Raw genomic sequence first — 72,089 nt, forward strand, 5'->3', positions numbered from 1 at the left:
TAAAACTAAACTTGTGATGCAGATGACAACCACAGCCCGTTTTAGTTATCAGTCGAAAATAAAATTGTTCTATAACGAGAGACGTTTAGTAAATCTAGCCGCTATACACTAAACCGCTAACTAATCACTAATAAAGATTCTAAAAAGAATTTTTGGTGGTTATATCTCGTAACTTACAATCTATATGAGATTTATTAAAGTTAATGATCGTAGGAGCGATATATTACAATATAGTGCTCGGTACGACGCTAGCAAGCGGCCGGGGTGAGTCGGGAAGCGCACAGCACTCGATATCAGAGTCGCCACAACTATTTACAGCTAATAAAAACACATGCGGCTGGACGTGACAAAACGGTTCGAGGTATAATCGAAAGCATTTCAAAACATACGTCAAAATTGAGTGATAATGTTAAATATTTTATTACATTGAATATTATTTACTTAATTATATAGAAACATTGGATTTTCGTGTTTGAAAAAGTATACCGAATCGTAATGAACTGGCAACACTGGCCGATACACAAATATAATACTATAATGTCTTATCTGTGGCCGCGCGTCGTGTCCTCGCCCTGATATGTGCACTGGGTGCCGTGATCGAAAGGATTATGAAACGATTCTAATTCACGAACAACTTAATAACTACACTCCGTTCACCTTAAAGATGCGAATCGATTTAACAATAATCGATCGACTCAAGTCACCGAACATCGGTACATGGCACTGTTTAAATATACAACACATGATTTTCAATGACAAATATTTGCAATCGTTTTATTTTAATCTGTAGCTAGTCTGAATTTCTAACACTAATCGATAAATCGAATATTACTAATATTATTAATAATATTTTAAATATTTTTACTAATATTACTATTATTATTTTTAATCGAAAAATTACTCAATTGAGTTGAAAATCGAATCGAGTCGCATGACCTCGAGACTAATCGCGAGTGAAGGTGTCGTCGGGCTTCGCGAAGGTGCACACCTAGACATAGTCTTATTTTTAATCTGTCGCTAATATTTAAATTTTGAATAATCGTGCGATTTAAAAATCGAATCGAGTCGCTCCACCGACCTCGGCGACTCACGGATGAAGGTGTCGGCGGGTTTCGCCTAGGTGCACACGTAGATGTAGTCCAATTTGTAATCATAGCTACTTTGAATTTCGAACACTATCCGAACAATCGAGCGATTTGAATTTCGAATCGATTCGCATCACTGACCGGCTACTCGCAGGTGAAGGTGTCGGCGGGCTTTGCGGATGTGCACACGTAGACGTAGTCGCAGTCGGAGGGCGGCCGCGGGCGGGGACGGACGCGCGCCGGCCCGTGCTAGGCGGCGGCCACCTGCCATACTATCAGGTGACTACGGCCGGAGCGCTCAACTAGCGAGCTGTGCCCACTCGACGACCCGTCCTCAGCCGCCACTACGCTCTCCTCCATCTCCGAGTCGGCTGTGAATAATACACTTCTTAACATATGGTGTATATTTATCACATATGTATATAATGTACATTTATCAGTGTATTCTTGTGAACTTACATTATTTCTAGTTTCACCACAAAAAAAAAAAACGAGGTGAAACTGGTACAGCGAAATTCAATTTGTCGACACTAAATTCATAGATCATAAACTTGGTTCACAATAATACAGTGACAAATAATACAGTGACATACATTGTAACAAAAATTATGTGGTCTCATGGGACACCAGGTAGAAACGAAGTTCCTTCGGATAGTATAGAAGCAACACAATTTGAAAAAAAAAATGATGAATTTTATATATATATTCTAGTTCTTATTTTTAAAATTTTGTTGATTGGTATTTAATTAAGTACATAAAAGTATTTAGGAAATTGAGTATTTTAGAAAATAACAAATACCGTAAAATAAAATAAATCAAACAAAATAATAATAATAATAATTCAAACTATTAAGTGAAATAAAAAAACGTCTATTTATTTTTGTCGAAAGTATAAAATTACATAATTTAAAAAAAGTTTACTAGCAATATTTTAGTTTTACAAACGTCATATTATACAGTCGTGTGACTGATATTACGTCACTTCCGTTATATATTTTTCTTACGGTTTTAGTATCACATTTTTTTTCAGTTCGCTCGCCCAAAGCCAAATGTCAAGCCTGCCGTAAGGAACTTCGTTCCAAAAATATTATTGATAAACAATTTAAAAACATATGATGTAATATAGAAATAAAACCCTTTCGTGAAGACAGTATAGATGCTGTTATAATAATAATAATTGTTATGAAATAAAACACATTTTGTTTACAGGTTTTGAAGTAGATAGGACCATTAGCAATATACACGTTAGCTGTGAGAAATCCTACTCAAATTCGATACAATATAATACGTGAAATGAAACACAAATATTATAACTTGCCACTGTGAACTTACACTTCGAATATTATTTGAAATATGAATAATACTTCTAATGCTTTAATAACCCAACAGTGTGTATTAAGTTTTATTTTAATATACAACTAGTTCGCCTGGGTGACCACATTTGAAAAATATGTATAAAAAAAAAAGTTTACGGCCAAGCACAGTCAGTAAAGCATTTGTATCCTTACATCACTTGTAATACCTTCAAAGCCGAAGTGTTCACACGTGATCATAATCACTGAACATCAGAAAGAACACTTGGCAGTATTTGCTGTATACTTTTTCTAAAAAATTAATAGGTATTATTTGTATTGGTCTTATATCCATTTCTGTCAAATGTTTATGTGATACAAATAGTTTATCGTGGTCTGACAGTTTTCATCCTACGGAGAGCAATGAAGTGTAAAAGGTTCAATAATAGTAGGTCACATGCGATGTTATTTGATTGACAGTAGGTACTCCTTTGATAAGTACCTCTTTCATACATTAGCGGCGTAGCCATAATATTTGCGCTATAAATGATTTGAGACAATGATATCATGATATTTCATTATCATCGGCACACCGGGAGATGTTAAAAGATATATTAAAAGCTGAATTCAACTTATATTAGGCATATATTATCAATCCGTACATAATTTTGAAAAATCAATTAAATATCATTCATAAAATAACAAAGTATTGAATTAAATTTAAACCGATCATCAAATACGATTCTGTATGATCTCTTTTTTTATTTATTTAAATCATATTTTGATTCTGTATAAATCAAAGAGTCACATTGAAACCCGATTTATAAAATTGCTTTCATAACTTTGCATGTAGCATTTGTACAATACATATAAAAATTTAGTATTTCGTTAAGTCTAACACATTTTTGACAATCAGCTTAACATATAACATTGAGGCAATAAGAATGATTATACGAGTATATACGTAAAATTATGACACGGACTGATATGGGAGTTAGAGCTAGTGTACCGATGACGTCATGAGGACAGTAATTTACATGTTACTAGCCCACTTTGACAGAACTTGTACGAGATAAACTTCTTTTTAAGATTTTCATGCATCAGATGTTACGTAACAAATTAAATTTAAGTTATCTATAATTATGTTAGAACCAAAAACTGTTTACAAAAATAGAACAGAACATATATTTTAAATGAATATTTGATATGTAGCATATTGATGTTTTGTTGAGGTTGTTTGAGGAAAATGTAATGAATTCTAATTCATTGGAATTAGAATTCATTACATTTTCCTCTAAATATAAAGTAACATTATAATGTAATCATAAAAAATTAAAAAAAGAATTTTTTTATTATTAATTTTTAATTTTGGAACATCATTTCAAAAGTATCGTTTCAAATCGTTCAAGTTACATCAAAACGAGCAAACGATGCAGTTAGCCCGTAAGTGCGTACGCAGTTAGTGTCGCCCAAGCCCGTAAACACAAAACACGTACCATGTACGACTAAGAATATTGCCTTATATGCTATCGGGTACAATCGGGTACGGTCGGGTACGATCGGGTACGATCGGCTACGATCGGGTACGGTCAGGAGTCAACGATCTGCCATACAATGAGGTGGGAGGCGGTATCTCGTACGTCATCGGCATGCTCCTCTAGTGGCAAAAAATAACCCGATAAACAATATACTAAAATTATGTCTTTCCACTAATATGACGTCATGTTCTGTGAAAGCTTTAATGTCAGTTAGCGCTGAGTTTCTGTTCGTTGGAGCGACATAGTTTTGAACTAATGGAGACATATTTGATTTTATTTCTATTTTTTAATTACAATCTAAGCTTAATGATTGATGCTTATTTTTAGTATCTTGATTTATTATTAAAGAAAACAAGTGTAAGACATAATTTTTTTTTATTTAATTTTTTTTTACTGTTTTACACGAAACGAAAAATAGTTTTTATAATCATCAACTATTCTCTAACATATTATCTTTCAACTTGACTTGGGCTGATATTAAAGCCACTCAAACGAACAGAGTATAAATTCAATTGAACAACATTTTAGTAGAAAAACTATCATTTTCAAAACAAACAATAGGCACTTGTTATAACAGAAATAAGCAAAATAAATGTATTAATTGAAAATAGAGGCTTTTTGATATGAGAGTTTTCTTTGACTGTATAAAAATACGTAATATAGGCGAAAGAACAAGAACCCTCCAAACACTACAAGCAAATGTTATAAAATAACTATCTATGAAAGCATATAAGCATTACGGAGTCTTTGAAGCCAAAGCCTATCCATTAGGGTAACCAAGAATTTTAATATATTTAAGGATAAAAGAGACACTTCTCTTGTTTTATTTTATGTTACATTATTAAAATAAAGACCTTACAGGTAAGACAAGTAATACATTGTTTTGTCTTGTTAATTCTGTACTTATGCTGTTGTAAAGGATAAGGAACAAAATTTTTTAAAATGTCCCTGTAAATCATTTTACCTGGCCACCCCAACGTACCTACCCGTACTGTAACGTGCATATTGCTTGTTTGGAAAATAAGAAAAAATATTTAACAAAACATAAAAGGGGGATTTTAGAAGCATATGAGGAATCGGAGTTACCAATACCCTTATGACGTGTAAACAAAACAATGGTTTTAAGCTTTAGGAGTCACTTCATTGAAATTTGTAATGCGGGGTTATGGTTGTGCTTTGACATGAAAATTAATTTATTAATCATTATTATGAGCTTTTGATGACTTTTTTATTTGAAAAACTTATTATCGTGTAAATAATACTAGAAATATAAGATACCTATTCTGAAATCGATGTAACCCTCCCCCCCAGATATGACAAGCATGGGGGGTGCGGCGGGGCTTGATGGTTCCGATTGGTTGGTCGGAGAGCCATGGGGTTGAGGGGGTGGTGGAGAGTCAGGTGACCCAGGAGCCGCTCCAGGGACAGCTACGAAGAAGGTGACTGCTTCACGGTGACCGTGGAAACTGAGTTGCGCGTGCGCCATAGAACATAGTGGGATATTGCCGCCAGTCAAAGATCCCGATCGCACTAATGTTACGTGACCTGTAAACGTTTTACACATTTCAATACATACATTTTATTTATATAAACTTATATAACTTTAATTTAACGTTGAGAAACAAAATTAACACACGCTTACGTTGTAAAAAATTAGATAATTTTTAAAATTCATAAAACTTTGTATCTATAGGTTCAATTAAACAATTGACAAAATAAGTAAAAGTAACAGTTGAATTTTTCGTCCATTCTTCTAAGTAGAAAATACTTTCTAAGTTAACGGTAGCCTCACACCTACCTAGTTTATTAAAGAAAATTATATTATCTTAAAAGGAAACTTCGCTATAACGATGGAATCTAAAGGTTAGTTTCAATGCTTTATCTGTTTGTGGATTTGCTTACTATACATAAAACTCCCAAACAAATTGTGTCAAAAACCTGTCGCTAGTAACCAAAACCAAAATGGATAGATTATTGAAAAAGCCTATAAATAAAGCACATTACAAAATTTCTAGAATGAAGATTCAAAGGTTCTTCTGAAAATACTTGAACAAAGAAATGTTTTATATACATTTTTAATGAAAGACAATAATAATAAATTATGATAAAAAATCTCACCAGGTATAGGCGTTCGATTCGCTGTACCCGAAGCGGTCACGAGCGAATTTTGTACAATAGACCCAGGGACCGCCCCATCAGACAATGGCACAGATATAACAACCCCATTGCTCGTTCCTATCCAAAGTCTACCGGAACTGATCAATAGGGCTGTGATCCGGACGAGAGAGAAGCCCAGCTTCCCTGTACCCAGCATCTTGCTGACGTACGGTTCGATATCCACGTCCTTTAGATGTTTGTACGTGCGTGCGTGGTAGAGACGTAGAGCGGAATCCATTTTTATTGATACCTGTTAATATTTTAAAGAGTGTTTTATCGTTCCGTTTTGCATCTGTGTGTGATAGTGTCAACTTATAGTTTCGATTCACCTGTCTACTGACACATAAATCCATCAATCGTAGACAGAGTAGCACGTGTTATCAAATTATGTTATACTAATTTAATTTAATTAGGTTTTTTGGGTTGAAAAACTGTTTATCTCGATTTCCGCCAAAAAAAATATATTTTAAATTATAAAATTACAGTGTGTTTGGGACATAGAAAGATAAGTTTTCACCAAATTACGTAAAAAAAAAAATCTTTGTAAAAGTTAAAAATCAAAAACTTTTAGATTAATATATGCGAATAGAAATCTCATAAATAAAGTAGAATTCGATAGTAAAAAGAATAACGAATCAATAACTTTCAACTGACGGATACCGTCATCCGTTAAATAGCGTTATCTACAACTGGTGAAACAGGCCCTTAAATAGTCATCGCTTAGTGACCTGAGGTAGTCACAGAAAAAAAAAAACTAGAGAACAATAATATTATACCATTCTTGGCTTCTCTAGCTAATCGAACATGTTGCCAAAGATCACAAATTGAAGAACTCACCCAAACTCCGTCCCTATGTGCCGCCATCTGTCGAACCTGACTCTCGTGTCGTGGGTGAGCCTCTAATGAACGTAACAAGCGTCGTGAGCGAGGCTCCACCACTAGAACACAGTTCCGGTATCCGCACCATACCACATTACCCACCGCACTTAGACAACGAACTGCACAGACAAATTGTTTTTTGTTACAATATTTTAGTATTATATGTACTATCGCATTAGGTTATAAGCCTGTAACGGTAGTATACTTATGGAAATAAATAAATAATTATGAGTCACAATTTTTTTTTTTATTATGCCTTTAAATATCTTATAACTAAATTTAACGTATAATGAATTGGGGTTCATTCAAGTATTGCGTAAGCACCGTATGGGGGTGGGGAGTTATTGTTTTGCGTATTTTTAATGACATGGGGGCTCGGTGGTGGTCTAAATCAGCAATATTCATTTATTATTTCTGAATAGATTAAACTTTTATACACGAATGTCTACGCAAGCATAGGGATTGACTAAGGTGTTGCTGCCTTTCGCTGACAAGCGGGAGGGGGTTCAAATTTACTAAAATTGTGCTTACTAACAATAAACTAATTAATATTTATTATTATAAATATGTATTGATTAAATAAAAAAGCGCTTATTATAATTTACTAAAAAAAGAGAAATTAAATTTCATTTAGTTGCATTCTACCATTTTATGTAGTACAAAAGCTGGTAGGTCCATAATATTAATCTGTATATAGTCCCCAGTTACCTGAACACTTGGGGTCGCCGAGGGTCATGAGCCAGTACTGCGAGAAGTCCCACTGTCCGTCTGCGGCTCTTTGGAATATCGCTATCGTACCGTCCGCTAACGCTACCACACATCTCGATGAACACCACACGATCGATAGTATTGCATCGTTCAATTTGACCCTGCAAAAATAAATTCTTTATATATTTATATTAACCTAAACACTAATAACTCAATATAACGAAGTAATTTTTAATCGTTGTAGATAAACTTCACTGTGCAAAACAAAAATTACCCATAAGTAATAATTGTGTTTGCAGGCAAACGAAGAAAAATCGACTTCAATCATATCGACAAGTAATACAACGTTAGTAGACGAAAAATTAGTCAAGTAAATACGCATTAGCAAAGATTACTCCAAAAGTTGTAATCAGATCTCGATGAAATTTAATGTGGCCACATGATAAACATCGGTTTTTCGATTAAATTAAAAATCAATAGAAATCGGTACACCCAGTAAAAAGTTATGCGGATTTTCGAGTTTCCCTCGATTTCTCTGGGATCCCGTCATCAGATCCTAGTTTCCTTATCATGGTACCAAACTAGCGAAATCTGCTTTCCAACTTTGAATATAGCCACCCCCTCTCTTCCCGTGGGTGTCGTAAGAGGCGATTAAGGGATAAAACAGTTCCACGACCACCTTGAAACTTAAAAAGCCGACCGATGGTAGGATATCTATCCAACTGCTGGCTTCGAAATACACAGGCCGAAGACGGGCAGCAGCGTCTTCGGTGCGACAAAGCCAGCCCTGCGGTCACCAACCCATCTGCCAAACGTGGTGACTATGGACGACACACATGACTTCCCGCCATTTGTGGCGCGAACTAGTGGAGGCCTATGTTCAGCAGTGGACTGTGATAGGCTGAACTGACTGGCTGTGGTAGAAAGAGAGAGAGTTAAGTTCCGTATATACTGTAGGGGCAAGTAAAGAAGTTTAACTTCAGTCATATGGTCTAAAGCACAAGCGTTTTTTTTTTTAAAGTTAGAGTTGATGGTGGTACAATAGTCTTATTATGATTACATTAACAACGTACCTCGCTAAGCACTTGCTATAATTAGCCACAGCGGAATGTACGAAGAGTAAACCACTCTTAGTACCGAGCCACATGGTAGCCATAACGGTAGACATCTTGCGGTCTCGTGGTTCCTCACTCTGATTTTCTTGGTTTAGGGACTCCGTCTCTTGAGCGAACGCGTCAACCCCTGGTTCGGGAGAGTTCCGAACTTCGGTCACCGCTGAGAAACAAAAAAATATTCGTTCAATATGTATTTTTATAATAATACTATCTGTCCCCGCGTTTTAACTCGCGTTAGTTTTATTATCTCTCCGGTAAATGGACTATCCAACACAAAAAAAAAAACAATTCGAACCAGTAACTAGTTCAAACAAACAGACAAACTCTCACCTTTTTAGCATTAGTATACATGTGCGATCAGCAGTATTATTGGCAGAAATCTTAATAATAATAGGCTCTTGCGTTGTTAAATCATTACACATTATAAAACAAAGTCGCTTCCCGCTGTCTGTGTGATGTATGTATATTTAAAACTACGCAACGATTTTGATGCGTTTTTCTTTATTAAATAGAGTGATTCCAGGGAAAGGTTTCCATATATAATACATGCATAATATATTAGAGGAACACCGATAGTTTTTGTAACCGTGCGAAGCAGGGGCGGGTAGCTAGTGAAGTATAAACACTAGTACAGTACCCAGCCACAAATAAACATAATAATTAAGATTGGTGTGCATTATTTATAGCCAGGTACTGTAATGGTTAAGACTCGCTTTCATCATTACAGCCTATACAGTCCACTGCTGGACATGGCCTCCGCAAGTTTACGTCAAAAATAACGTGAACTCATGTGTTTTGCCCGTAGTCACCACGCTGGGCAGGCGGGTTGGAAGACTCGCTTTCGTATTCGCTCGCTTCTCAACCGGTACTGACGGCTTTAAGCTTTACATTACAAAAGTATATGATGACATGAAGGGAAACACAAGTATTTATCACTTGATATTTAAGATCTCCCAAATCGAAATTTAGCCTGGACTATTATTATGACTCATTGCCCCGTTACGCTCATTGTTCAGTTCACAGAGTTACAGAATAACTAAATTTCTAAAACAAAAGTAGCCTAAGTTACTCCTTATTACATCAGTTATATGCCAGCGAAAGTCCCGTCAATATCTGTCCAGCCGTTTCAGAGATTAGCCGGAACGGACAGACAGACAAAAATTAGAAAAAATGGTATTTTGGTATATGTACCGTTTTACATCTATATACAAAAGTAAAAAGCGGTTATTTTAATATTACAAACAGACACTCCAAATTTTATTTATTTGTATAGATATTTTTTCTGTATGTGTGTTTGTCACCTAACTTTTGCTAAACGACTGAACTGATTAAAATTTTGTACGTATTTTCTATGGGTTTATGGATGGTTTGAAACCACAGTTGGACCCGGTAGGTGGCGCTGCCAACGGTGTGTTAGCAATCTAATTTAGTAGGTGTATTCCGGCCAGGACAACGTCTTCTAGTTTATATATAATAAACATAATAAAACTTCTACTTTACCGTTAATAGGTGTAGATGACAATGGCGGACTGTCGGTACCGGTTTCCGGTTCCGGTTCCGCTTCCGCTTCCGCCTCCGCGCTCGCTTCTTTATCCTCGCTGTTCGCGACCTCTTCCGCTTGTGACGGTGGAGGGGCCGTTTCTTTAACTGGCGTACTGGGAGGTGTCAGCAGAGTTGCTTGTACCTTGTTTAAATAATAAGCATTAATATTTTTGTAATAATTTAATATTTATAATTGATCAGATCATAACCGATGATATTATAGAAGTGTTATGTTTATTGTTACTTTTTTAAAGAGTTTTTTTTTTTGCAATGTGAAAAAATAATTACATAAAAATACCTAATAATAATATAATATAAAAAATATGTTTTGTTTATACTTGTGTTAATGATTGTTGTTTGTTTTGACTGAACTAGACTTTTTTAGGCCTAATGATAAAAGTCCACAGAGCGTAGAAAAATTCTGCAGCTCAAATCAATTTAACTGAGGTAGGGCCAAGCAGGAAATATCCTACTCAAATTTTAGAGCAGTTCAACTGGGGAAGTACCTTAGAGAAGATCAGAGCTAAATAATACTCCTCATAAGTAGTGTTAAGTTCCTGTGGTGAGTAAGGTGTTAAGTTCCTGTGGTGAGTAAGGTGTTGTTCCTGTGGTGAGTAAGGTGATGTTATTTTAAAACTGCGATATCTCCTGAGATATTCATTGAAATCGAATTATGTAAAAGGCTATTTTGTTTTAAATTAAATACTTGTGATGAATAACGTATTTATTTAGATAAGGATTAATATCATGTTTATAAATACATCTTCGCAAATAATACATTATTTTAGAACAAACTTGGTTAGCATAAAAAAGTTTATAGTGAGCCAACCTTAAAATATAGATATATGCTGTCGCGGACTTTTTTTTAGAACTCTTAAAGAGGATCAATTCTGCCATACATGATTTTGCGAAACTTTAACTATTCACAACGCACGCAGTGAAAGCTCTCAAAATAAAAAAAGAACCCCCGATTTTGAAACATTGTTCATCGGTGCTCCGCTCCTTTTGGTCTGAGCGTAATGATATATATCTTATAACCTTCCTCGATAAATGGGCTGGACCGATTTTTATGACATTTTGAGTGAATATAGGGTAGGTCTGAGAATCGGCTAACATCTATTTTTCATACGCCTAAGTTATAACAGACCCTAAGAAGACGCAGGCAGCTGTATCACAGTCTATACTATTACGGCTGCCAACGTTAACCTGTATATGTTTCTGTTTAAAATGTGAATAGTTAACGTGCTGTAAATTGTTTCGTTAAAAGGAGTGAATAAATAAATTATTATTATTATAACGGGGGGGGGGGGGGAGATTAGGAGGATTAATAACATATATGGCAAAGCAACGTTTGCTGGGTCAATTAGTAATATTATATTAGTAAGATAAGAGTTACTCACAAGTCTAGTGCTCCCAACGATAACCATCTTCTTTCCATTCTCCATCTGCCCGTTGCTTGCAGTCGCCGGTCCATTGCTCTGACTCTCGGTTGACTCACTCTTACCCACGCAGAACAGAGATTGCTATTCATATAAATATTTACATATTAAATTACGTTTTTGGACATATACATATTTATCTGAGGTAGGGCACGGTAAACGTTTACCATAAGACGAATCATACGTTTCCATGCTACTCTTGTGGTATAAAAAAAAACCTAGTTACCGAGTGTCGCTTGTTCTCTTCGGTCTGCGCGTGCACAGGTGAGGGCGGAGGGGAGGGCTGGTCCCTCTCGCTCAGTTCCCGGTAGTCTTCGTCGAGGGCCCCCGGTACTGAAGCGATGCAGAGTATGTGTTTGTCGCTCACAGGGAACGACTCGATCACGTCCGCTGGATTGTTTGCGTCGATTATCTGTGGGATACACATTCCTGTAACATCCTACTGTTGGCCATAGGCCTCTTTCTCTATGTAAGAGAAGGGGTCGAAGCTTAATCCACCACGTTGCTCCAATGCGGGTTGGCGGATATATTCCCTACTATGAGTAACGATCGCTATCAGGTGTACATGATAACAACCGGGACCGACGGCTTAACGTGCTCTCCTAGGCACGGTGGTTTTTCGAGCATCAGTCCTTCATTATTCGAGTGGTCACAAGCTAAGGTTTCATTGTATCAACATGATGTTTGTATATTTAAAATTCACCGTTTATATATGTTTTGGTTGCGAGCATGTCTGTTTGAACATGTATTTGAAATTTAAGGGTTCGTAATTAAAACGAACGAAACTTAAAATTAAGACATCATTGCAAGTAAATGAATAACGGTCGTAGGTATAAAATTTAGCTTATTTTCTCACCTACTTCCTTAAACTTTTTATGTACAATCCATACAGACATTTGAAGTGATTTAGGCATTGGTGCTTTGTGTCACATACTTTTACAATCCACTGACATGAATAGTCTCAAAAGAAGTTATACATTTCGAATGTGAAGAACAACTTAAAAACATTTTCAGAAAAAAAATCCTCTATTAACAGGCTACACTTTAAATTTTGCTGAGGTTTAATTTCATTATAAAAATATATACCATGACGATTCCCTTATTCTGCGTATTGGCACAGATCCACACAAGCGAAGACAGAGTGCTCTCGGTTGGCTCTGGAGATGTTGGAAGTTGCTCGTCTCCTTGCTCAACATCCGGTGAACTTGCCCCTTGAGCTTTACTCATTTCATATGCTGTATGTAAAAAATAAAATGTCAATAATAAAAAAAGATAAATAATAGGCTTTAAACTATTTTAATGCAATTTTTTGTTGAAAGATCCACCAAAGAAAGTATTACAATGAAACAACTTCGGATTTTATCGCGTAGAGGCCTCCCGTGACCATGATTTCTCGGACGTTTCGAATACTTTAGTATTCGAAACGTCCGGCATGTAAAAAACTTAATTTTTTTTTATGTCACTAGGTCGACAAACAAGCGTACGGCTCACCTGATGGTAAGCGATTACCGTAGCTTATAGACACCTGCAACACCAGAAGCATCGCAAGCGCGTTGCCGACCCAATCCCCGAACCCCCCAGGAGCTCTGGTCACCTTACTCACCAACAGGAACACAATACTTGAAAACAGTATTATTTTGCTGTGATTTTCTGTAAGGTCGAGGTACTACCCCAGTCGGGCTGCTCGATATTTTGAGCAGGAAATTAACCGCGATAAAATTTAAAAAAAAGTTTTTTTATTATTATGAGTGGAAATCGTGTAAACATTACAAAACCATAAAAGGCAGTATTGTCTGATTTTAAAGACCTAAATGTCCATATCCAATATCATTCATTGAGAGGAGTAGGGTGGATTTGTATGGATAACAGTGAGAATTTCCGCTTGCGAATCATTCTTTTACCATAGAAAATCACCTTTAACAGTAAATTATTCAAATTTTATTATGGAGTATGTTACCATACTGGACTAACTTTCTGTACTGCTGTATCTATCTAAACACTACTAGATGTTAACACAAAATTAATCTATAAACAACCGTAGCATTGAATAAGATAAAGGACCAGATAAGGAAGAGGTTGCTGGCACATTCAGTGGAATCATTGATTGTGTCTAATATCATTGAACACATTTATTTTTCAAGTTCAAACATTATCAGCTGTAGCATCCCAATACTTGGCGTGGGTTTTTTCTTCGTTTAGGAGAAGGAATAGGACTATAAGTTGAGAGTGCCATTTCTAAAATAACAATTTATTTTAATTATAACATTGCATCAGGCACAATTATATAATAATTTATTGTTTTCTAATGTTTACGCGAATTTCACTCATTATAATGAAACAACTTTTTTGGATTTTATAGAGGTTTAATCCTGTGATCATGGTTGCTGTAAAGTATCAGACACGTCGGGCATGTAAAAAACCTAATAAACCACGATGAAATTCGAAAAAGTTGCTTCATTATAATATATAATAACTGGAAGAGGTTTCGTAACCAGCATCATACTGTGTATGTACAATTTACCTAGACACATAGCGTCCTGTGATTTCCCTCTTCCGTCGTAGAACACGCTATCACCCACCATACAACCACCGTCTGGAGTTCGTCCGCCTCTACGGTCTACACCCGCCGCGCATAGGAGCGTCATTTGCGGTTCGGATTCCGCTATCGGCCTGAAAAATTTATATACGTTTATATATAAGCATATATACTGTTTATTTACTGTAGTTTACTTATATTTGTATGTATATTATGTAAATATAAATTATAAATTATCTAGTTATGGATGTAGGTTAAGCAAAGATTTAAAAAAAGTTTTAGTAATTTAATTTCAATGTCTGTATAGCTTAAGACTGACATGACATGACATGACACGAGCCTTGCCATTAAGACTGTCAGTTATGTAAAACTCAACTGGGTGATTTATATCTATAAACAATGAAGGGTTGAAAGGTAAATAATGCCCAATATATTAAAAAAAATAAATAAACCGATAAACTCACCTACAAAACACGGGTACGGGCACTGGCACACCTCCTGAGGACAGAGAGAGAGCCTCTCGTTGAGTTTGGCCAGTTTTACACGGCAGACTCCAACCATAAGCCTGTGTACGCCCGTCTTCTTTGCGTACATGAGCCCGTACCTGTATGTACATTATAACCATATATTAACCCTTTTGTATTACTTTAAGTAATTTTGAATTAGTAGGGTATGTCCTGTTCAAAATCTGGAGCAGCCCGATTAGGGGAGTATCTCAACCTTCCAGACGATCACAGCTAAATAATACTGCCTTCAAGCAGTCTTGTGTTCCAGTGGTGAGTAAGGTGACCAGAGCTCCCGGTATTGAGGGTAGGGTCGGCAACGCGCTTGCGATACTTCTGATGTTGCAGGCGTCTATGGGCGACTACCACCAGGTGGGCAATAAGCTTGTTAGCCAACCTTCGTCGTATAAGAAGGACGCGATGGCACAATAGTCATAGCACTGGCTGTTGCGCTAGCGTTCGCGGTTCTCGATTACCGCTTATGACAAACATTTGTATATATAGATGTTTGTTGTGGTCTGGGTCACAGAAGAAACCCTACTGGGGTCGTTGAGTGAAAGCATTTATTATTTATTTTCAACTAGCTATCCGCCCCGGCTTCGCACGGGTGGAATGCTGATACTAAACGTAAAATACAAAATAAATTTTTGGAATGTAAGCGCCAAAATGTGTTTATTTACGACATCACATTAGAAACCTCTAAAACTATCAGTGTTCCTCTACTATACTATGCATGTATTATATTGAACCTTCCCCTGGAATCACTCTATTTACTAAAGAAAACCGCATCAAAATGCGTTGCGTAGTTTTAAAGATCTAAGCATACAGAGAGCGGGCAGCGACTTATAAAAATAAAAATAATCTAAAAATGGTAACGTCAATATCGATTAATCATCTTTATATTTTTGTGTCGGGATACATTACAACGTCATTATTGTTTCAAAGTCTATGTACTGGTCTGATGGAAATTAATGCAATTAACATTGCAAGTCATGGAAAAAAAATTGGATTTAGCAATAGGATTGCAACAAAGGGCTTGCGATCCCGGTTGCTCTAAAAACGCAATATTTTGCCTTCTTACATAGCACAGCTCTAAAGAAATATAAAGTTATGATCATTGGAAATTTCATTCTTTCTAAAATAGTAGTGAAACAGTGTAAACCTTGTCACAAGAAAAAACTACACATTAACAACATAATTATGTTATATTATTCCCAAAATTACTGTATTAACACATTAAAAAAAATAGTATTAAGTTCAGATATTCTTTATTATATATTAATTCAAAAACCACATAATTATCTTAAAACATTTATTAACAATTATCACAATTATTTATCACATAAGGATATACTTAACAAACCAATAAACCGCACACATATAACGCTTAATAAAATAAGTCTATCAAATCTTTACTCGTCTGTAACGTCATTGGGGTTCAGCTGAAAAGAAAACAGGAGAAGGAATTAGGCGAGGACGAGGTTGAAAAACGAAAAGTAAAGAAATAAGTTTAAGTACTACTTTAAGTGCACTTGGACTTTGATTAGTATTGATGTTGCTCTACTACAGTATCTGGGTAACCGAGCTTAGCTCGGTATTTTTAGTAAATCGTGTTTTTTGGAAATCATAATTAAATAACAATTACATATTTATGAAATATGAATAATATTTTTCGATTTTACCGACATAATAATAAAAAATATGAACTGGCTATTTAAATAAAAAGTAATGAGTACAATTAGAAAAAAAAACCAATCTCGAAACATGGGGATTTGAACCGTGGTCTTTTCAGTCGATCGCGACCGGCCAATTTCCTACCTGAGCTATTATAACTTTATTGACTTTGCGAAATTTACCTTCGTATTCTAACGATATTTTAGCCATTTTTTAATTGCCTAAAAACAGGGATAAAACGACATTTGCTAAAAATGAATCCTAGCTATACCGTTTTATCGTCCCCGAAATTCCCTGCACATACTAAAGTTCATGAAAATCGCTGAAGCCGCTTCCGAGATTCAGATTATATATATACGAGTATTGCTCATTTAATAGTATATGATAAGTGGCAAACAAGCGTATGGCTCACCTAATGTTAAGCGAATACCGTAGCCTAACTACCATAACCAAGAGCATTACAAGCACATTGCCCACCCTATCCTCAATTCGCCCTGGAGCTCTGGTCATTTTACTCACCACAGGAACATAAGACTGTTGTGTGTGACTGTGCAGTGTTATTTATCTGTGATCTTTGCAAGGTCAAGGTCGAGCTGCTCCCAATTTTAAGCAAAGTATATTTAGAATTATTGATTGAATTGTGTGATTAACAACTGGTTAAGTTTGCAATTCTGAAATCACTAAATATTTTTAGGATTGTGAACTAAAGGATATCAATTACTAGGACTACGTTTTCCATTCGAATTAGGTGATGTTATTCAATATATGACATTATATGGTTATCTATGGCACGACACATGACCGTTTTACCGGTATAGGGTAATGTAGGATTTTAGTTTGACTAAATTCAAAATCTTGAACTCAATTCTCAAATTGTAACATTTATACTTTACTGCTTTTTAGTTTCATCTGTACAGTAGAGAGCAAAATTGTGCTGTAGTGTGTACATACAATACGTACGGTGATATATGACAGGGTATGGTGGTAAACGATAGTATATGACCAAGTATCGTAGTTACCTGTTGGAGCTTGTCGTCGTCTTGAACCTGTCGTGCAGTAGTGTACGATGATGTACGGTGTATTGTAAAATGGTGTAAGATGATGTAAGACGATAATAGACGGTGTAAGATAATATAAGGCAGAGTAAAACAATGTATGACAGTGAATGGCAGGGCATATCTGTACATCAAATTGTGTACAAGACTGTCTAACAGTATAAGACAAAGCAAGACGACATAAAACAATATACGTCGTTGTATATAAAACGGTAACCAAACCCAGCCCAGCGTGGTGATTATGGGCAAGACACATGAGTTCGCGCCATTTTTGGCGCGACTCATTTGTGTGTGTGTGTGAGCGCGCGTGTAAAAACGGTATAAGACAGTGTTATATGGCAATGCACGTCGGTGTGCGATAGTGTTAGATGATGTAAAACATATTACATACATATATAATTTTATTGTTAATGAGTACGATTTTTACTTTTTACTTTAATTTTTTTTATGTGATGTTATCTTAATTATACTTGTTTCATGACATTAATATATGGTGGAATGTTGTGTACTCCGTAATGGGATACATATTAGATAATAATGTAGTAATGATTCATATATAATGTTTTGTATGTATTCTGTGGATGTACCTATAAAATAAATAAATAAATAAAAGTGTGTGTGTTCAGCGTGACGGTCACCTGTCGGAACTGGTCGGAGCGCGCGTGGTCGTGCCGCCGGTGGTGGTGGTGGTCGGAGAGCTGCGTCTCGAGGAAGTCGGCCTGCGTGCGCGAGTGGCGCAGCGCGGGCTGCGGCGCCGCCACCGCGCGCAGCTGCGGCGTCGACACCGGCCGCTGCGGCCGCCCGGACGGGCTGCTGGAGTGCGATACACGGGCTCGTATAGTAATAATAATAATATTTAGTGGCCGCCCACTGCTCGAAATTCAACCATAATTTACTTAATCGATTATTACTCGAATATACTCGAAATTTGATTTAGACCGAAACACAATCACTCTGTTCACCACCCGTGGAGGGTTGATGTAAGCGACGCTATATTATCTGTAACCTATGTATATACATAATCTGTAATGTTGTACAATAACATGTATGTTGGTAAGATTTAAATGTTAATATAGTGTAAGGTATATTGTAAGTCGTTAAGTGAGTCATCCAGTAGCCGTCGCTGCGATCGGCTTGTTTAAATTAAGCCATTGTCAAATCATATATCTATACTCAAATAAATATATCCTCATCCACAAAAGTATTTTATATCCGTTCAACGTCGACCTTCTACAGTTGAGGTTGAATGACTTAACGAATTCGTATCCACACACCACAAAATGTATAGAATAGTCAAATCTAATATATAAATGTCTCGTGTCGCGGTGTTTGTAATTAAACTCCTCCGAAACGGCTCGACCGATTCTCATGAAATTTTGCGTGCATATTGGGTAGGTCTGAGAATCGAACAACATCTATTTTTAATCCCCCTAAATGTTAAGGGTAGTCCACCCCAAAAAACTTTTTTTTTTTAATTTTTAGATAAATTTTTATTTTTTATTTTATTATGATTTGGCGTTAAAGAATACACACAATCCTAAATTTTCACCATTCTACCATCAACACCTATTTTTAAATAGCGTTTAGCGGCAAGACAACGTTTGCCGAGTCAGCTAGTTTAAATTATAAGTTTGAACATTATTAGGGTTCCGTTGTCAGACTATACTTCTATAATAATAAACGAAAGAGTATATATGCGTGTGTGTATCAAATACATGGTAGTATGTGTAATGTTTTTTTTTTATTCATTTAATTGAAAAAAAAAAAAACATTAGCATTCAGCACTTGCACTATATATACCATAAATATGCAAATTCAATACTGCTCCATCCCCGTAATTTTCGCAAAATTAGTACAAAGTTTTTGCTTCCCGTATTAAAATATAGATAATAATAATAAAGACGTTTATTCAACAAGCATAAAAAAAAATTAAAAAGATTTATTAGTCTGATTTACAGAAATTTAAAAAAAAAAATGCTAATAAAAAGATCGTGGACTCGGCTTATAGCTGCTTTTCAGTCCGCACCTTTACAAAAGCTGCCAGCACAGGACGTTAAATTTACATTTAAAAACTAAATATAGTAAAATATAAATGTAGCATTAAATAGTATTAAATAAAAAACAAGATTAATAAATTAGCAGTCAGCATGAGATTAAGTAATGAGTAAGTATGTCGCAGAAGATATAAGTAGACAAAGTACATAGATGGCGAACCACGTGAGATACACCAGATAGCTAACTAATTTACTAGCCACGGTTCGGTTCAGAGAAAATGTACCAAAATATTACAAAACTGTTGGAAGCCAGTGCCCTCTACTCGTGGTAATAGGTATTAAATTGTGTTTTTTCTATCCCACGTGACATTGGTGAAATCGACAGTGCCCCCTGGCACAACTGAAAACCATTCAGCCCAAGAATAATAGGTATCAAGTGTAGATCTGATAACTACTTTTTGAGTAATCTTTGATACTTGACAATTTTTTCGTCGATCTACGTTGTATTACTCGTTGATGTAATTGAAGTCGGTTTTTTTTTTCGTTTGCGAGCAAACACAATTATTTGTATTGGATAATAAATTTAGCCAGGAAGTCTACTGGTTATATATTATTTTAGTACGTTTTTTTTTTTTTTCGAATGAACGCGGGTGAAACCGCAGATCATAGATAGCAATTCTATAAATGCAGAAATACAAATTTCGCACAGCGTTATATATTACCTAAAATGGTTTAAAATAAAATAATAAAAAAAAAAAACAAACACAAGCCGACTTATCCATTACGCACATTTAAAGATTATCTTTACGATTCTTATCACAAACACATGATACCTTATAACGGAAATTATATTAGTTAAACATCATACATTATTTCAACTTAAAAGATAGCAAAATGCAATTTTAATTCGTAATATTCGACTTATTTATATAAAATTATTTTGATAGCTTTGAGATTTAAAAGTTTCTACTTATACATTAGTAATGTTACTGTACTTATTATCGACTATCAAAAAATAATTTAATCATTGTATGCTGATTTTGAAATAAAAAAAAAAATAAAAAATTACTTTTTCTTTTTTTGGGGGGTCGTAAAATTTATCATTTAATTTCGCATATTCTGCCAATTTTCGTGCATATTTCAAGCATTTTTCAATTTGCATGCATATAACAAGCTTTTTATGTCGCATATAATCCGGTCTCTATATATTACACACAATTTCTAAGCTATTAAAAAAAAATCAGTCAAACAGAATTAGCAGTTTAGGTTCAACTTTTTAGGGACGAAACGTTGACGCAGCGGTCATAGCGCTGTATATTGCGCTAGTGGTCGCAGGTTCGATCCCCGCACACGACAAACATTTATATTTGCTATATAGATATTTATCGTGGTCTGGGCGTTTGTGATTGTCTGTTGTGTATTTCCGGACCCCCGACACAGGAGATCCTACTGGTGTCTTTGTGAGAATCGTTTATTTATTAATAAAACTGCTCATACTTGACAACTTATTTTTATGTAGTTTCAATACGATACACTTAATTAACACTCTGTAATAACAATAAAACACCACACTTGTATTAATGCTGTTTTACAATCAAATCTTAATTATTATAGATAATTATATTTCTTTCAGGAAACATTTGAGTCGCAAAGCAAAGCAGCGGCAATAACTTAAAAACGATAATAATAATGAATGAATTTTAGTATATTGATGTTGATTTTAATTTTAGTGTTCATTGATTGGATTTTGATTTAGTATAATTTGTTTTGTCACAATTATTGAAACTAACATAGTTAAGGCAAAAAATGTAACTAAGAAAAATATGGACATACGTCTGAAATAAATTATAATAATAATAATAATTATTATTATTATTATTAATAACATTCGCTTTTTTTATTACATATTAAATTATTGAAAGTTCAGCAGGATAGTAGTACTGTAGCGAGAACTGTCGCTTTAAAGCTGACAGTCGTGGGTCAGATTCCTGCTCGAGGTAAATTTACACAAATACTATATGACTAGACACTCTTAAATAAATAATAAACGCTTCACACTCAACGGCCACCAGTAGGATTTTCTCCTGTGTCCAGACCACGACAAACATCTACATGGCCAATACAAATATCTGTCGTGAGCGGGGCTCGAACCCGCGACCGACAGTGCAACAGTCGGTACTGTGACCGCTGCGCCAACGCGTCGTCTGCTCTTAGTGTACTCTTAGTGTATGGATGTCACATCATATCTCAAAAAACATATAAAGCCGCCGGTTTCGGTTGTCATCGTGGAAACATGATAGCGATCATTGATTCCGGTAAGGGAATCATCCGCCGATCATCAATGAAAAACGGTGATGGATTTAGCTGTAATTCTTCTCCTATACAAAGATGTTATCATTGTCCAGCGAAAATTGCATAATTTAAAACGATAATAATTATTCAAAAAGCTTCGCCAATTTCTCACAAGTTGTACAACTTGCCAATCGTATTTATACTGATGTACTTTAACTCGTAACAAGTATGTGACAGAATATAATTACCAATTATCATATAATTGAATCATAAATGCACAAACATAATTTAAAATTGTAAAAAATTGATATCGCAATGCAAATTATGTATAAATAAGATTATATATACATATATGACGATCTTTCTAGTATAGCGGAGTAAAAATGTCATTAGTGCTGACGGTTTTGGGTTCGAATCCGACTTGAAACTCATATTTATAATAATATAAGTTGTTTTTGTGTGTGAGGTATCTGGTTCTGCTTGAGGACTTATCCATATTGCTCTGGAGAGCGAGTAAATCACAGACAGTTATCACAAACAGCTGGTAACTAACTTAAATCTCGATACAGAAATCGCAGTAGAGCAGCGTAGCTAATTAGAAGACAATACTTCTTAAGAGATTAATCCTTCGCTCAGCAATTCAATCCAATTCAAATATTTGCAAAATAAATAAAATTAAATAATTAAAATACAATCAAAACGCAATGAAAGTACTTAACGCGTCAAACGTTTAGGTTACAGCCGACTGATATAGGCACATATTCCTTTGCAAGAAATAAAACATACATAAATTAATATATATTACAACCAGAATCGGGACTATTACTAAACCTTGGAGCAAGCAGTAAGTAATAATAATACAAACTGAACAAATCACGTATAATAATATACCCATCCCACACACCTTATTTAGTCCTCTGCCCAAAGGTTGCCTGGAAGAGATCGCTGTATTAGCGATAAGGCCGCCTGTTGCAATTGATACAAATTCTATTTTTATAAATCATTTGTAATACTTTTAAAACCTTGTATTGGTGTGCGAAAGTGTAAATAAATAAAATAAAAAATAATTAACTATACCCGGTCCCTATATTTAGAAAACGATTCGTTTTGCTAACGAACTGTTAAATTTTAAAATATGTTATGCTAGTGATGTACAGAAGCATGTGTGTATTTACCTGAAGAGTTTACTAAAAAACTTCCAAATCCCCTGCTTGCTCTTCTTATCCATGGTGGAGTCGACACGGCTGGCTCTCACCATTTCCGTCCAGCGGACTGCGTCCTGTAGCTCCATGAATCTTTCCTGTGAACATTCATATTATTTAAGATTTCCAAACTAGCGTATTCACGTATATCTTAAAAGTGTCAAAAAGAAGCATACCATTTAAGCTTTTAAAAGTTCTAAATTAAACATTTATCATAAACTAGTTGTGCGCTGAAGTACAACTTCTTTGGTTCCTCTAAAGTATCCTCATATATTAATATGAAACGTAACACTCTCCTTTTCCATCTTCGCAAACATATATTCCCTCTCAACTTCACGTTCGCCTCGCTTAATCACACTTTTCGCAACGCTCTCGTCTCGCAATCACCAGCTTACACTCGAAGTCAAGCGTGAGTAGAGAAGTTTTACTTCGAAAACACGCTTCGACTTAATAACACTGGTATAGAATGATTGTATAGTATTGTATTGGGCTCGGTTTTCCGCATTTAGACGCAAAGGTGGTCCATTATGTGTGAAAAGAGGGCTGACTAGTTCAGCCAGCCCAAATAGAAATATGGTATAGAATGATATCAGAACACATCAACAATGATACCTTATACTGGTTCCTCTCCATCAGCACACGTGCCATTTCGACCCTGGTGAACTTTCTCCTCTGCGCCATTGGTACGTCTGCCTCATCATCATCTTGGCCTTGGGAACCTCCAACCGCCTCCCGGAGGTGGCGCAGTTCCTCTTCTAACTGCGAGACTCTTTCCCGTAGCTTCTCTCTCGCCGCACTAAGAGCTGACACTTCTTCTCTTAGTATCTCCTGTTCACCGGTCAGTTCGTCTACTTTCACTATTAGGTCGTCCTTTACTACGTTCAGGGCGTTTCTGGAATTATTTTTGTTTTTTTTTTTATTATTGATTTACATAGTTAAAAAGCGTTATAGGTAGTTGATTATAGTTTTTTTTAAAATAATAGTTAACAAATTCAGAAAATTAAAGAAAAAATAAATAAAAATAGACAACCATAGAAATGATTTTGACTTCAATTTTATGCTTTAAGAAATAAATATACAATATTTAAGAAATAAAACTACAGTAAGTTTTTAGATACGTAAAATTAAGGTTACTTTTTTTGAAGGTTAAAACGATATCTATAAAAGTAAATAAAATTGGAGTATCTAATGCATATGGATGGTATATACGGTACATATACCAAAATAACATTTTTTACAATTTTTGTCTGTCTGTCTGTTTGTTCCGGCTAATCTCTGAAGCGGCTGGACCGATTTTGACGGGACTTTCACTGGTAGATAGCTGATGTAGTTAGAAGTAACTTAGGCTACTTTTGTTTTAGAAATTTATTTATTTTATAACTCTGCAAACTGAACAATAACTTTTTTTATTAAATTTCACGCGGGCGAAGTCGCCGGCACAGCTAAAAAAAAAAAAATTAAATTTTAAAATATCGTTAAAAATTACTAATATAAATTAAATGTGAAAAACTATTCATTTTAGCGATTAAAATTTAAAACACATTGTTTATCTAATTTCTTACATTCAAAATACCACTAAGATATAATTACATAAATAATAATTACATTAAAAAAAAGTTTATTAATTTAAGTTAATAAACAAAAGCATACTCACTTAGTTGCCAATAATTCGTTATTTTCTAAGATCAGATTTTCAACCTCCTTCCCCATACCTGACAAAAACAACACACATTTAGATAACATTATAAACACGTACTAAATAACATAATGATTAATTATTGAGACAAAAAAATAATCATTCATAAAAAAAATCATTGCAAAAAATTCAAAACATGCTCTTATATAATTGTGTTTGCTCGCAAACGAAAAAAAAAACGACTTCAATTACATCGACAAGTAATACAACGTAGGTACACGAAAATATAGTCTAGTAAATACGCGTTATCAAAGATTACTCAAAAACTTGTAATCATATCTCGATGAAATTTAAATGTGACCACAAGATAAACATCAGCTTTCGATTAAATTAAAAATCATCAAAATCGGTACACCAAGTAAAAAGTTATGCGGTTATAATACAACGTTGGTCGACGAAAAAATAGTCAATTTTTTTTTGTCGAAATCGGTCTACCCAGTCAAAAGTTCTGAAATAACATACATAAAAAAAAATTCAGTCGAATTGAGAACCTCCTCCTTTTTTAGAAGTCGGTTAAAAAAAGTATTTAATGATACGAAACAAAAAGTAACTGCGTATTTATGTATTTTTTTTTTATTGAACGGAATCTTGAATCGAAAAAAGTATTAGAAGGACATAGTCGTAAATCTATTATGGAATTTTGCAGATATGTAATCGATCACTAAATAATTGTGTGATCTGTTGTATTTAAAACAGTTTATTAATATATAATGTTCTGAAACATCAGTTCTTCAGAAAATATTTTTCAAATAAAAAATTATATTTCAATTACAAAATGAATATTACATAATATTATTAATACAATTGAAATTCAAAACTTTAAAAAGTATATTTTGACATCTTCGTTAGAAACAGTTTTAAGAAACATTGCCGTGACCACGAGGTCATATTTGTTCTTGTTCAAACGTTTATAACTTCCGGTAAACATGATGGGCGATGTAGAGCGGAGCGTCGACCGAGATAAATAATTATAATAACACATATCCTTAGGCAATCGTGAATTAATTACGTTGATTGGGCAAGATCTGCTGTATAGCGTGCTGCTGTAAACGTATAGTCATGAACGAAAATATATGTACAGTAGGCGCATTTATAGCCACCGTGATGTTTTATAGCCTATAACCTGATTCGATAAACTGACAAAAAATCTTAAAAGTAATACTGAATAACGAAACAAGCTTAATTAACTGAATTTCTCCATATACTATATATCTTAATATATATAAATCTCGTGTCACAATGTTTGTCCTCAATGGACTCCTAAACTACTTAACCGATTTTAGTCAAATTTGCACACCGTGTGCAGTTTGATCCAACTTAAAAGATAGGCTATATTTTATTTTGATATATTATGTTATTATTATATTTCAGAAAAAAATAAGGTGATACGAAGTTCGCCAGGTCAGCTAGTATATATATATATATATATATATATATATATATATATAAGTACATGTTTAACTTTATTTAAACTATATTTTCGTCGATACAAGCATAAAATTATACGCAACTAAGCACTTAAAATTATACTGCTTTTTTATGTTCCTAAAATAATAATAAAACAACAATTGCAAACGGTCAGAAATTTTTAAATTTCCAAATCAATTGAACACATGTGTCTCTGACTGTACTATAGCTAACAACATTTCGGTTTCGTAACAAAAAAGTTACAACAAAGAAGTTTTGTTATATTTTTTGTTTGTAATTATGTAAAAAAAAAAAACTCGATCCACGTATTTTTATACGAATTTAATCACGCGATCGCTACTTTCGTATGATTAGGCTTCTGTTAATACTTTAAATGTTAATTTTATAAGAGAACGAAACTAAACAATCTTAATAAAACACCCATGTCATCTTTCTATACACACTTCATTTTTTCTTTCATTTCAAAGCCACCTTAAGTACCTTTTTTCTTAGGCTATTTTATTTGAAACACTAACTTTAAAAAATATAATAAAACTAGTTGCTCGGACAGACTTCGTTCTGCCAGTAGTTAATAGTATATTTATTTTATTTTTTTTATTTAATTTTTTTTAACATTATAACCTTCCGTGGGCCTTAAAGAACATACAAAAAATAATTTGCCGAATTGGTCGAGCCATTCTCGAGTTACGAGGTTAGTAACATTCATTTTTATTTATATACTAGCTGCCCGGACAGACTTCGTTCGTAGTAATTTTTTTTTTTTTATTTCTATATTTTAGTATTAAAACCTTACGTGGGTCTTGAGGAGCATAAAAAAAAAATAACCGAGTTGGTCGAACCATTCTCGAGTTATGCGCTTAGCAACATTCATTTTTATTTATATAAAAAAGTCTATAAACAAAGATCAAAAAATGTAACATTTGCTATACTTTGTCAAATATAATGAAGAAATATTCAGTGTACTAATCCGATTTATAATAAAATTACAAAGCTTGTTTATCGGAGATATCTATAGGCTATATAACATCACGTTGAGACCTTGTAGTAACGAAGAAACGATAGACTACGAAGCGAACGCGTAAGTAATCCATTAATTAACATTTAAGACCCATTTTCCCCGGTTGCTAAATAAAGCTTTTAGATAAATATCTGCCATATAAATATATTCAACAGATATAAATTCTTCATTAAACATAATCTGCCAGATATTCCAATCGTTATTTAAATTTAGGTCACTGATTAGCTATCAGATAGTTTATCAACAGGAGTTGAAACGGGTCTTAATATTAAAGATACTAAATCTACAGTACAGACTAAATGAGTAAAATGAAATGACACAATATATAATAATAAAAAGCAAGCGTAATGTATGTATTTACTCACCGAAGTAATTATCGTTAACTGCAATGTTGATGCAACGTATGTTAGAACATGGAAATAGAATAAATAACATTAGTTCGGGACACAAGGGATGTTCAAGTGGTACATACATAAATAAATAAAGAATTTATTTATTTATTTTGGATAGAATTTTATTTTTAAATAAATCAAAACTAAAAAAGCATACGATTAATATATCTTTTTATGTATGTTAGTGTATGTTATTCAAAGTACAACTAAAATATTTGGTCTTTTTACCACTCTTCATGTAAAGTTATATAGATTTAATAATTCAGATATTTATCATAATTATTAGTCTAGCGCAAAAATAATTTAGTTTAACTTACTTAAAGTTTTGCTTTTAAAGAGAGACTAGCTTAAATTCATAAACTCAGAACTTTAAAATGATTAATAATAATATAATTTTTGACCATTAATTAGGACTGGTTGACACAATGTATCTTAAACAAAGACACAAATATATTTTAGTTGGAGGGTAGTTTAATATTATCAGCTGCGATACAATAAACGCAAAGAAGATAAACAATGAATATCATATGGCGGTGATAAGTGATTAAAGCAACAATTGTTCTCTTACCCGAAGACGCATACTCTCCGGGATGGACCCAGCTCCCTGGGGGGAAAAAAACCTTATGTTAAACCTACCTATATAGAATTACTATTAAAATACAGATGATAAATAATAATTAATCCGATTTTAATTTATCATCGACAAGACTAACTCAAAATCTCACTCGATGAATAGTACCACACAACAAACTAGCCTTTGAATACAAAAAGAATCGTCAGAATCGATAACTCAAACTTAAAAAGTACTAATTACATCTCTTCTTTTTTGACAAACACGTCACATTCAACTGGCTAGTCACGCTATGATACTACGCCAGACAGATAATTTAAGCCAGATAGATTACACGTCACGTTCTTTGTCCGCGATGGACTCCTAACTATTTAAGCGATTTTAATCAAATTTGGACACCATGTGCAGTTCTATCCAACTTGAAAGATAGGCTATATTTTTTTTTTATTTTTTTTTTTTATTCTTTATGACAGCCATGCAGCCTTAAAGACTAAGTCGGCTCATAAGTAAAAGATAGGTTATATTTTATTTTTTAAATAATTATTATAGTCACACAAAAAAAAAGGCGACACGAAATTCGCCAGGCCACCTAGTCTATGGTATAGTTATACTTATATAGGTACTAATATTATTATTTTATAATTTAATTTATTGTTGTTGTAATGAATAAACTAATACTACTGTAGCGATTTCAATCATTCATTTACTAGTACACTTAACACTGGATTACATAGGCTATGATTGAACTGCCATAATCTTTTAACTATCCCTTATATCAATTGCAACCATATCTAATTGTAAATATAAAAAAGTATTATCTCAATAAAGCTATGTGTTTTCCTAAAACAAAGCAGCCGCATAACGCTACATACAAAAAAAAATTACACACAAGTAAAAGCGAGGCAAAAGAATGATATGTGAGTGAGACGGTACAAGATGTGTCTGCAGATGTCTTCATAAACTTTACTGTGATAATCTTTATTTTATAATATATCCATTACAAATCTTTAAATTCTGAACTATGTGGTTTGGTCTCGTCTTCAATTTAAAAAGTATTTGAATTTTTTTCTCGTATAATATAATTATTTGTTTTTTTCCTCGTGTTACGTAATTTTAAAAGCCGTGTAGAGCAAAATTGTCGTTTGTTTACGAAGCATTTATACACATTTTAATCGTATTAGTAAAAAGACATAATCAAAAACATATTCTTACATAGTTTATAATTTAACGATTTGCAGTGGATAAATATATAATAAAAACTATCTATAATCTAAAGGTTAATAATAATACGGATATACAACGTGTTATTAAACAGGCGTCCTTCCGTTTAGGGTCATATAGAGATACGTGGAGGCTACCATAGCCGAAATTATACGTGAAAAAAATGTTCAGATGACATAGGAAAATTGGCTATAAATAACCGATTTAACTGTAAAACTTAGGGTCATTGACACGAAACTAATGTACACACGATGGTAATTTCATAAAAAAAATAATTATTTAATAATTAATTTTATTATTTTTACTTAAGCGTTAGGGCAAGTAGGTTAATTGAGGTAAGGCACAGCTTGAAGCTAAATAATACTGGCTTCAAGCAGTGTTGTGTTCCTGTGGTGAGTAAGGTGACCAGAGCTCCTGGGGGGGGGGGGGGGGGGGGGGGTCAGCAACGCTCTTACGAGGCTTGTAGCGTTGCAGGTGTCGACAGGATACGGTCATCGCTTACCATCAGGTGAGCCGTACGCTTGTTTGTCAACCTAGTTATATATTAAAAAAAGTAAGTGAACATTTTGGCTATAGCACTGATTCTGCTATCGCATTTAAATAGAAGGACGACAGTTTAATAACACGTATATGCCTTACCTGTTATATCCGCGCCTTCATCAACTTCAGCTATAGTAACGTCGGTATCATGGAAAGCTAATTCCTGATACAGTGTGTTCCCACTTCTTTTCTCGCTCTTGGTCTGTGACCGACCAGAGCCAGCTGGTGGAGCAACTGGCGACGTCGCCTGTAATGGCAATCGGAATCATAAAACATAATATACAACTAACATATAAACTACACGGAGAAGCCTATCACCAGCAGTGAGATGTTCCAGACTGAATCTACTTTCTTGTTTTTCTCTTACTAGTTCTATTTTTCTCTTAGTGGGAGTTAGACCCAGTACTATCGCTATTGTATCGCTAATCCTAATCGGTAATACAGCTTTAAAGATAAGCTACTTTTTGACGTGATAGCTAAGTGAAGCATAAAGTTCATTGAAAAACTGCGTACTAATTTAATTTAGTTCTTTAGATTTGTTGACAGTATTTTTTTTTTTACTGTCTCGTCTCTCATATTCTCTTACCAACTCAATAGGAGTTAGAGCTAGTAGTCGCCTAAATCTATAATAATAAAAGGTGAGCCGGTTTTTTTGTTCGCTTATACTGCGAAAACTACTGAATCGATCGGAATACTGCTTATACAATAAGATTCCGCGTATTTCAGAGGTTTTAGTATATATGTTGGAAAATACTTATCGTGTAAAAATAAGGACGGGCAGAGGTCGCTAGTCCTTCCTAAAATAGGTATCTACAAAATTAAAATATAGTCATATAAAAAAATATTTCAGGCGTAAAAATCGATTTTGATAATAAACTTTTGTGTCTTAAGGAAAAGGAAAATATTCCGTAAAATTTTACTTCTAGATAGAGTATAATGTCATAATCATATCTTTTGTTAAGGTAGATTTGACAGGCTAATTGACAGAAAATTGGCCATACATAATGAAATATCTTGCAAGTTGTGCAACATGTTTCTGCACTATGACAATTTAATATTCAACGCCGAGTTGCACGAAACAAAATTAAAATTTAAGTAGAGATTAAACTAATTTAATCACAAGAAATTCATACAATTCTTGCGATTAAATTAGTTTAATCACTACTTAAATTTTAATTTCGTTTCGTGCAACTCGGCGTAAGAAACCCATTGTTGCACTGTCTTTGTAAATAGCTTAAATTACTTTTTAATACATTTTTTAAATACAAACATTAATGAAGATTTCCAAGAAAAAACCAATATCGTTAGCTTCAATACACGACTTTTTAAAGAGTCATATAAAAACTTTTTAAAAGAAAAAAAAAATTCAAACGTCACTTTGACACGTGACAGAAAACGTAGCGTTCATAAAATGTTAAATACGTTAAATTTATTAATACAAATAATAATGTTCCTAACGATAACCAGAACAACTTTAAGCATAAAATGCTATCAATGTACAACGATGAACACGCGAGAGTGTTTACCTTACAATTTGAATGAGAAATACTTAAAAGATTGTGCCAACAGAACTGAAGGTCTGACCCCTGTGTGTCGTTTACTATCACAAGTACAATTCTTTACGCCGAGCAGAGAATTTGTTATAATCAGGGAATGTGCGTACGTGTACACCCTACCGCTAAAGTGTGAACAGTCTAAAATGAGTTCGTTGCACTATTCTAGCTCTTGTGAGTGTGGTGACGACGGGTGCAACTCGAGTTCGAAGGTGTACTCGGGATTTACGTTTAACTTTGTTACACTATATATTTATCTTGTTATTAAATAGTTTTTTCTTTAAGTATTAATAATTATTAACATATTATTGTATTTTCAAAATATGTAATAATATCGATAAATTATGTTTTTGAATTATTAATAAGTCTGTAATATATAAAAATAATATTAAAATAAAAACTTATTCTATAAACAGCTACCTACTAAAATAAAGAATCTTATAAAATTTATAAACATCTTTTATTAAACAAGTGGAATATAAAAACAATTTATTAGCAAAAAAACAAATAACAATATTTGCATTACAATCGTTTATTTATTTCTGCCGATCGCCTTCGAAGTTTTTGTTAGTAAAATATAAAATAAATATATAACGCTTACTTGACTATGCTGTCTGATAGGGTCTGTTTGATGGGCGCGTTCAACCGTCCTAACTGCAGCTAATTCCGCTCCTAAAAAATAAAATAAAAAATTTATTAAGAGCCTAACTAACAACTACACACTATAATTTTCCTTCAAGAATTATAATAAACTTGTTGCGCCTCGCGGTTTATTTTGGGTAAAAAAAATAATACTTAAAAATGAAATATAAAAGATATGTTATTAACCTAAGGACAAGTTGTGAATAAAGTTTATCCTGCAAATAAGTAACGTATAGACTTTAACAGCAGGAGGTAGAATTGGCCGCCTGTTGCATATCAATTAATAAACTACAGTTTTTAGATTAACTGTTCAAAAATAAATATCTCATAAATACAGTGTGATTCGAAATGAGTGTAATTCGAAAAAGAATAATACATCAATAGCATTTATCTATTGGATGCCATCGTCCGTCAAATAGCGTTATCCATAACTGATGAACCAGCCCCTAGCAATTACAATTTAAGAAATTGTTAGAATTTTTGTCTGTTTGTCTGTACTTTTGTGCACGCTAATCTCAGAAACGGCTTATCGGATGTAGATGTGGTTTTCAATAGTATATTGTGGTAAGCTTCACTTAACATTTAGTGTTTTTTTTCATGTCAATCAGTTCATAGATAGAAAAGTTATGGCAATTCAAAGAATCTTGTCTAACATGTAAATACCCAAAACGCGGACGAAGTCGCAAGCACAGCTAGTATATAATAGATCTGTAAACCCTTCTACAAAAATAGTTTTGTAGCCGTTTTAATTTACCCCGGGTAACTTGGACCCAGTGGATAAAAATTAGCCTATGTGTTATTCTATGAGTTTAAATGTGTGTAAAGGTAAACAACGTGGAGTAAGGTGGGGTATGAATGAACATTGTGTAAAATATAACTGTGAGAGAAAGGAAACAAAAGTACGCAATTACATAAGAAGTACATATTTCATGCGTATTTATATATGCATACAAGACTATACAAAGAGCATATGTTATGTAAGTTACATCACCGTGAAACACGATAATATATTCTGCTAACGAATATTATGAAGGAACAATACCTACGTACATAGGCACAAAGTAGGAAAGACACGAGATGCCAAATCGAGTTTTTTTACGGTATAATAATAATTCTAAGGTCTTTATAGTAGTATACTAGCTGACCTCGCAAACGTTGTTTTGGCATATATTTTATAAAACTACTTAATCCCCCCCTATAACTTAAGGGAATGAAAAATAGATGTTGGCTGCATCTCAGACCTACCCGATATGCACAAAAAAATTCATATTTTATTAACCCTCTTAACCCCCCCCCCCCCCTATTATAAATTATATGCACACAAAATTTAATGAGAATCGGTCAAGCCGTTTCGGAGGAGTTTAACTATAAACACCGCGACGCGAGACTTTTATACATATTAGATTTGACTATTCCATACATTTTGTGGTGTATCGATACGAATTCGTTAAATCATTCAATCTCAACTGTAGAAGGTCGATGATGAACGGATATAAAACACTTTTATGGATGAGGATATATTTATTTGAGGATAGATATAAGATTTGACAATGACTTAATTTAAACAAGCCGATCGCAGCGACGGCTACTGGACGACTCACTTAACGACTTACAATATACCTTACACTACATTAACATTTAAATCTAACCAACATACATATTATTGTACAACATTACAGATTATGTATATACATGGATTACAGATAATATTGCGTCGCTTACATCAACCCTCCACGGGTGGTGAACAGAGTGATTATGTTTCGGTCTAAATCAATTTTCAAGTATATTCGTGTAATGATCGATTAAGTAAACTTTTGGGTAGATTGTGGTCCTAATTAGGTTTACACAGGACCTATGTGGTATCGGACTCGAACGACAGTCATTCATGTCGTTGCTACACAGATTCCCCGTCAGACCACCTGTGTACCGCAACCGACATCCAACCTGTGCAATGCCATCTGGGCTTTGTCTATTGATACGGGAATGGGGAAAAGCAGGTCACTCCGTAGCCTAAATATCTCGATATGAGACGCTAAGCACGACATTGGGAGGCGAAGGCAGACAGCGGAATAGGTAAAGTTTATTTGGTTTGGGGAACTTGGGGAGGCCTATGTCCAGCAGTGGACTGCGACAGGCTGAAGCGATTTATAAGCGGGTGATATTCGAATCAAAGGTATCTAATAAAGAGACATGTACTGAACGCTCCCAAGAGAATTTTATCCTGTTTCGAAGGTCTTGGTACATACGTTACTGACAGTCTTTTTTTTGCTTCTTTTTACTTTTTTTCTGGCGCGAATTTGGGGAGGCCTATGTCCAGTATTGGACTGCGATAGGCTGAAGTGATTTATAAGCGAGTGATATTCGAATCAGAGGAATCTAATAAAGAGACATGTACTGAACGCTCCCAAGAGAATTTTCTCCTGTTTCGAAGGTCTTGGTACATACGTTACTGACAGTCTTTTTTTACTTTTTTTTACTTTTTTTCTGGCGCGAACTTGGGGAGGCCTATGTCCAGCAGTGGACTGCGATAGGCTGAAGTGATTTATAAGCGGGTGATATTCGAATCAAAGATATCTAATAACGAGACATGTACTGAACGCTCCCAAGAGAATTTTCTCCTGTATCGAAGGTCTAAACACACACAATACACGAGTTCACGTCTACGTGTCTGTCAATGTCCATACATTTTTATATTTATTTATTTCATAAAGATGTGTGGTCTTAGTGACTGTATTTTATGCAAGATATTGCTAATTTTGTACTAGAACACAGTATATATATTATTTTTCAAAGAAGTAACTGCGGAGTTTCTTGTCGATTCTTCTCTGCAGAATCTGCATTCCGAATCGGTGGTAGCTTTAATTTAAAAATAATAATAATAATAATCACTTTAAAATATTAATTTGTAAAATGACGATTCGAAAGTGCTTTTGAAGCCTATTTGAATAAAGTTTTTTTTTAATTTTGGTTTTGATGTACAACGACGTCATCTAGGTGTATAAAAAATAGCTTAGCTAGCCTAGACCTATTCTGTCTTAGCAAAAAAAAAAACATTAATATTAGTCAAGCCGTCACAGAGGAATTCGGTAACAAGTACTGTGACATAAGATTTTTAAACATTTGAATATATTTAGTAGAAAAAAAAGAAAAACTGGTAAATAAAATATAAAAAAAAGTCTATATTTTTATTTCCATTTTTATTTTTCTGCTAAATATGTATAATTTTAAAAAATAAGTGAGACGAAATAGCAAGTAAAAAGCCAGTTAAGTTACTCGTCGCTTATCGAAGCACTTTCGAATTTATAACAATTTAGTCAGTCTTCATTTAAATTAAAAACTGCATATATTGAATAACAATGTCAACCTACTATTTCTCAACTGACAATATAGTAATTTGTCTACGATCACTTATATAATATTAATTTTCATTATTTTTTTACATTATTAATTCATACGAAATTCATACGATATACTCGTCCATACTAAGAGAAATATAATATGCTAATTTATTTAATATTAAAATTGTACGAATTCATTTGAATTCATTATTTTATAATATACGCAATATCACACATATTATGTGAACCTATTATAATAAATAATGGAGTAAGAGATTTAAAATAACTCTATGGAAAAAAAACGTTAATAGATATAAGGGGGCGTTTATAAAATACGTGAGATGGTTAGGGGGGGGGGGGGGTCGAGTCAAATCTCATCTAAGATTACGTTGGAGAGAGGGGAGGCCTCGGCAAATACCACACAATTTTTTTTCTGACTGAAAACTATTATTTAAGTATTCTATTGTTAAATTTTTATTACACTTCTAATTAAACTCTCAGCAATATTGATTACTAGTCTTAACTAGTCGTAACTAGAAAGAACGACGCAATTTTTTTTTTGTACAATAATAATCCAACGCGTTTACGTAAGAAACCCACATTTTGAAACATCTCACGTGAGATTTGGGGATGGGAGAGGGGGTTGAATAAAATCTCACGACATCTCACCAGGGGGGGGGGGGGGCAGAAATTTAAAAAAAAAAACACCACGTAATTTATGGACGCCCCCTAACACAAAATTACTCGTCAGATTTTGTTCAAATTAGTCCCACGACACGCACATAATTTCGACCAAAAAAATTATCATCAAAATCAGTACAAATATGAGGTAACACAAATAAATAAAAAAATGTATCGAGAACTTATTGTAAGATTATGTGAAGCGCTCATTCGTTCAAAAGACTTCTACAATATATTAATAGGAATTAATCGACAAACAAGGCCAATTGTAAAGTCAACTAATCAATACAATTTTGCAAGAAATTTAATACGATTCGATTAAGAAATCTACAAAAATTGACAACAGTAAAGATATAGAGTAGGACTTAAGAAATTTATAAATTTTATTATAATAAATAAAAATCTCGTCTTCTCGTGTTTTGTTATCGAACTCGGAAACGGCTTGAACGATTTTTATTATTTTTTTGTATATATTATATGGTAGGTCTGAGTAAAGGCGGCTGGCTATATTTTATACCCCTAGGCGATAATAGTGTCCCCGGATTACCTTGTAGAACGATATATTTAGCTTGTTTATAACAAAATTATTTATACTAATATTATATCGCTAAAAATTTTGTTTGTTGAAACGGGCTAATTTCAGAAACGGGAAGGCTATAGTCTACATATTTTGATATTTTATTTTTCACAAATTAACGTGGTGGAAACCGCGGGGCGCACTCTGTATATTAATATAAGTAAAAACTATCATTAGAACTCACCAATAGGAGGTGTGGGAGGTGATGAGGACAAACTGACAGGACTGCCGGGTATGCTCTCCGTCTGTTCCACTTGAGAGCCTTCCAGCGACGCAAATCCAAACGATATGGGACCTTTGCAAAAAAAATATATTTTATACTAGCTGACCCGGCGAACTTCGTATCGCCTAACAGTGACTTTTAAGTATTATCACAAATCTTTTGTATGGGAGTATAGAAAAGTGTTGTTTTTAGACTTTTTCAGGAAATTTAAATGTTTTTTTTTTTTTAGAATTTTTCTCTCCGTAAGAACCATCCTCGTACTTCAAGGAATATTTTAAAAAAAGAATTAGCGAAATCGGTCCAACCGTTCTCGAGTTTTGCGCTTAGCAACACATTCAGCGACTCATTTTTATATTATAGATAAACATCATTTTACAACTATTGTTCCATAGAAGTGGATGGTTAATACACTACACTGAATAAATAAAGATTTTTTTAAAATATAATGATGTGATTACTTCATTAACTTTCTGTTTTTGTTACTTTTTTTTTGAGGATGTAGATTTTTTTTTTGACGTTCGTCTAATGGCTAAATAAATAATAGAATATCATTACATAGCGTAATACAAAATCGCTTCCCGATGTCTGTATGCTTAGATCTTTTAAACTATGCAATGGATTTTGATGCAGTTGCCTTTACTAAATAAGTGTGAGTCCGGAGGAAGGTTTATATATTTAATACATGCATAATATAGTAGAGGAACACTGATAGTTTTTGCAACCATGCGAATCCGGGACGGGTCGCTAGTATATAAAATTCTCGTGTCATGGTGTTAAACATTGAACTCCTCCGCAACGGCTCGACCGATTTTAATAAAATTTTGTGGGCATATCGGGTAGGTTTGAGAATCGGCCAACATCTATTTTTCATACCCCTAAGTTATAAGGGGGGGGGGATTAAGCGGGTTAATAACATATATGGCAAAGAAACGTTTGCGGGGTCAGCTAGTTACATTATATATTAGTATCTAAATACCAATATTACACAAAATAATTATTTAAAATATGTTATTTTTGTATATGCTATCTACCCATAGATAAATACGAGTTTATATCAATAACAACATCTAGGACAGTTGCTAAACTAATTATGTCACATCCACTGCTGGGCCCAATTTATAGGAGTAGGAGATAATGGGAGAAAGGTCAGAGCTTAATAATTATTTCTAAATATTATTAATTGTACAAATTCATACAAGTCTATTGTGTATAATTATATATCATACAAATAATTAACTCACCGCTAGATCTTCCAACAGGGTTAAGACCGAGACGACCGCGGACTTCACTGCGATCGCTTGTCGTACTCAATAATAACTTGGTACGTTCCATATAATCCATATGAGTTTTGAAGAGCTCCGTGTACCTCTCGTGGAGTTTCGCATATTCCTGACGCAATGACAAATTCAAATTTAGAATACTTCGCTTTACCAACTTACTTAGTCAAAGAGATATATATGCCCGGTTTCTATGGACATTTAAAATTCAAAAAAAAAAAAACTAAATTAAACGGTTTGTAGGCAAAACAAAATCTTTACTGAATATAGATACTGGGTGTTTGAGTAGAATCGTCAGTAATACTTTATTTATTTATGTATAATCTATAAGTATTAGTATGTATTTATTTTTATGTATTTATTTTTGTTATTTTTTTCTCTGTGTATGTATTTTTCTTTTTTATCAAATTATTATGTGTTTATGTAGGTATTTGTGTACGTGTATATGTGTGTATTTGTGTAGGTGTATATGTATGTATATGTGTATGTATGAATATATATAATATATACTTATGTTTATGACTGATAGCACTTATTTTGCGCCCCTATCCCCAATAACAATCAATTCTAGTCCTCTGCCCAAAGGTTGCCTGGAAGAAATCGCTGCTTTAGCGATAAGGCCGCCTGTTGCAACTAATGCAAATTTATTAATTTTTTTTAACCTTATTAAACTTATTTTACTTTTGTGTTGGTGTGCAAAAAGTATATAAATAAAATAAATAAATATGTAGTATTTGTATGTAAATTTATTACACAATTGCACCTACCCGATCTCGTTATTAAACTTTCCTTTATATGTTTGGGTTGTCTGGAAAAAATGACTAATTAGCCATAAGTCCGGCCATTGTATTTTATAACATTCGACTATCTTTAAGATTCGTTTATAATGTATTTATGTACAATTATATGTAACTGAAAAGTTTGACCGTATAATTCGCTAAACTCGGGAATTAAAAATTATTATTTTTGTGTTGGATTATCTATTTACCGAAGAAGGATATATCGCACTTTCGGTGCAACAAAGTCACAATTCAGAACACTTTTTTTGTTAGTTTATTAGGACTCTTTGATACTTCAATATAAGATTTTTAAACTATAGCACAGGAAATAAACTATTAATTTTATAAAGATTTCAAACCTATCATAAATAGTAATCCAGAAATGAGGCAATAAATGCGAAAAAAAAAAAATTAGAAGTCCTCTCCTGTAAAATTAAGAAATGAGCTGTTGTGACTTTGTTGCACCAAAGGTGCGATATATGATATTTTAGTAAGTATATTTTATTCTTAAATATACAGAGAGGCAACCGCCGGTGCATAGTTAGTTAAATAAAAAATAAATAATATACCACTGTTAACCGTTACTTAAAGATAGCTAGCGATTATTAGAAAACAACATAAGAAAAAAAAATATTTAAACCATTTATGTGTAAGAATATATATATAGAACAAATACATAACATATATACATAATTTATTAAGTTATGCACAAAACAATGTTAAGTACAAAGGAGCTGATATCAAAAAGCTATTAATATTGCATGTTTCGTACATAAACTATTATAAAGCAATCATGTTTTTGTGTTGATTCCTTGTAGCTGTCAGTAATTGCGAGTGTGTGATCATAATTACTGTTTTAAGTTATAAAAATTATTTAATTATAACACAGTATTCATCTAGGGATCATCAGAGGTTAATATAATTACTGGTGTGAAGCACTACCTGATATGAGTCCATAGGACAAATGTAACAAAGGAAAATTAATTCTTATTGGATGTTTATTAAAAAGTTAATACATTTTCTTTGATTCCACTTTAAAATTAAATTTGTAGCTCTTAGCAGACATTAAAATATGTCTCTGTGAAAATCAACTATAGTTAACATATAACAATTAATTTATAAATCAATAACACACCTTAGGGTTTTCAAAACAAATAATTGTCTGTTTTAGATTATTAATTGTTTACGACAGGTGTTTGTCTAAAAAAAAGTTTTTGCAAACAAATAATTGTCTAAAGCTTCTCTGTACCTTTTTAAGTTCATTTTCCCTTTCTTCGAGTCTGCTTGCATGGTCTAAAGAATTCTTGTGTTTCAGCTCTAGCATACGAACAATGCTGTCCAGAGCCTCCAGCCGCCCCGTCAGATCTTTCCTTTCACCCTCATAGTGGTCTTCAGCTTCGAGCAACTAATTAGATTAAGAAATAATTATTTAAACAGAAAGTATTCTTATAACTATCTCAAGTCCTTGAAGGTAATTAGGCAATATAAAGAACCAATAGTTTACTTTTTTTTTAATTAAGTGTGAGTATTCAAATTTTTGTTTATATGGCTTTTACTTTTCAATCATTTTTTTTTACTTTTAATTTTTGTCTTCCTATAAGACCATATAGAACCATTAAGTGTTTAGTATTCAATGTCAACAAATAAAGCAGTATCATTTAATATATATGTAATGATGTTCCAAAGATTGTTAAATTAACCGACTTCCTAACACAAATACAAAAACAAATATTGAAATAGTAATGTTACTATTTCAAAGTTAAAGAAATAATATCTTTAAATGATGATTCAAATGTTAGAATTAGGCAAATATTTATGTGTATTGTTGTTTACCTTGAGATTTAAATAACAGAGCGGGTGACACATTACAATGATATACTTAAAACTATTACACAATATAGTCATAAAAGTTTTGTAACAGACACGAGTTATGAAACGATCTGGCGGCTACTGATCACGAATTAATAGCCTTGCTAGCAAAACAAAGGAAATTCAATCAAGGTTTACTGTACATGAAAAAATAATGATTCATTCACTAGCCTTTTGCTCGGAGTGCTTCCTAGCGGACTTCTCGCGTTCGTACTGCGTGGCCAGCTGTTCGTTGTCCTCCCGCAATAGTTCCAGTTCAACTTCATGCACCTGGTTGGTCTGGTAGGCCGAGTCCAGACATTCCAACACGTTCACTAGCAACGGCATCAGTGTTTTCACCACGTCCTCGTCGTACCGCGCTATCATTTTCTCGAACTCCTGGTAGATACTCCCCGCGAGCGACTGGACCTTCTCCGACATCACTAGATGGCTATCCTCGTGAGTTCCGTAAACGGTTTCCGCCGTGGCGTAGCCACTACTCGCGCTATCGTCGAAATTCATGATTATGCAGGCTATTGTGAAATTGCGACTACTTTTGGCAGAGACGGCTAATTATAAATTTTACGCGAAAACATGATTAGTTGATTTGTGTACAATATTGTACGATGACGCGATCGATTGTTTTCTTAATAAATAATTATTATGTGCATTACGATTATTATTCGGAAAGATTTCACGTAGGTGATGTTATAAATATGTAGATAGGGAAAGATAGAAAAGAAAAAAGACTACAATCACACCATTTGTTTGATTGACGTATTTTTGCTATACTGTAAGAAAAAAAATTTCGATTAACGATTGACGTTGGAACCGTTTCCGGACATAGACAAATATATTTTTTGGCGGATAAAACAAGTTGTATTCCAATAGGAATATAAAGTTAATAAGAATTAAATTTAAAAAATGTTAAAAAAAGTCTATATTAATTTTCAGTTAATAAAATCGCTCAGAATCTTGATCTGAAGCACAGTATAGTTGGTAATAACATTAGTATGTACTTAAAGTCTTAAAGCGTGAAATACTTTTATATATATTTGGTAGGTATTAAATAAAATATTATATCGGTATCTCAACAAACTTTTAAACTCAACCTTGCCTTGCAAATACTTGCTTGGAGATTAATACAAAATGTAAAGAAATTACTTATTGACTTTCGATAATTCTTTTATTATTTAATATAGTAAAATGAATAGTTCCGAGGAATTTAACCATACATAATATATTGACATACAAAGATTGATTTTAGTAAATAATCTTATTAATTTTTGATGAGTTTTAATATTGGTAAAAGTAATAGAGATTTTATGTGGTATAACATATAGTTTTACCGTATTACTAAATGTTATTATTACGCAACATCACTATTTGCCTTTTAAAAATGAAAACAGTGATAAGATAGCTTTTTCTGAACAAGTATCCGAACACTAATGGCTGACGTACACAGACTAATGTTAGCGATAGGCGGATTGGCGGATAGCGGCACGTCAGTTGTTTCCAGTCCGTTTGTAGTATAACTGTGTAGTTTGTGTGTCGAGCGATTAACATTAAATAATTATTGAATTGGGAACAAGCCTAGGAACTAAATTAAAAAATTACGAAAATAGTGTACGATAATATATTGTACATTAAGTTTAATTTATCTAATTTTACTGGGAATTCTAAATACATATTAGACAAATCTTTAATCCCCGTTTCACTTTTCACCTGTATTTAAGTGGATCATTGTGAAAATGTCTCTCAAAGGGAGTAGTATCCCTGGGAAAAAGTCTGTTCTAGTGGCCTATGTATTGTGGCTATTTGGTGGGATATTCGGAGTCCACCATTTCTATCTACGTAGAGACAAACACGCATTTGTTTGGTGGTCAACTCTAGGTGGTTTTGGTATCGGCTGGCTAGGTGAAGTGTTGAGTATACCACGGTACGTTAGAGATGCTAACGAAGATCCAACTCACATGCAGCAGTTGGTGAAAAGAATGATCCAGAACAAAAAGGTCGGTAAAAGTCTAACATTGTCAAGTATATTTAGAGGTTTTCATTGGGATATACGCTTTCTGTTTACTTATTTACTAAGTTTAATTAATTGGCATGGTAGTAGATATAGAATGTAAAATTATTAGTGAATAACTTATAATTACCCTGGTATCAACTTAAAAGGAAATTCTAAATTCCCTACGCTATGCATCTTTTGAATATAACATTCTATATATAGGTGATATGTGTGTATTATCGACTCATCATAATCAGATCAGCTTATTGCAGTCCACTGCTGGATGTAGGCCTCCCCATGTTTGCGCCCGACATCCCGGTTTTCCACAATCCTCACCCAGCCTACACTGGCAATCTTATGTAGATCATCTTTGTTATCATCATTATCGATCATCGATGGTCTCATTTCTAATCCTATCTTTGAGAGAAACCCCAAGCATAGCCCGTTCCATTGCACGTTGAGCAACTTTAAACTTGTGGACCAGTCCGTTCGTCAGTGTCAACGTCCCGGCTCTGTATGTTAACACAGGCAGGACGCATTGCTCGATGACTTTTGTCTTCAAGCATTGCAGAATCTTCGAAGTGAAGATTTGACGAAGTCTGCCAAACGCTGCCCAGCCCAATCAAATCCTCATATCGGCCTCCCTCTCGAAATTGTTGCGGCCCAGTGGGATAGTATGGCCTAGGTAAATATAATCCTGAATAACTTCAAGAAGGGTACCATCTACCGATACCGGTCTCGGTATGACTTGTTAAACATAACTCTTGTTTTGTCCAAGTTCATACAGAGACCCACACGCCAGGAGAACTCATTTAGGCTAGCCAGCATTTGGCCTAACTCATTCAACGTATCAGTGTCAGTGAAACGAAGGTGAGAGATGTATTTACTGTTGACGTAGATGCCTCGTCCCTCCTAATCCAAGGCCTTAAAGATATCCTCCAGCGCAGTGGTAAACAGCTTCGGTGATATTATATCTCCCTGTCTTACCCCACGACAGAGGTAAATAGGTCTTGTTCTCTGGTCCTGGACATGAACGGTCATCGTCGCCGCATCGTACATATATCTCAGTACCTCAATATATCGAGTCCAGTACAGCCCAGGTCTCAACAGAATCGAAGGCTTTCTCGTAGTCCACAAATGCCATACACAGTGGCTAATTGTATTCTTCTGCCTCTTGAATAATCTGCCGAACAGCATGAATGTGGTCTACAGTGCTGTAGCTATTTCGAAACCCCGCCTGCTCTGTTGGTTGGAATTCGTCGAGTGTTCTGGCGAGACGATTCGTAACAACCCTTGAAAACAGTTTATAGACAACTCAGAAGTGAGATCGATTCGTAATTCTTCAACAGAGTATTATTGACTAACATGATATATTCTACTGTAAATAGTTTTTATATCTATGTTATCTCGACGATTATACGATATTATTTTTAAAGACGATGTGTTGGCGCAACGGTCACAGCACTATTTTATGGCTGTAGCATTGGTAATTATGTGTTCGATCCCCACACATGACAAAAATTTCTATTAGCCATACAGATGTTTGCGGTGGTCTGCCGCCAACCTCCATTAGAGCAGTGTGGCGGTTTAAGCCCCTCCCCTACATGGGGAAAAAAGCCTATGCCCGGCAGTGGATATTACAGGCCGTAGAGATCTATATTACTTCTAAATTGTGTTGATAATAACTTGATAGGCAAATAGTGACAATGTCCTACTGTTTAGACTAGCTCGGTGACAAGCTCAAATTATTGTAAACAAGAATGTATGTCTCAGACACCATGAGTGAGTTATTAACTAATAAAATATGAGACCTACTTGAGTAACATTTGAAGAGGGAAATTTTTGGCCCAAGGTTAAAATGAAGTGCATATTTAAAAAAAAAAATTGGAACATATGCTATTTAGTTTTTATTATATCACATATGTACGATTGTATAAAAATATATTATTACATCCAGAAATTATTTTATTTTATAAGTAAATCTAAATTAAGAAAATAAATATTACATTTAGGTAGCCCAAAATTTGTCATAGAACAGTTATAATAGAAAATTATAACTTAAGTGTAGTTTAGAAATAAAAATATTTTATTGATAAAACTAATTGAAGTTATAAAAAATTCCAGTTAGATTTAGAGATAATCAGGTTTTCCAAACCTTGGTTCCAAAAATTAGTGCTCAAACCCATATCTGAGAGAAGTCCTGTAATGAGATCCACAAATGTGCTTGAATTTTATCATTTTAATAGCATTTTTTATCATTATTGAGAAAAAATACATAGTTATTGTCACACAGTGACCAAGTCACCTTCAGTGGTCCGATCTAAGCTACCTGCGTCGTATAGATATTTCTGCTTTTCTCAGAAGTTAGTAAGGCCAGGATACTGTTGAATACCCCCACATTATACAAATTATACTCCGGGTCACAAGAGGATTTTATTTTTTATTTTTCTTTAACATCTATGCGCTCTAAAATACCCATACCCTTTGTTAAAAATAATGCATTGTAATTATGCTTATTCTACAGGCATTTTTTTTTTTAGTATTACTGAAACTACAGATCAACAGTCCTGAGATCTGTGACTGCCTAGTCAAGTTAGATTGTGGTCCGACACTGACAGAATTTTTCTGTTACAGTATCTTGATTTCTTTTTTGTTTACTGTAGATTTCTTGTTTTATGTATATGAATATACTGTTTAGCTTATTTATATATTCACACACAATGTTAACTATTTAATATAAATTTATTTTACTTACCCTTTCTGTATAATAATCTAAAACTTGGGTTAATACTAATATATTGTTGTATTTTGTATCAAAGCTAATATTTATACTAGCTATATTTATCTTTATTATCATCATTCTTTTATTTTAATAGGGAAGGTATCCTGGGAGAAAGCGCTTATAGGTTAAGGTAAATAAAAATACACGATTTTTGTGTTTATTGCATGTTAGCTTGCTTTGTGTTTCATGTTTTTGTGCTTTGGATGTTAGTATAAGTCATTAGGACCTGTTTCTCCTGTTCTGTAAATTAATAAACTACAATATTTAGATTGCAATTTAATTGCAATTGTAAATAGAAATATTTTATGAATATAGTCAGAATTTGAAGGTAAAAAAGAATAATATATAATTAACTTTTATCTGTTAGATACATATACATGTCATTCTTCAAATATTGTTATCCACATTGGTGAAACAGGCCCTTAATGTTAAAAATTATAGTTCTATTAATATATCACTCAAAACCACGCAAAATAGGCGCACTAAGTCGTCGAGTTGCGGAGAATAGCCCGTGGAGAATCAATCAATCAATCAATCAATCACTCAAAAACCATTTTGGAAATGTACATAGTTAACTACATACGAATTATTCTAATTATACTTTATATTTAAATGTTTTTAATGAATGAATAGCTAATGCTTGTTTAATTTATTCAAATTAAAATTAAATAATCTATTCAAATTAAAAATTATTACTACATTTTTTATTATTTTTCGACAGTGTCTCATTATTATTTTCTAACTCAAAAACACTAGTTTTGGTCTGAATAATTTTTAAACATGTTACAAAAATTAATACCCATATAACAAAATTAAACAACAATAAATATTAAATGTTCCTGACCAATAAAAAAAAAAAAAAACAGAATAAAAAACATTGATACCATAGTCGTAGCTTTATTACAGTTAAAAAAAAGAATTATATAAAATACTGAACATAATAAATAAATAAAAATCCTTTCTATTCAGTCTCTTAAAATGATAGAAAGCAATGTAAAATGCAATTAACAAATCAATAGCAAAAAATAAAAATAAATAATGTATCAGGCAACATTGTAATATAAAGTTTTATAAATACACACAAAGTCTACGATAACAACGGAAAAGTTACACTACATATCTCACAAGCAACCATGTCCACACAATACTTTAAAAGCTACACATGATGACTAAATACTACTCGGTTTGTAATTATTGAAACTTAGTATTTTATCTTCTAAATAAACTTCAATGAGATTGTCTATTCAAATTTCTTTGAAGCTACGACATGATGACTAATTACTACTCGGTTTGTAATTATTGAAACTTAGTATTTTATCTTCTAAATAAACTTCAATGAGATTGTGTATTCAAATTTCTTTGAGTAATGATTTATCTCAAAGGAGACACAAGTTCTTACATCTTTCCTACACAAGATATAAATCTAAATATAATATTTGTTTATAAAAGTTATAATAAATATTAGCAGTGAAAAGTATTGATTGTAATAATTATCTGTACATTAAATATTACCTGTATTATATTTTGTAACACCTTTCTATCAACATATCTCCCTTTGTCATAACATTTTCCATTCCAAAATATATGAAATGACATTGTTAACTGAACATCATTTACAGATGTCACACAACCACTTAAACATAGTTTAATAATATACAAAGTTAATTTATTTATTCAAAATACATCACTGTAACAAGTCAAACATGAAATTCACATGTAGTGCTTAGAGAAACACATTGCATACTAAATTTAACATTGACTTAGATTTAACTTAATTAACTCGCTAACACAGCAAGCGCATAAGACATAAGCCATTTACAACTTTCTTCCCCTGTAAGATCAGTAGGTTAAGTGTCTACACAATATCTATCTAGCACCATGCAGCTATGTAAGTTTTTGATACGATGTTTAGTAAATCAAGCCGTTGTTTTCACTAATTTTATAAAGCTTCATTCACATTATATTTTTATATTATTTTATATTGTTTATGTAAATGTTGTATTGCTATCATTAATATCCAATCATTTTGTCATGAATGAGAAGATACAAAGCGTAAAGTGAGTGTAATTCCAACAGCCTCCTTTCTCAATGAACCGCTTCACGGGAATGCTAATGGTCGGCTATTCCTGGGGTCAGATGATGATGTTGGCGGTTCCACCCGACGAATTATGGGGTATCGATTTCAGATACCTAAACTGTCTTGTACCATTTGTTGCAGCTCTCGGTAAGTAACTTTATGAATCTATTTTCATATATCTTCAAATAAGTTTAGTTTAGTCTTAGTGTAGTTTCTTTTTCTGCATTTTTGATATGAGAATAACTTTAAATAATTTTAAACATTAATATCTAGAAAAGTTTTGATTTGGTGATAAAAATTAGTGGCTTTTGTAAAATAATTATTGTTAAAATATAGTAATAATTGACTATTAAGGTACAGCCCAGCAGGATACCCTGCTCGAACCTGTCTGGGGAAATACTTCGACCTTACAGGAGATCACAGTTAAATAATGCTGCTATCAAGTAGTGTCATGTTCTTGTGGTGAGTAAAGTAGCGAGCTCCTGGACAGGGGCGGGGGTAGAGTCACTACGCGCTTGCGATGCTTCTGGTGTAGCACGCGTCCATAGAATAAGAAATATTGAAGAAAAAAAAAAATATTCCACTTTTTTGTTATTTACTTTTAATTTCAGGTGTCTGGACAGTGGGTAACATTGGTCGGGAGAAAGGCAACTTGAAATGGCCACTGCTAGCTGCGTATGCTGCCTACCCTCTTCGTTACTACATTTACGATGAAAGCGTTTGGTTCACAATCATGGTGCTGGCTTCTTCACTAGCCTTTGATTCGTTTTCCAAGGAGTGGAGAAGGACGCCAATGAAGCGACGCCATGTTCTCAAGTATGTAGTTTTGATTTACAGAAATCTTTAGCTTATTTTATAATATAATAAAAAAACTTATATTTTAAAATGTTTTTATTCTACTTGTTTAACTGACTGTATTTAGTATAAAGTTAATGTGAAAGGGGCAGTAGGAAACTTTTACAGAAAATGACATGAAGTTATCACTAGATATATTTTCCACATTAAAAATTATGGGTTCTAGTTGTGTAAAAATTATGGGTTACAGTGAAAAGGAACAAATTATTTAATGCGGAGACAGGTCTTACTTTAGTCTTATCTCTCTTTTACTGTCCTTTAAAGGTTTTCTCATTCTTTTGGAACTATAATTGTTTGTGGTGGGTTTAAAAAAGCAATTGCATTGTTTTATATTATAACATTTTTCTCTCAATCTCAGCGTTGTTAAATAAGTCTTGTTGACACACCTAAAATGTTCGGCTTGTTATTCGTTTACGCTTCAGCCTGTAATATCCCACTGTTGGGCATAGGCCTCTTTCCCCATGTAGGAGAAGGATCAGAGCTTAATCCACCACGCTGCTCCAATGCGGGTTGGCGAATATATTCCCTACTACGAGTAACGATTGCTATCAGGTGTACATGATAACAATCGGGACCGACGCCTTAACGTGCTCTCCGAGGCACGGTGGGGAGACCCACAAGGACTGCACAAACAGCCAGACCACGGCAAACACCTGTATGGCCGATACAAATGTTTGTCATGTGCGGGGATCGAACCCGCAACCGCCAGCACAACGGGTACAATCCATGGCTATGACCATTGCGCCAACGCGGCGTCATTCATTTTTGTTATTCGTTTAATTTTCACAAATGATGAATGATGAATTCAATTTTATTTGTGTAAATATTACTTGATGCCTGAATTAAATAATGCCTAAAAATATTACATTTTAAGTTCGTAAATTCGTAAATCGAAATTTTGTTTTACAATATTCTAGAAAGTTTAAATGATTGCTGACTTTATCATTCGTTATTTATGATTTTTATTTAATATGTGAATTGTGGGTTACTGTTATACTTGTTGACAAAACTAATTTTAGTTTAGCAAGCGAATTGTAGAGAACGGGGTCAGTGTGTCAGCATATTGATGTCTCCAACTATTTGTTCTTGAATAACTTTCATGAATAATTATAAATAAAATTATGTCAGATACCTTTATATTTAAAAACAATATTTTATTGAATACGTATAATATACGAAATGCACTGGCTAACTATTAGGGCAAAGCAGAAAAATTCCTGCTCAAAATCTGGAACTGCCTAACTTGGTAAGAAACACCTTCCAAAAAATCACAGCTAAATAATACTATCTTCAAGCAGTGTTGTGTTCGTGTGGTGAGTAAGGTGACCAGAGCTCGTGGGGAGATTGGGGGTAGGGTCAGGAACGCTCTTGTGATGCTGCTGTCTTTAGGCTACGGTAATCGTTTACCATCAGGAGAGCTGTACACTTGTTTGCCGACCTAGTTGTAAAACAAAAAAAAATAAGAGACAAATACTGACTTAAACAAAAAAGGCAGATTATTTGTGACATGTATAGTGACGTCACAAGACTCCATACCCTGACAGCACACTAGCACAGTATATAAATAGGCGTGTGTGTGTTCAAACATACTTCTCTGGCTCAACTGAAAGCCATTAAATCAATCAATCAATAAATGTGTAGAGCGTGTCAGATTTCTTGACTTATCTGTTCATAATTTAACATACAGAAGTATAATTTTTGGCATGGATTTTGAACGCTGACCTGCAACTTTACTTCGCCATTTTATCGATATAGACATTTAATTAGTACTGAATAATTTTAAATTTAATTTATTTTTGCACTTAACTAAACTATTTTCTGTTTGCGAACCCTACTAAATGCGCAAAGCGATCCTCTCTCTGTCACCCAGCAGTTCAATATCCGTGCAATCAAGCATGAATCAAAGATAGTTAAATACAGATTCAAATATATTGCTTCTTATGGTTTGGTCACAGCTTTGTTTTGTGGCTTATGCGCTGGGGGCCGCGAAATCAATCCCCGTACACGGCACAAATACGGCCTTACAGATGTTTGTCATGGCCTGGCCGTTTGTGCTTCTGTATTGTGTTTCTCCCGACACAGGAGGAAATCTTAGTGGGGGCTGTTGAGTGTGAAGTATTTACTTATTATTGTATATTATTGTTATTCAGGCGTGTAGCAATACTGGCCGTTTGCGCGGGTCTATATCTCGGTCTATGGTGCAGCTATTTGTACTTCCACGGAACCATCACCGACAGCGAAGGTGATGAAGTGCCCGTCTACGAAGCCCTACATCATTTCTTCACTAGTCCTTGGTAAGTATTTTATACTCTTATATTTTGATAGCCTAGTTTTAATAACCATACACTACTGATCATATCTAAAAAAAACGTCCGCTTTGATCATATGTCTAAAAAATATCTTTCAGTGCATCCCTTAATCATTACGCCATTGTATATATAACTCGTTGGTTAAGTCGCATTTGTTATATTTGATCGAAGTATGGGGTAATTCCTCCAAAACAAAATTCACTTAAAAAAAAAACAAAATAAAATAATAAAAATACTATTTCGATGTCCACATTAAACATTATTACAACTAAAATTTATAAAGAAACTAAAACCATGAACCTACGACAACTTTATATATATATATATATATATATATATATATATATATATATATATAATTATTGTATTAATAAAAAAAAGTTATCAGTAAATCTATGCGTTCAAATTTGTCCTTTATAAAACGTATCACGAAGCGCAGCAATCGACGACCCAGCTTATTGGTTCTGCTTAAGACTAAAACGAAATTTGCCAAAAGGGATATCATATTCGTAGGTGCACAATTTTATAACAAATTGCCATATCTAATAAAATATATAAGCTCAATTAACGAATTTAAATCTCGGCTTTCGCAATATATTCTCAATAACACTTTATCGTTAAAAGAAACCATTTAAACTATTCGTTAATTGAGCACTAGGATTTATAAGACGACGATATGTATGTTTTACTTTTATTGTAGTGTGTTGCTCTCATGTGACATTGTCTTTTTGAGAATAAAGTTCTTTAACATTTAGCCTTATAAATCAAACAGAATCTTACAAATAATGCATTTAACATAAAAATGTGCAAAAAAATAATAGTTTATACAGTAGACAGTCTTATTGAAAAATATTATTAAGTGGCATTGAGGTGTCCATTAATTTATTTTACATAATTTTTTATTTATTGATAGGACCGACAAGTTAATTTGTACTTACTAATAATAGCGTTAAAAATAATGAAACTAATGACTAAGCACCATACATAAACGTACAAATGCATTAACATAATTATGCTTATACTAACATATGAGTAAAAGTATTAGAATTTCTTAGTTTCTAAGTATTTGCACATATAATATTAGATATATTAAGCGCATTTGTTATGTTCAGGTGGTTAGATGTGAAGCAATGCCTCATCGACACGTACCAGTACGCACAGCATCACGGCTGGTACGAAGTGTGGAAGCAGATCATTGATCTCTCTGACCCTCACGGTGAACAGAACGCTTACAAGGTAATTTTATTAATTAAATTATTTTAAATATCGAAATCAAATCGAAGAATTCCTAATATATTAACTGGATTGGACAGCGGTTTACGCTCGATTTATCCGGATAGATCCAGTGACAGAGGGCTCATTACACAGCTGGGTATACGTCCTTATTCGAGTTTTGTAATCACTTGTAATATTCCGCTTTGAACGCACATAGATTCATTGACTCTAATAGACATGTAGTGAGGAAATATAGATATTGGTACATTTAGATTTATATCGATATCAGATAATAGTCGATATAAATATATTGTCGATATATTTATTTTAAATATAATCCTAATTTTACACGTAATGAGGAAAGATTAGATTTTGATATAGATATTAATATAAATATTAGTACATTTAGATTTATATCGATATCCGATAATAGTCGATATAAATATACGGTCGATATATTTATTACACACTATCAGTAAACGAAAAGAATTGTTTTCCCGTTTCTTAATTTGAAGGATTTTTTTTTTTTCGAAAGAATTTTGTGATTGGCATCCTTACAGAAATTCTCAGTCAAATAATAATACTTTCAAGTAGGTTTGTATGCCTGTGGTGAGTATGGTGGTAGGCTACTGATGTCACAAATGTCCATAAGCTACGGTTACCGTTTAACATCAGGTGGACAGGTAACATCCCTTATTTGCTGACATAGCGGCGTAAAAAAGGTTCAACTAAACAGTCTCATCTGATTTGTTAGATTACGTAATATTTACCCATAACATGTCATAATAAATAAGTATTAATATCTATTTTTATCTATTTCAGGTCCTAGGTCTGGGTCGTGATGCGAGTCAGCAAGAAATCACGACGCGATGGAGAAGATTGTCAAAAGAAAACCACCCAGATAAAGCGAAACCAGAAAACCGTAGGGAAGCTCAGGAGAAATTCATGGAGATACAGAAAGCTTATGAAATACTGTCGAGCAGCAAGCACAGGCGTTCACGACGGAATAAGAAGGATAATTCGGATGAATGATAAGGATTATTTAATTAAATATATTATATAATGGTAATGTAAAACCTTTCTCACGCAACTGTACTTAATGATCAAATTAGGTTGTACATTGATTGTGAAATTAACGGTCAATCAATGTTGTCAAAAAAAGTTTTTTGTAGTATTAAAAAATATTTATTATTATTAGCTACTTAAATTAACTCTCTCCAGTAGGATATAAAGTAAGTATATATGTTATACTATTTAGGGCCTGTTACACCAGATGTGGATAATGCTATTTGACAGATGATGATATCCAAACGATAAGTTTTTGAAGTATGAATCTAAAACTTTTAATTTATTAATTGAGGGGAAACAGGTTCTAGTGCACTAGTCTAAGTCTTGCTAAGTCTAATCGTAACTTATTTGCAGGATAAAGTTTATCCACAACTGGTTAGTGGTCGTTATAATCATAACTTGAGTTTTTGAGACAGTTCATTATTATTTTGAACTACAGTTATAAATCTTTGTAAAAAAATGTAAGTCTCTTCTAAAATTGTTGCCTAAGTGCGAACTAGACAGTGGTTTAACTGGTACAGTTTTTTTTAAGTTTTGTAATACATTCTAGAAGGTTCTTACACTGAAAAATTAAAAAAAATACAAAGGTAATTTAAATTTTTATAAAACGTGTCGATAATTTCAACTGATTTTTTATTTCAACAGTATTTTGACAGTTTAAAAGACAATGTCTGTCCGGTCAACTTATTGTATATATTACTTACACATGTTTACCTTGTATGCTAAATTAATATTTATCCGACTTAAAAAAAGAGGGAGGTTCTCAATATGCTTTTATATTTCGTGTTTTTTTTTTTACTTTACTGAACTGTCATTTAATAGAGATTTGTTAGGGAGTATACACTTTTCATCCCAATACAATTTAAGAAAGAATCCCACACCTAATAGTGAAAGAATAGCCGATTTAATTTTTTTTTGTTAGTTCAAACTTTGTTTCAGAATCATTATCTTAGAAGTCGTCATTTATTTCAATACATTTTGCCTCGTTTTTTTATAAATTTCTGAGGGGTAATTAATAATATTTTATCAATTATTAATTTGTTGTATATTAGTTCTATTACCTTAAATAAAACAAGACAGAAGTGAAAACTTAATTGGCAGTCGCAATCAAGCACAATAAGTCCCGAGTTCACCCGATCGAGCCTTTCACCCCAGAGCGTGACGGATCAGCCCAACTTACCTACGAAAAAATGTGTGTGCGGTGCGCCGAAGAAAGATTTCACTTCAAAAATGGTTACTGTCGTTCTAACACGTAATATAAATAAAGCTTAGCATTTTTTTTTATCTATACTTTATTTCGATCATATACGGAACTAAATATAATAGCTAAAATGGTTATAAAAAAAAGTAAGAATTGACGCATTTATTGTAGTTTACGCATTTATTACGCCAAATATGTGTTAGAATTTAAGGGATATATTATACGCATATATAAAAAGGTCATTAAATAAGGGCCTAGTTAAGGTAACATCTTCATAACGTATATTTATTAAATTTACTTAAGGAAGTTAATATATAATGTAGTATTTAAGACAATTAAAAAATATAACTAATCTTGATATATAGGTATTATAAAATATTATAGTCTCTTTATTTTGGATGGTTGTAATAATGATTAGTAGTCAGAAGTATTCAATAAAATGTTTACTGAATGTTAGGTGATATATTTCAATTCCAGGTTATTATCACTGTTTTATAATAGTAGTATTGCATAAGTCACGTCACACAAAGTTCACGATTTTTGATCCCTCCCCCGTTCTTGTCATGATTTGTCACATTTATGACACCTACTTAGTATGACGTCACGTTTTGTAATTTTACACCTATAAATTATTTATTTGTTGAATTAAAATATCATTTTCGACATTATTTTATTAATTTATTTTTTAAATTATTTTTCAATAAAATTAACATCAATCAAATAGATATGAAAAATAAAATTATTTCATACTAATAATCGTAATTTTATATTTTGAAATATGATGTCGCAAAACTTAGAACCTCTCCCCCTTGTGACACTGTGTGGACCACATTAAATGGATGATCCCTAATGTTTTAGGAATTATGATTTTTATGCTTATTTTTGTAACTTTTATTATTTCTATTTATTAATTATAAATTGATTTAAATGAAATCGACACCAGCAATTTATACTAAGCTAACGCATAAAAATGAACTTTACAATAGAGGCTTATAAAATGGAACAACATGATACCTTTTACATTAATGAAGAAACTTACATATAAAAACACATTTTATCAAGTTCGCATTAAAAGAACCAACTTATCGAAAATTCGAGTTGGCGTTGTATAAATTATTGGTTTCGAAAAAAAAAACGAAATTCCGTTCTGTGAATCTCTAAATTCTCAAAATAAAATTTATTCTAATTTAGAAATAAATAGTTTTAATTATCTTTCTAAAACTGTAGATCAAAAATTCAAATACGTATTATTTTATGTATGTGACATACCGTCCTTATGTAGATTACTTTTTAATTTACTATTTCTATTTATTATTATTGAGTAAACAATGTTAATTTTATATTTTATTTCAATAAACTATTATATACTAAATGAAACTGGTTTTATTTAATTTTCAAATGGAAATTGAACAATTTTATTGATTAAAAATACTGTAGTATTACACAAGTTGAAGGTCTGTACTTCTGCTTAGGTACGAATTTTATAAAGGGACAGGTTTGATTAATATCTAATAAAAATTAAAAACAATTGGAATTATTTTGAAGATTCTTTTACAAGTAGAATGATATGCTATTTCTGATCGACATAGGACACATTTGAACAGGAGAAAGCTGGTCGCTAATACGAAACCAACTCAAAGACGCCATATATATATATATATATATATATATATATATATATATACAAATATATATAATAAAGTTTCACACTTAACAGCCCCCCCCCCCCCCCACTAGGATTATTTCCTGTGTCGGGGGTCCAGAAACACACTACACAAGCACAAACGCCCAGGCCATGATTAACATCTATATGGCCAATACAAATGTTTGTCGTGAGCTGGGATCGAACCCGCGTCATATGTGTCGCCCGACTGGACGGTGAAGCAGGCGTGTTCTGAAGTGCCAGGGCGAGGTGGCGAATGCTAACCCGACCCCATCTCGCCCCACCCAGGCGGACGACTGCTCACACGTGGTAGATACGGTAGACGGTAGATGTACGGTACTAGATTGGTACATCCTGCTAATATTATAATTCGACATCAACAATTTATACTACGCCAATTCGACTTTACGATAAGTTTGTTTTTTTAATACGAACTTGATAAAATGTGTTTTAAATGTAATAAAAAAATTGTGAAATTGCAATGAATAAATTAACTATTAAAGATACCAAATTTCAAATAAGTTTCTTAATTAATATAAAAGGTATCACGTTATTCCCTTTTATAAGTCTCTATTGTAAAGTTCACTTTTAAGAGTTAGCTTAGTATAAATTTCTGGTGTCGAATTGTGAAAGTTCGAGATCTAGAATAACACATAGGTTACATTTTATCCCGACGTTCCGACGAGATCGGGTAGGTTCAGTATTTTAACTAATTGTATAATATTAATGGGACTTTTATTTTCAATAATAATAAAGCATTTTTTCAGGCTCAATTCTTCTGATTTAAGTTGGACTGTCTTCGAAGCAGAAAAAAATATAAAAAGATTTAGGTAACACAATACGAATGCATAAATTGGAACACTCGTCGCCTATCCAAAGAACATATAATGGTATCACTTATCTACTACATGTTGTTATGATTTGATTTTTAATCTAATAAATTGTAGATACGAATGCCGTAGGTTTATTATTAGAATATGAAAATAATGTAGATTTTTTAACTGTAGAAGAAATCGAGATTTCGCAGAGACTTGACGGGCTACCGTTGGCGAAGTTTGTTCGCCCTGCTTTCTGTTCCACGGGTCGCCGGTTTGATTCCCGCCTGACTCTGGGTATAATCATAAAAAAATATTTAGTTATATCAGTCGTCTGTTGCCTATAACACAAGGGTTAAGTTGCTTAACTTATAGGAACAGGCGATCGTGTGTGTATGTTATAAGATATTTATTTGTTTATTTATTTAGCTATTTTTATTAAATCGACTAAAGATAAACGATATAATATATTATATCAAAGAACTAGTTAAAATAGTACGATAAATATGGAATAAAATGGATTATAAACTATATAGTTTGTATATTGTAACTTAAATATTAATTATTTATAGGATTTGAAATGGGACGGGTTCTTAAATGAAACCCAATTTCAAAAATTCTTCGTGCTAATAGGACTAAAGATTGTAAAAAGGTATCAGTTCACTAGAAAGTTTTCAGCTTATATACTAGTCCGTGGACAAGTCGTCAGCGCAATTTAAAAGTGCACAGCGACATCTATTGGCTGGGAAGCAGGAGATGGTGAACGCGTTCACTGTCTTGCTCATACCAATATCTAGTTTCCCCTTAAAAATCTAACACATAAACCTATATCTTATCACTAACACAATAAGATAAAATTAAAAAAAAAAAATTTAACGTGTTTGATATACCTAAATAGGTTGAAAAAAGTTATTGCTATGTAAATCGCGATGGATGTACACATTGTAGCTTATTTTTACCACTTTAATTGAAAATTGTAAATTTTGGTTTTTATTACTATTGACGAAATAATCGGAAATCGATTGTAAATATTCTATTTTATTTTATTATTAACCGACTTCCAAAATAAAGAGAAGGTTCTCAATTCGATTGTATTTTTTTATGTATGTTACTTCAAAATTTTCAATCGGTGGACCGATTTCGACAGTTTTTTTTTTTAATCGAAAGGTGGTGCATGTCATTTGGCCCTATTTAAATTTATTTGAGATCTAACAACTACTTTTCGAGTTATATCGAACAATGCGTTTTTACTTGACTATTTTTTCTTCGACCTACGTTTTATTATATCGCATAACTTTTTACTGGGTGTACCGATTTTGATGATTTTTAATTTAATCGAAAGCTGATGTATGTCATTGTGGTCAAATTTAAATTTCATCGACGTCTATTTACAAGTTTTTGAGTAATCTTTGATAACGCGTATTTACTTGACTATTTTTTCGTCTACCTTCGTTGTATTACTTGTCGATGTAATTGAAGTCGGTTTTTTTTCGTTTGCGAGAAAACACAACTATCAATACATGAATGAAAATGTAGCGTGTCACTGTCGTGCATGGAGGATATATGAGAGGAAACATTATTGGAAATTTTATCGGCTCAAATAGCATCCAAAACAATGATTATTGGAATTTTTGTCTGTTTGTCTGTGCGTTTGTGCACGCTAATGTCAGAAACGGCTTATCCGATTTAGATGTGGTTTCACTAATATATTATGAGTTATCTTTGATAATGCGTATTTACTTGACTATTTTTTCGTCTACCTACGTTGTATTACTTGTCGATGTAACTGAAGTCCGTTTTTTTGTTTGCGAACAAACACAATTGTATTTTATTTTTGATCATTAATTTTGAACAAGAACTGTGACATTTTGAGAATATAATGATTGTGATTTGAATGTTTTTATTGTTGTTTAATTGACGATTTTACGAAATTTAAACAATTGTGCAACTCAGTTGAAATAAAAAAGGGGTTTCATTATATATAGTTGATTCTGCGATTTTAAATATTTGTTCCTGTAGTTTATTGTTTTTTATTATAAATCAAATCAACCGCAACTGTTATTTATTAATATTGCTGCAGTTTTGATGGTTTTCTGTATTCCTTATTTGTTATATTATTTTTTTTAAAACCACTGTTTGATATGATATATTATGTACTAGCGACCCGCCCCGGCTTCAAAATCGGTCCACTCAGTCAAAAGTTCTGAAGTAACACATAAAAAAATACAATCGAATTGAGAACCGCCTCCTTTTTTGGAAGTCGGTTTAAAAGGATGTCCTAACAACAGTTTCATTTCAGAGGTGTTTTCAAATTCTTAAATTTCACATTTCCTACATAAGTTGATTGTTGATCTAACGATTATGAAATAATTATGTTTGCAGGCAAACAAAGAAAAAAAGACTTCAATTATATCGACAAGTAATACAACGTAGGTAGACGAAAAAATAGTCAAGTAAATACGCATTATCAAAGATTACTCCAAAAGTTGTAATCAGATCTCGATGAAATTTAAATGTGATCACATGATAAACATCGACTTTCGATTAAATTAAAAATCATCAAAATCGGTACACCCAGTAAAAAGTAATGCGGATTTTCGAGTTTCCCTCGATTTCGCTGGGATCCCATCATCAGATACTGGTTTCCTTATTATCTAAAGTTGCAATCAGATGTCGATGAAATTTAAATATGCCTACATGATTAACATCGGCTTTCGATTAAATTAACAATCATCATAATCGGTATACCCAGTAAAAAGTCATGCGGATTTTCGAGAGTTTCCCTCGATTTCGCTGGGATCCCATCATCAGATACCGGTTTTCTTATCATGGTACCAAACTAGGAATATCTCCTTTCCAACAAAAAAGAATTATCAAAATCGGTTTATAAATGACGGAGTTATCCCCGAACATACATTTAAAAAAAAAACATACGATCGAATTGAGTCACCTCCTCCTTTTTTTGAAGTCGGTTAATAAAAACGACGATCTAATTTTTGTTCATCATCACCACTTCAGCCTATCGCAGTCGGACGGCTGGATATAGGCCTATACAACTTAAAAAAATTTAGTATGCTTAAGTAAAATTTGAATAGAAAAACACAAATTTGCAATTGAATTAATTTATTAAGGTACATGTACCCATAAGTCATCAATCACATTTATCTACACATACAGAATAATATGTTAGCCATATAACAGTAATTTTAAAATTTGATTGAAGTACATCGCACGTAATATATTTATCATAGAAATCAATAACTTTTACAGATATGTATGTTTTAACTGCAAAATCGTGTCCAGCGGCCATTTCGTCGTTTCTGTCAAATCATCAAGCTGTCGAATTTGCAGTTTTATTTGTATACATATATAATAATATTCATATATACTTTAACGTATATTTTAACACCAATTTATTTTATTTTATTTATAAAGGGTATTTTATCTACAACATTTTTGTTACAGAAATTTAATTTTTATTTAAAGAGATGACAATAATGATTTTAGTTACAATACGCTTAAAACGTTTATAAAAGACATTTTAGGGTTAACATCGAATTTTGAACATGGAAATGCGTACACAATCTATTTTCACATTTATTTGTTTATTTAATAGACATTTATTCACGCTTGACTATCACTACAATTTTATTTTATTGTAATTAAAAATGATAAAACATTCCAATGAACGACAATAAATGTTAAAATTTCAACATTTCGTAGGTACCTAAGTACTTTTTCGTTTGACAAACGAGTCATGTCATAAGGGCGGATTTAATTGATAAAATATTTAAAACAAAATGGCACACATAGTAAACAGCTCTTCAGCTCCGATATAATCTTTTCTATATTTGTATTTACATTAATATTATAACAATGACTCGCAACACATGCAGCTTCGCACGTGTGTGATAAAGTTCATATTTTAATCTATTCAATTTACAATAACTCAATGAAATAATATTTACATTATACATGGCAAACGAGGGTTTGGTCGAATATTAAATAAAACTTATTTAACTATGAAATACGTAACGACGATTGCATTAGATTTACTTTGAGCTTAAGATTATTGTGCTAGAGGCAGTGTTCTATTTGCTTACACCGCAATACACCGTTGAATCGGCGATTATACAACGATAACTGACTTATATGTTTAGTTACATGGAATTATATAAGTTCTGTCTCGAACATCGCTACGAGGATTAAAAATAGGTATAATATAATAATAGATGATCGAAAAGTTAGATTACAAAAATATCGGAATGTAGGCAAGACACCGTAATTACTAATAAAAATGGTCCCAATATTGGCAAGATCACAAAACTAAATGTGTTAACATCTAAATTAATAGGTATATCATTAAAATTTTAATGGCCGGGTTAGTTTCACTACAGTAAAGACAAAGTTTGTTTAGATAGTAGACACCGTGTAGAGGGTAGAAGTGAAGATAGCGAAGGTTTATCAGATCGTCACCATTTTACGTATACATCACAAACACCTACTAAATATTACATATGAAATGCATAAACAAATAGATACCTTAATAACAATGACAATGTCGTCCAACACATTTTTATAATTCCTTTGAGCGAAATAAAAATTTGATTGTGTAATATTGTAATGTAATTAATCTAATTATCACAGTTATAAAATTAAAATAACATTTTCTTATAATTATAACGTCGGAAAACATAAACATAGCCTTTCTTAAACTAAAGTAATAAATAACTTATACTTCGTGAGGTGCTTCTCGTTGCAAGCAACTCGGGGAAATATTTTTTATACAAATTATACTTTGTAACATTTATACAATAATTAAGTAGAATGAATAACAAACTTGTTAACTACGATAATTCTTTTGTTAAAATGCTTTTACAACAAGCTATCGTTAGCCATCGCGTAAATGGCACAGTAGGGGCACCCGCTTCTTCTACATATAGTGACCAGGCAGACTCCGGAGGAGCCGCGTATCGCTGGTCATACAGTCGTCTCATTCCGACGCAGTGGCTGTAGCTCCCGTTGTAGATCGTTGTAGTACTCGTGGTCGGACATGGACTCCTCCTCTACTGAGCGCTGAGGTAGGAACTTGCTTGAACCCGGCAGCGACGAGGGCTCCGCACTGGCCTCACTGGTGTTCGCCGACTCCAGCGCCACCGGCTCCGTTGGGATACCAATCGTCTGCGCGGGTACGTTCTGGTCTGACATTAGATACTCGGGGTTGTCGATGCATCTTTTAGTTGCGACGAAATCACTATAACGGATGTCCTTAGCCTCGCCGTCTTCCCCATTTTCGCCTATCAAATCCATGTAAGCTGACGCGTTTTGGGCGGGTTGGGGTGACGGCATGAGGTAATCGTCTTCGTCTAGTGGTAGATTTAATTTTAAATTTCCCACTTGGGCCTCCTTGACCTTCGACATGCTGTCGAATTTTGTTTCCAAGCAGTCCGGTCTGTGATTCATCGGGTCGCTGCAATATCTAGAACTCGAACTATCGGAGGCGCAAACTCCGTTGTTGTAGTAATGCCGTAGTTCGGTTCCATCGGGACTTCCTGCGCTATTGTACCTCAGCAGGTCTCGGTCCCAGGCTTCGGATCGGTTGGACGTATCGATTATAGCCCCTTCTTGTCCAGTGATGTTGTTCACCCAGGTGGCAGAAGCGCAGGGCTTGCTTGACTGCGCTTCTATTGTGGCTGTAGTATTTGTTGTATTTGTTCCGGGTGTCGACTTGAACTTCGGTTGTAAATATTCATCCGCTTCAACTAAAGGTTCGGGACCATCCATGGCCGAAGAAAGTGTTCTGATCAATTCCTTTTCATCCTAAAAATACAAATAATAATTATTAAAATTTTATACCTATATTTTATCTGTTCCCTAATATAAATAATAAATAAATAGATATCTTATAAGATACACACGATCGTCTGTTCCTACGGTATAAAGAAACTTAATGCTTGTGTTATAGGTAACAGCCGACTAACATAACTATTTTATTTTGGTAAATATAAATACAAATAATACATATATAAATACAAATATTACACCCAGTCTCAAGCGGGAATCAAACCCGCAACCCGTGGAACAGAAAGCAGGGCCACTACAAAGTACGCCAACGGGCTATTTAAAATACTCTCTCAGAGTATACGTTAGATATAAACCGATATTAATATAAGTTTTATACTTTTGAATGAGGTAGGTACTTATTAAACGTCAAAATTTTTATACCTTAATATATTCTCTTCTTATAGCCGCCTTTTTTTCCTGATAATATGAGTAATATGACATACCTAAGCAATTTCTTACGATAGTTTATTATATATAGATTTGTTTCTTTATTTTCAGTTTTAAGTTAAATAACATGTCGACGACAAAAATCGTGTCGATCGTCGAGAAAAAAATATATTTAAATTTTTGTTCTTAATTTTTTTTTGTACAAGTAAATTTGATTGGCTATACTAACAGGTAAACTTGAAATAAATAAATAACATCCGCTTAACAGCTTATTACCTGAGTGGAATAAGATGGGAGTCGCATGAATTTGTCTCCGGGAATGACCAGGTAGCGTCCAGGATCACGTGCCATGTCAGCAAAAGTGTCAGCGAGCTGTTTAAACGTTGGACGACTGTCAGCATCGAGCATCCAACATGATACCATAATGCAGTAAATATCCAGCGTACAAATGCTAGGCTGTGGCAATTTAAGACCATTCTCTATCAATTCTGGAACATTTCTAGCTGAGATGTTTGCATATGGTCTCGCGCCGTAGCTTAAAATTTCCCATATAGTTACACCAAACGCCCATACGTCACTTTTGTGGGTAAATATTCTGTGTTGTACACATTCCAATGCTAGCCATTTTATTGGCATCTTACCCCCAGCTGCTTTATACTCATCTTCGTTAATGTCAAGTAACTTAGCCAGACCGAAGTCGGTAATCTTAACACAGTTTGGCGTTTGTACTAAAACGTTTCTAGCAGCTAAATCCCTATGCACTAAACGTTTCTCTTCTAAATAGGCCATGCCTCTTGCTATCTGAGTGCACCAATTGAGAAAAGCTTTCGATCCAATTTTTTCCTTGTATGTTCTTACATAATCTAGTAAGCAACCAAGGGGCATTAATTGTGTAATCAACATCATCTGGTTTGTCATGCAGACAGCCAGCAATTGTAATAAATTGGGATGTTCTACGCTAGCCATTATGTACGCCTCCTCTAAAAACTCCTTACTAGTGTTCGCCCCTGTTCCTTCCTTCAAAACCTTAATAGCTACGGGAATTTTTACATTTTCTCCTTCGGGAACCCAAACTCCTTTATAAACTTTACCAAAGGCACCAAAACCTAGCATTCCTCCTCTACGAAGTTCAGCTTCTTTGACAATTCTTAATTTCGCTAGATTTGGTTTCACATTAGTCGGTCTTAACGGCTCATTATCCTCGCAACCAGTAAGTACCATCGTCATTTTTACAGCTTCCTTTTTAGCTTTTGCCTTTTGTCTGCACGTGTATCCAATAATAGCAAGAATGACGAGCAGAATACACGCCAATACAAGTATCACCACAAGTACTGTTGGTATTTTTGCGGTTGACATACTAGGAAGACCACTTGCTGATGCAGAACAATAGGGTTCGTCAATAGGGTTTTGGAGAAGTTCGTCGAAGTAAATCTTGTGTGGTGTGTCAGCGGGGCAAGTCGCGGTACAATTGAAATACTGTGAATTGGAATCACCAAGGTATACCTTTAAGTTATGGCATTTGATACAATCCGTGGATGAAGGTCCTTTACATCCTTTGCACTCTTGATGACACGGTGTGCACAACCGATTTGTAGTATCTGTAAAGTGGTCTGAGGGACACTCATCTTCGCATTGATCACCTCGTTTGAACCCATTGCATACTTGACACACATGTTCGTGAATTCCAAAGCCAGTGCATTTATAACATAATGGGTGACATTTTCTGCACACTACTTTTACCTTTCCCTCTAAAGGTTTAACATTTCCTACCCATTCGTTATAATACCCATCAGGGCAAGGTTCGTTTTCTTTTAGACAGCTTTCGACTGTTGCCTCAACGCTAATAATTGCTTTCTTGCATGAGTTACATGCTCCTTCCCCCACAGTGTTGGCCGGTCCCGTGCATCCATTTAAGCAATTCTGATGGCAAGATTCACACGTTCCATTTTCGGTTACGTATCGTGTCTCTGGGCATTGAGCGACACAGTACGGCCCATCTTTTACATGCCTACACTTCGTACAATTAGCTCTGCTTGGTCCAGTACATCCGTCCAGGCACTCCGCGTGGCATTGCTTACATGTTTTCGTACCCGCCTTGTATAATCTGAAATTATATTTCGTTTTTAACAAAATGTTCATATAATAATTACAGTTTTACTCTGATCAATATTCAGCACAATGTTGTATCACGCAATACAGCGGTTAAGTTTGGACAAAGACAATCTAGCATTATATGTTCAATTAATCTTATTGTTGACAAAATAAGATACTAAAACAAAGAGTAAGTTTCGCATCGCATAATAGTTACAAGGAGAGCATAGAATGTGTAACATTTGAAATTCGTTAAATTTTATCCAAATTTTCAAAATGTAATGAAATAAAAGTAATGGTTTCAGACGCAAATATTTTCTAAATATGTCATATAGTTTTCAATATCAATAAATACCCACCCTGGAAGCACGGTGCAATTTTGTATGCAAGTTTCTCCAAATTTATAGTTTTCACAATAAAGGCATTGATCAGGTCCTGGGCCCCAGCAGCCATCAGATGAACATTCGGGGTCACACACCAAATTCGCTTTTTCTGTTCATAAATAAAGTAAAAATGATTGACACGTCAAAATAAAACAAAATACTCATAGATAAAGTTTATACTCGAAATGTCGCTTTGCAAATCCTAAGCCAGCGGTTGTTAATATGGTTAGTAATTGAAAACAATAAATAACTATATAATCGTTTAAAGTAGTAATTCGCTTGCATATTAACTAGGTATAACCAACACTTCATATTAATTTGAGAGTCGCAAATGCAGAACTTAAATTTAATATGAAAATGAGGATCCCCATAAAAAAGCGCATTGCATATTATACTTACCGCAATTTATTGCGTCGCTATTTTTCTGTATTATTTGCTTATGGTCTTTAGATTTTACCAGTTTATTCCAATTAATTTTTTCAGCAAAGCAAAGTTGCCGATTCTCCATGATCGCTATCGCTCCTGAATTTACCCTTTTCAGAGCTTTAAGTCCCAGTGATTTTAAAGAAGTCTTTACGATATACAGAGAAGCGAATAAGTTTTCGACCACTTGCCTCCCTCCAATCACTTCCAAATTTCTGAAGTAAGATAGAGTAGTGAAATTAGGATGGTGAGCTTGGACGTTCAAGTAACCAGTAACCTCGCGCACTGTGCTGAAAACTTCTAGGGCGCTTGGTTCCATTTTATCGTAACGGTCTCCAAAAGAATAATCTGGGTTAATTTGTTGAAAGCCTGTAAAAGTCATCTCCAATATTTCTATAGAACCGTCAATGATTGTACAGTCCTTGAAACTGTTGATATTCCCAGAGTGAATAGGTTTTTCAGCGCGGCAAGTCTTCGGGCATGTGACGTTGCAAGGTATACATTCTCCATTCACTGCTGTTTTGTTAGGAGGACAACTCCTCACACATGCTCCATTATCTTTTAGAAGGTGTTCAGGGCAATTCCGGACGCAAGTGGCCCCATAAGCAAACTTTCCATTTGGATTTGGCTCCCAAGAGTAAGTGGTAGGATTATATTTTTGCATCGACGGACATTCTTGTGAACACGTTCCTTCGTCGTAAAAATTGCGACAGGCGAGACACTGGCTCGGCAACGGACCCGTGCAACCTCCAGCGCAGAATGTATTGCAACAATCTCGAGGGTTTGGTCCAAAGCAACGTCCTTGAGCACATTGAGGACTACAGTTAGTTTTCGAAAACTTTTGACAGTTATGAGGACCGTCGCCCCAACAACCAGCTTCGCAGCTTTTATGACACGGCGGACATTCTCTTTCAGGTACATTAAAAGAATAGAAGAACACATACGTCGCATTTACACCTGTTATTATTTCGTCCCAGTTTATAGTCTTAACGTGACACAGATTATAATTGTTGTAAATGCCGACACTACCCCTGAGGACATCGCGCAACGCGGGGAGTTCGAGAGTAAATGCTGATGACATGGTTACCAGGAGTGCGAATTCCTCTTCTCTGACCTTCAATTTAAACAAGGTACGACCGCGAATTATTTGCAACTGCGGTAGAATTATTTGCGACACCTTTACGTACGATATGAGTACGTAGCCAGTTACTTCTCTAATGTGTTGCAGAAACGACAAGTCCATTGTCTCGTTTTCAAGCCATGTCAGTTCTAGATTTCCGTCGACGTACGTACAGTTCGTGAAGCGATCGCGTAAGTTTCTATAGTGGGTGTCGCGATTCGAAGGCACCGACATACGGCCATTGGTGCCGATGCAAACTGAAAACAGAAAAACAAAACAGAGATTATTTTCAATGCCAACGAAAGCGTACTATTAATTTTAAGAATGTTAAATATAATCTCGTATAATTAGTAATACATGAACCACATTCGTGCATTGAATATTGAATTCATATTAAGAATTATATATAGTAGGTATACTATTAACTCAATTTATAACATGTAAAGTGAATGTAACTTTGTCCTAAAAAGGTATGAAAACGTGTGTTGTCGGTGGCCTAGCAGAGAACGGTGGGCGGCGGCGATAAGCGGAGCGAGGAGCGGATAGCCGAGCGGAAAGTGCTATTAGAAGCGCGTGTAGCGAAGAGGCGTGCCGTGTGGGCGGGCTGACGGCACCGAAGCCAGTTTTCTCTACTACGATACACGTAACACCGCTATTTGTGATTAAACTATGAAAATAGCTTACAATGCCGCTTTGTTATGTTACATGGAATTAAGATGTAAAGCAAACGCGTGTATGTATATGGTTTTGCGTCCTAATCGAAATATTGCGTCGTACGGTTTATTTTTACAGCGCGAATAGTTGATGTATTTTTGTTTTAAACCGTTTTATTTGTAACTGTTTATTGTGGTCGCGTTCACTGTGCGCATTGTATTATTTAGATTTGTAGGTTTTATTTAAATTTAAACTGATAAAAATTTATTTGACCTTACTAAAACAAATACAAATCTATCCCTATGTGTATTAAAATATAAGTCAACTAAAGGTATTTTCTCTAATAAATTATTGGGCTGTATATATCTATATCTATCTATACAAATAAATAAAATTGGAGTGTATGTTTGTAATATTGAAATAACCGCTTTTTACTAAATGCATGTGGATGTATACACGGTACATATACCAACATTACATTTTTTACAATTTTTATCTGTCTGTCTGTCCGTTTGTTCCGGCTAATATCTGAATCGGCTAGATCAATTTTAACGAGACTTTCATTGGCGGATAGCTGATATAGTTAGGAGTAACTTAGGCTACTTTTATTTTAGGAATTTATGTATTTTATAACTCTGCGAACTGAACAATAACTTTGTTAAATTCCATACGGACGAAGTCGCGGGCACAGCTAGTCTACCTATAAAATCATAATTTAAAATATTGTGACCACACATAGAACGGGACGTAAAAACGCTAAAATAATACACAAAGTATACAATAAATATTCTAGAAAGCGAGCGCGCAAGATGTTACTCGAAATCTTCATATATTTCGTAAAATGTTTGCATTTCACGTTTCCACTTCGAAGTGGTTTTCGAAGTGGAATCGTACCTATTGTTTGTCTCGGAGTAAATTTTACCTGCATCGGATCACAAAAGATTTTTTCAAATAGCATTGTCATCTCGAGTGTGCCCGCGACATTCGATACGATATTGACTCGATGTTCAGGTAAATTCGTTCGTCTCATTGTCTTGCTCTCGTGGATTTTGGCGCCTTGTCTTTTAGATATTATTCCGAGCTTTGTGGCCATTGTTAAAACGACCACGTTAAGTGGTAATCTCTGACAGACGCTTCATTTATTAGTATCGTAAAAACAATCTTGACGTGTATTGTTTTTAAAATCATGACGCAATAAATCTATTAAATATCGGTTTTAAATATATTTATTTACTTAATTTACAATATTGAAAATAATATTCTCGCTTTTTACATCAAACACCTTTCTTATTTTGGCTGGGACATCTCCCACGTCATAACACGATCGTTTTGAAACGTCATCGGACAGTGCGGTATACACTCGAAATAAACGACCGGTGAATTTGGTCGCATAACGTGTGGGCAGTAGAAATCTGGTGTCCGGTCGACCCAGTTGCACAGCCGATGACACAAGTGATAGTATTGATGTGGATGTTGTGACGCGCTCGCTACCTCTGTTAAATCACCGATGCGGTTCAAATAAAAGCGCGGATCGCCGGTTGGACGGTGTCATGGAAAAAAATACACCGTAATGCGAAACGCTCGCCGATGTCAAAAATGGTGTTAATTCAAAATATGTACGAATAAAACTATTTCCTGTAATCACGAAGGCAGTCAGTAATAAGGCAGGAAATATTGTTGCAATTTCCTCGGCTCGCGCTCTCCTCCCCTCGGAGTAAGCACGCCGCGCGGCGTGTAAAGATCGGAGACTGGTTTGTCTCAGGCCAATGTTTTTATCCAGTTACTTACATTCTGAAGCATTGGAACCAGTTTTGATCCACTAACATTTCATTCGGGCACCGCAGCCTTTCACTACAATTCCTTATTGTGCTCGCTAGCTCGTAGGCCGTGTTGACATTCCTACTCCGGGAAAATATTTGTATTTATTGCGAGCGAACTTTTTACGTGTCTCGCGATCATATCGAAAGTTTATTTTTAGGGTTTTAACTTGTAGCATTAAATATGTCTGTCTGTAAACCAAATTGAATAAATTGTATCGCTCTGGCTTTAGACAAAATAAAACTAACATTTCGACTTTGTTATGTCTCTAAGCAGAAACGTTTATAAAGAAACAAAATTAACAATCGTAACAATGGGAAATGAATGCTGTTTCAAAGTGAGCTGATGTAGTCGCAGGAGACATTGCAACAAGTCGTCAAGCGAACTCGTTAACCGACAGTTGCGTTTGAAATAGTTTTTATATATGTTTCAAATGATTGAATGATGGATGTCGCTCTCGTGTTAAATTATTTCTATCTTATATAAATTAAAATGAATCGCTGAATGCTAAGCGCAAAAGTCGAGAATGGCTGAATCAATTCGGCTGTTTCTTTTAAATACTCTATAACTTTGAAAAGTTTCTTACTGAACAAAAAAAACCGGAACGACTTTAATAATATACATGTGTTTGACGGTTTACAAGTTTTATTGTTAGTTAGACTTGTTGTTGCTCACCTACAGTAGCTATAGTCTGGAAGGAGAAGCTTCTGGATAAGTATTCTTATACATAAGAATACGCTTAAACAACTTTTAGTCATCTACTAATTTCGATTAATGGCATCCAATATTGCTAAAATAGTACCGATAAATAGTTTTAACAGTACCCTATTATAGCCTAGTATACACAATAAGTATGCTTTGTGGTTACGGCAGCAAGAATATAGCCACCTCTCTCTCTTTCCGTGGATGTCGTAAGAGGCGACTAAGGGATAACACAGTTCCACTACCACCTTGGAACTTAAAAAGCCGACTGATGGCGGGATAACCATCCAACTGCTGGCTTTGAAAAACACAGGCCGAAAGCCAGCCCTGCGATCACCAACCCGCCTGCCCAGCGTAGTGACTATGGGCAAAACACATGAGTTCACTTTTCAGTTTTATTATATTTACAAAGACAAATTTAATTAGGCAAGCAAATGAACAAGTGTGGTCATAAATAGAAACGGTATATTTTTTATCTGAATTTCAAGAAGAAATACTACAAAAGGCTTTTGTTGTAAAATTCAACAACATAATGAATCTCTTTGAGATAAAGAGTTAGAATTTTCCATCAATTTAATCTTAAGCTAACTTTTACACCTTTTGATTTAACACAAGCGCAATTTACTTATATAAAGGTATATACCTAAAACAATTTTTATAATTTTTATCATATTTACAGGCAGTTCATTCATACATTGAATATGTCAATCAAAAAAATAAACAAATAAATAACAAAAATCTATACATGGATCGTGGATAGAGCTAATAGGTATCTACATATACCTACATTAAGATTGTTAATTTTTGAACTGGACACTGCTTTCACGGTTGTGAATAATCTAATTTAAAATATGATGGTTTTAGGCTATATAAACAATTGTAGAGGAATATTAAGTAATTTTGTACACACAACTTTTAGCGTGGTGACTATGGGCAACAAATAAAAGTTCACGGCATTTTTGGTGCCAACTTGTGGAGGCCTATGTCAAGCAGTGGACTTTATTAGACTGAAATTATGATGAAAAAATTCTTTTAGGATATAAGCTGGATTATAGCAAAAATAAAATTATTAAAAACTGATAGAGAATTTAAGTATGTGCTATAAAATAAACACGTCATGTTATGTTGTGGTATATATTTATAATAGAGTTTCACCCCATATTACTTTTTATTACTGTAGCCATATATAGATACCGAATCCATTAATATTATATACCTAATAACCAACCTATGTAACTTTGTGACATGAGATATCACGAACCGACACGGATGTACATCTTGAATCATAACATAAAATTCGCTACAAATCCTGACATTTCCGTGTGTCATGACGATACATTTCGATTTGTAACTGTACTCGTAAAAATGATTCAGTCCTAAAAGTTGGCTGTGTTCGCATGTACCATTGTCCTACTAAGGGGCCACGATACCATTATTACTAAACTGGCTATCACCCACTAATAACAAAATTTGGTAGATCTTACGATTAGATGATTCATAATATTTCAAAATTATTACAATTTTGTAGTACACAAATTACAAAAGGAAAACTGTATTAATTAACTAGCTGTGACCCGTGGTTTCACACGTCTGTTTTGAGGGTTCCGTACCTCAAAAGGAAAAAAACGGAATCCTTATAGGATCACTTGGTTGCCCGTCTGTCTATTAAGACCCCTTTTTCTCAGGAATGCGTGGAGTGGTATCAAGCTGAAATTCGTATAAAATACTCAAATCTACTGTCCCTTGTAGCTGTGAAAAATCAAATTTCTAAGCCAATGCAATTAAAAGATACAGTCGCTTATGCTGCAATCTTTATCACTCACAAGGGAATCAAAACCTGTACCTGTAGGGTACTTCCCGTGAACTCAGATAAAGGAAA

The 72,089-nt window shown here is 33.8% G+C and overlaps 3 protein-coding genes and 1 long non-coding RNA gene across 4 annotated transcripts; 2 read left to right on the forward strand and 2 right to left on the reverse strand.

Moving 5' to 3' along the window:
* Positions 1 to 1,334: 1,334 nt before the first annotated feature.
* On the reverse strand, positions 1,335 to 41,579 carry LOC123668670 (JNK-interacting protein 3). Its single transcript, XM_045602380.1, has 24 exons — positions 40,988 to 41,579; positions 40,197 to 40,352; positions 38,133 to 38,280; positions 36,853 to 36,963; positions 32,032 to 32,102; positions 29,977 to 30,124; positions 28,114 to 28,149; positions 27,519 to 27,536; positions 24,666 to 24,723; positions 23,624 to 23,903; positions 22,985 to 23,109; positions 18,162 to 18,333; positions 14,756 to 14,895; positions 14,277 to 14,425; positions 12,842 to 12,990; positions 11,982 to 12,167; positions 11,717 to 11,839; positions 10,275 to 10,458; positions 8,733 to 8,934; positions 7,660 to 7,820; positions 6,910 to 7,070; positions 6,111 to 6,322; positions 5,194 to 5,453; positions 1,335 to 1,456 (listed from the first exon to the last, which is right to left on the reverse strand). Exons 1-24 carry the CDS (start codon positions 41,315 to 41,317, stop codon positions 1,335 to 1,337), a joined length of 3,702 nt encoding a protein of 1,233 aa, XP_045458336.1. The 5' UTR covers positions 41,318 to 41,579.
* Positions 9,264 to 25,321, forward strand: LOC123668671. Its single transcript, XR_006745617.1, has 3 exons — positions 9,264 to 9,385; positions 20,472 to 20,479; positions 25,311 to 25,321. It is a non-coding gene; the product is annotated as an uncharacterized LOC123668671 (long non-coding RNA).
* A 967-nt stretch (positions 41,580 to 42,546) lies between the features above and the next one.
* LOC123668741 (dnaJ homolog subfamily C member 22) lies at positions 42,547 to 53,223 on the forward strand. The gene is made up of 6 exons (XM_045602435.1): positions 42,547 to 42,807; positions 47,662 to 47,809; positions 48,274 to 48,478; positions 50,668 to 50,811; positions 51,939 to 52,062; positions 52,864 to 53,223. Exons 1-6 carry the CDS (start codon positions 42,547 to 42,549, stop codon positions 53,071 to 53,073), a joined length of 1,092 nt encoding a protein of 363 aa, XP_045458391.1. The 3' UTR covers positions 53,074 to 53,223.
* Positions 53,224 to 59,894: 6,671 nt separating this feature from the next.
* Positions 59,895 to 68,783, reverse strand: LOC123668922 (epidermal growth factor receptor). The gene is made up of 5 exons (XM_045602614.1): positions 68,585 to 68,783; positions 65,893 to 67,293; positions 65,470 to 65,602; positions 63,296 to 65,123; positions 59,895 to 62,608 (listed from the first exon to the last, which is right to left on the reverse strand). Exons 1-5 carry the CDS (start codon positions 68,781 to 68,783, stop codon positions 61,769 to 61,771), a joined length of 4,401 nt encoding a protein of 1,466 aa, XP_045458570.1. The 3' UTR covers positions 59,895 to 61,768.
* Positions 68,784 to 72,089: the final 3,306 nt, after the last annotated feature.

This window comes from Melitaea cinxia, chromosome Z, assembly GCF_905220565.1.
Source record: "Melitaea cinxia chromosome Z, ilMelCinx1.1, whole genome shotgun sequence".
NCBI classification, from domain to species: Eukaryota; Metazoa; Arthropoda; class Insecta; order Lepidoptera; family Nymphalidae; genus Melitaea; species Melitaea cinxia.

What these genes read in the sequence shown, in the direction of transcription:
- LOC123668670 (XM_045602380.1), bottom strand. Translation starts at nt 41,317, where the DNA reads ATGAATTTCGACGATAGCGCGAGTAGTGGCTACGCCACGGCGGAAACC. An exon ending in ACCTCCCACACCTCCTATTG is followed by an intron (nt 32,103 to 36,852) that starts GTGAGTTCTAAT and finishes TTTATTTTTTAG; the next exon opens with GAGCGGAATTAGCTGCAGTT. An exon ending in AGAATAAGGGAATCGTCATG is followed by an intron (nt 12,168 to 12,841) that starts GTATATATTTTT and finishes TGTATCCCACAG; the next exon opens with ATAATCGACGCAAACAATCC.
- LOC123668741 (XM_045602435.1), top strand. Translation starts at nt 42,547, where the DNA reads ATGTCTCTCAAAGGGAGTAGTATCCCTGGGAAAAAGTCTGTTCTAGTG. An exon ending in CATTTCTTCACTAGTCCTTG is followed by an intron (nt 50,812 to 51,938) that starts GTAAGTATTTTA and finishes TGTTATGTTCAG; the next exon opens with GTGGTTAGATGTGAAGCAAT. An exon ending in GTGAACAGAACGCTTACAAG is followed by an intron (nt 52,063 to 52,863) that starts GTAATTTTATTA and finishes TATCTATTTCAG; the next exon opens with GTCCTAGGTCTGGGTCGTGA.
- LOC123668922 (XM_045602614.1), bottom strand. Translation starts at nt 68,783, where the DNA reads ATGGCCACAAAGCTCGGAATAATATCTAAAAGACAAGGCGCCAAAATC. An exon ending in TACTCCGAGACAAACAATAG is followed by an intron (nt 67,294 to 68,584) that starts GTACGATTCCAC and finishes TTCTGTTTTCAG; the next exon opens with TTTGCATCGGCACCAATGGC. An exon ending in TCCCATCTTATTCCACTCAG is followed by an intron (nt 62,609 to 63,295) that starts GTAATAAGCTGT and finishes TTGTATTTTTAG; the next exon opens with GATGAAAAGGAATTGATCAG.